At 45.9% G+C, this 72,089-nt stretch overlaps 1 protein-coding gene and 1 pseudogene across 1 annotated transcript; one reads left to right on the forward strand and one right to left on the reverse strand.

The window, feature by feature from the left end:
* The first annotated feature begins 12,864 nt into the window (after positions 1–12,864).
* Positions 12,865–13,617, forward strand: LOC146177449 (uncharacterized). Its single transcript, XM_084581566.1, has one exon. The coding sequence runs from the start codon at positions 12,865–12,867 to the stop codon at positions 13,615–13,617; it is 753 nt and encodes a 250-aa protein (XP_084437692.1).
* Positions 13,618–20,525: 6,908 nt separating this feature from the next.
* LOC146177450 (uncharacterized) lies at positions 20,526–33,573 on the reverse strand (annotated as a pseudogene).
* Positions 33,574–72,089: the final 38,516 nt, after the last annotated feature.

A 72,089-nucleotide genomic window follows, 5' to 3' on the forward strand; every position in this document is an offset into this window, starting at 1 on the left:
TCTTTTTATTGGCCGAAGTGTCACTGAAGCACTTGGAGATGTCCTCCACAAACCGGGTCCAAGTGATGTGTCCTCATGATCACCAAACCAGAGGAGGGCGGTCCGGGCGAGGAAGAAGACAACAATGCCAAGCTGAGCAGTCTGATCCAAACGATTGTACTTGCTGACTCGTTGGTATTGGGTCAGCCAGTATTCAACATTGTCACCTTATTCACTTGTAAGCTTGAGGGGTTCCCAATGAGATAGCCGAGAACTAGGTTGTTCTGAAGCTTGTGCCTGAGCCTCTTCGGTTGACGACATTGATTTCGGCTGTAGAGGAGGCAAAACAGCAAATCGGCGGCTTCGACCCCCATCGGTCGAGTGATGTTTTCTGGCACAGCAGAGTTGCGCTGGGGGACGGACAGTGGAACACGGGGAGCTGGAGGTTTCACACTCCTATCTTTGCCAGTGGACTATTCTGCAATGGTAGAAGTCACTGGTAGGGGGAATAAGGATAACACCTAGAAAGTCTACGAGGCCAGGGTGGTAATCTTTCCGTGAAGGATAGGTCAAGGCACCAGAACACAATCTTTGCCAGCGAGGAAAGACGCATTTGCAAGGCGTGGCCAGGGTAGGCAAAGCAGTAGCACACCTTTATATTACTGGGACGAGGAACAGGTGGCGCCGGTAAGTAGTGGCTGCATCAAACGCTTTCATCCTAAGATATTGATGTTGCCAAGTAGTTGAAATACCATTTCCGCTGGGCCGCTTTCAATACGGCACAGAGGGATCCTTGCTGGTTGAGTCGCCGATACAGGGAATGGTGGCACTGAAATGCTGTCTGTAGAGGTACCAGTAAAAGCGGTGCAGAGTTTCGTTCAGGATTGCCTAGAGGCATACTACCATATGCAGTGACATGATGCAGGAACACAAGCACCATTGAACACTTCTCATGCGTACGAAGCGTCTTTTCCAGAAAGGACCTTGAGTGGATCGCTGACGGCACAAAAATGGAGGGCAAAACACCACAATCGCCACCACAAGCCGACAAAACTACGAGGCACACAATGAGAACTCGCGCACCACCAATAGCAGAAAGTGTTTTGAAGTGCAGAATAATATGATGTGCAAAGTTCAGGAACACGTCAGCTGACAGAGCGCTAGCACCACTGAGCACTTCTCACGCGTACGAAGTGTCTTTGCCAGGAAGGAACGTGAGTGAATCACTGACGACACAAAAATTGAGGGTAAAGCACCAGATATATCACCACAAGGCTACAAAACTATGAGGCACATAACACCAACACTAGCACCAACCAAACCACGAACTTTTTTGAAGCATCGCAGTGGACTGAAATTACTTCCAAACCTTGACACTGTGCTCACAAGAATAAGCAGTTTATAAAAAGTGCGAGAAGTAAACAGAGATTTCCTTTCTCGAAAAATAAAACAAAAAAAAAGCATTCTGTGGGTCTACAGAGCCAGTAAAACACCATGCCATGAACACCCTTCATGACCCAAATATGTGAAAAAAAGTCTTAAAATGGCGTTTTCACTTCCCGCTACAATAATCACTATTGAGTGCAACGTCTTTGTTGCTGCCTTAATTGGAAAACATTTAAGGTGGCTGGTGAACATGGTGACGTGGCTGGCAGTGGCGATGTCATGGCTAGTAGTGTTGATGTGGCTGGCGGTGGTGAGGTGGCCGCTGGATCTACAGGGCACCTACTGGCGAGGGTCATGCACGAACCTCTGCAGCAGCTCGTGCCGCCTCCTCCTGCCTTCCCGATACAGTGCAGGGGTTTCCCCCTCATCGTCGCACAAGTCTGTGTCGCCATCGTGGTCGTCACTGAGAGAGTTTGTGCTCAGCAGATAAGGTTGCCGGACGTAAATGCACACGTTGCGCAACACTGCACATGCTGAAACTCTTTGCAGCCATAACAGGTTCATAGTGCAACGAGCGGTGCCTCTGTAAGCACCTAAAGCGACCCTTCAGGACGCCAATGGTACGCTTAACAACAGACCTGAGCGACGAATGTGCACTGTTGAACCTTGCAGCAGGGCTGCCCCGTGCATGGTTTCCTGGGATAGGTGTGAGAAGCCATGGCTGCAGACGGTAGGCACCATCACCTGCAAGTGAAAGAAAAATGAGTTACCCACTGTGTTCATGTTATTTGTTCAACAAGAGCGTGTTATTGTTTTTTGTTGATATTATGTCATCATGCAAACTTTCAGCCTATTTATTACTCATTGAATACTTTTTACTCTGAAGTGATTTTATACTCATCAGCATCAACGCTGCTAACTATTGCCTTACGTTCTTTTTACTGCGTCGCTATGTTGTACCGTTGTAGCATTGGAAGAATATCTCTTTGAAATGCAATGGAATCCCATGCATGTAATGACATTGAGGTTCCTTCAATGCTACACAATAGTGCATGTAAATTACAAATGATGGCAGTGACAGTCCGGAAAAAGTTCCGATTAAGGGATATAAGTGCATACAATGGGTGTTTTTCACTATGCACCATTTAAAAGGAGACCAGAACTTTTCTGTGCAGTACTAGGGGCAGCAAATATATCTGCCTATGCTGGAACATCTGAACAATAAAAAATCAAAGTCAAGTATAAAATCACATCCAAGTACAATTAATACAGTGCAGATGTGCGCACGTATGTGTCATGTAACTGACCTCGAAAAGGTGAAGCGCTCAGCTACACCGTTAAGTACCTAAAATAAATACATGTGGACAGCCGGCCAGCTAGAAGCAAAGCATAAACCAGAGACGTTCGCGGGCAGACCAGAGCTACTGCTGAGAGAAAGTAATGGCTTTTCCTAACACCGTGTGTTACAAAGTTTCACAACACAAACATTTTTTAGCAAAAGTAAAGAATCATTACACTGGTGTATACACACTTTTTTACACTTTGCTTTTCTCTGCTCTATATCTGGTGTCAAGAGCATACATATGGCTCTGCTTAAAATGGATGTATTTCCCAAAGTTATTCAATGTCAGACCGGATTCTAAGTTGAGGGCATTAAGTGCTCTTGCACAATAGCAAATTAACATTGCAACATGCTAATGACCCATTGTGGATTATATTAATTTTCCTAGTGTCACAGGGGTATCACTATTGCGGTAAATATCGCTGTTTTTGTTGGTTTAAAAACTTAAACGGCGAGTCATACCAATGTAGAGCATCGGACCATCTGTCTCTCATTTGCAAGCTTCCCAGTTCATCAGCAAGTTTTTCACACAGCCACACAGCAGTATCTTTCTCTAACCGGAACAGTCGTCGAAACTGGTCGTCCGGCAATTTAAACACGTATTCGAGCACTCAACGACACCGGTGCTCGCGATGACCCACCTGGCTCTCCAGCCGTGTGTCCTACGATGTGTGCACATGGATGTGTGCGTGTGTGTCCATGCGAAGTTTATGGATAAAACAGTATCAGCAAGTTTATGGATAAAACAGTTTCAAACGCCAGCGAATCTTTGTAACACTCATTTTAATCAAAGTACCGATGAAGCATTTCATAGTGCTTAATTGTACTGCAGTACAAATGTATTTTATAGCAACATTTCCGACCACATCTGTCATACAACAGCACCGGAAACAAATTGCAAAGATCTAACAACAGCTGGACGAACTCTGTCTTGCAGGCACGTAAAAAAATGACAAGACTAAACCCAATATAATATTTAGGACAGCTTGAGGCAGCGTTGTAGAAATTTTATAACTCATACATATTGAAATGTGGTATTTAAACATTCTATATGTTTACCTCACTTCATTACGTACCTCTGTGTTACGGAAAGCTGAGTGCGGTTCAGCACTGTACATGTCCATACACACTTTCTAAAACCACATACCCTGTTTCCACGTAGCAGAGAGGACCTCCCCTCCAATGCTGTGCTAAGTAGCGTCCTTTAACAAAGAAATTATCCGTCTTCATTAAGTTTTCATTGTCCACAATAGATTTCGTAAACCTTGGAAACCTGCACAATGTATAAAATATGTAAATATCAGACATAAAGATATCAATATGGCGCCATGTGGATAGAAGTTTTCGTCAATGGTAAAAAGATAGCAATTCAATGATATTGCTGCTAAACAATGCTTAACATATGACTCGAGTTGTAGTGCGTAGTCAGTGTAGCGTGGTTAGAAGTTATCGGTTATACAAATGTGTAAACATCACAGATCGTACGTGGGTAGATGTTATCACGAGAAAGCAAAGCATATAAGCCATGTACAGGGTGGTCCACTCTAAGTGCGAACACGGCTCCAAGTGGCCGGGCTCCGCGGAGCGCCAGCGGATCCGGCGCGTTCGCGCATCGAAGCAAAGCCGCGCAGGCGCACAGGGGCCCGGGGGAGGAGCTTCCTGTCGTCTGCTTTCCAGCAATGCAAGCGAGGTGCGCGCCAGCGCTGTAGTAGACGACATGAAGCTCCTCTTCCGGGCCCCTGTGCGCCTGCGCGGCTTTGCTTCGATGCGCGAACGCGCCGGATCCGCTGGCGCTCCGCGGAGCCCGGCCACCGGTTAGTCTTACTTCATGCAATGCACCAACTAGCCCAACAACGTGTTTTACTGAATTGCAAACCATGCACCCTGGAGCCTCTAGATCAGCAGGAAACTCACACTCTGTGCAGCTTGAGCTGCTGCTTCCGCCTCGTCTCCCACCTCTACCTCCGCTCCTATCTCATCATCTGGAGGAATCAGTTCCGAGTTGGCCCCGAGGCGTTCCTCCTCAGACAGCAGCAGTGTCTTACAACTGTCGTCTGCATTAAAGTAATCCGTGGCGACACAGATGTTTAGTGGATGATTTCAGTAAAGTTCATACTGTTCCATGGTAAAGAGACTGTCTAGTCTGTACTGAGGAATAATACAGACAGAAGAGACACCAACGAAAATTTAGGAATACATTCAGAACTTCAGGTTACTTTTACAGTAATTATAATACGCATTCCTACCCCCCCCCCCCATCTATCAGAAAAAAAAACACGAAGACGCCCAACCGGACGTTGGTGCAGACTAACTCGTACCAGCGTGTATACAAACTAAACTATGTACACACAAACGAACTTATACTTGCTGCAGGAGCAAACCCATACTTTTATAGACTGTAAGGAAATAATAGCAGTGCTGATAAAAAAAAAATGCACATGAAGACTGTGCAACCTCTCGCTATTCTGATGTGTTACTGTGTATGAGTGCTTTTGCTATTTGTTTACACAGTGCACAAGGCAGCAGAGGGTGCAAAAACATTACACTAGGATGAGGTCAACAGTGCACACAAGTTGCCACGTGTACGTCAAACATCAAACGGTTTCCTGGTTGCCTGCCGACTCACGATGCGGCGGGCGAGGCTGCTTTTGCCAGAAAGGATGACGCCGCAGGCGCTGACATAAAGTTCATCCCGTGGGTGTTTACAGCGCATGACTCAAGTATCAGCCAACAGTAAACTTTTCACTTGTCCGAAACGGCACTATGGTTATCAAGTACAGCAGTGACACATCTCTGTTACGCAGAGTTAACTTATTTAATTATGCCGCACATACCTCTATATAGTGATATGTATATATGAGCATAGAATCTCATTGATTTGACTTTCCCAATTGGGAATGTTTCCTTTGGACCAATTAGAACCAATGGGAAGCCACTGCTAATTGTGAAGGCCAGTTACTTTCGTGACTCCCAATTGGGGGTGAATTACAGGCGTCCCAATTGGGAGTGAAGAAACCAACTGGGGATCCCAAGTGCGATTGAAGAAATCCATTGGGGTTCCCAATTGGGAGTGAAGAAACCAGATGGATTGAACAGGATCCATTTTACAAACTATTTGGAATTGGCAGAACCAATTTAATATGACTGGTCGTCCCGATTGTGCCCATTGATGTTTTTTGACTGGGAGTTAGGGCTTTCAATGGCCGCGGCAAATGTGCAAACTCTGTGCAGCAGAATTACTTAATGTCAGCTAAACGTTGAGAAATCTCATTTACACCTGCCGATGGCAGGCGGTAGGATTTGCTGCCCTTCATCAAGAGATCCAATAACGTTTTGATTACCCTGATACAGAATAAATGCGTGCAAGCTAATGGAAACTGGGACACGACTCCTACGGGTGAATGACCTAAAAGGACTGTCACTGACGTGGTGCTCTTCCTGAGTCTTTTGCAAAAAAACTTTCATACTTTCGCAGAAGTTCGTTTGTTTCTTGGAATACTACTGAGCCATCCGCAAACATGCCCTCTTGCATGCATTTGCAACATCCAAAATAGCCCGTGTGAGATTTGACGCCCAACAAGGAAGCTCTTGATGGAGCATCGAGAATATACCCTTTCATGTGCACACTGAATAGCTTCTCAGGAATGGGCAGTTCATCTGACAAGAGTTTTTAGTTAATCGATGAAATTCGAAAAAATGACTGTATGATCCTGGTGGCACACTTCTGAGACTCACTCCGCGAGGTATAGACAGTAATTCAGTATTAATATAAACAGCGCGAACACGAAGACAAAGGACAAGATAAAAGAAAGCAACAGTACAAGCGCTGACTCACAACCATGCCTAAGCCCCTTACTCCAAGGCCCAGAAAAAAACGTTTGACAAGGTTAGGATTTTGTATTGCCACAACGAGAAGATGACGAGGGAGATAGTGGAATCATATTTTATTTCAACGGACAATAAGTGTGTCAGCAAGACTTCTCTTGCTCTTTCAAGCAAAGAGGTGTCTTATTTAAGTGATTTTTTGTGCAGCAGGTGAACCCAGGGCTTGTTTCACGTGACTGTTTCTTTTTCTTCGTGTTTGTTTTTTCTGGGCCCTGGAGTAAAGGGAGGCATAGTTGTGAGTCAGCGCTTGTACTGTGGCTCTCTTTTATCTTTTCCTTTGTCTTCGTGTTCGCGCTGTTTATATTAATAATGAATAAGTACCAACTCGCCCAACAAAGTATCTTGGTGTAGACAGTAATGTCCGTACATCACTTGGTAAACCAGAAAAGCAGGAATGCTACTTCATTTTTTTCAACAACAAAGAAAGCGCGGTTCTGAATCGCCATCATCATGAGTGTCTGCATGCTCTCCAGCGGAGCTCTCATTAACACGTGCGCTCTCATACTGAAGCTCGGCATCATTCGAGATGTTCGCGTCGCTTCCGAGGATATCAATTAGCTCATTAGAGCGCTCAGACCAATCACTGTCGGAAATAATAGGAGCGCGCTCTGTTTCAGATATATCGCGGTCATTACCACTTTGGGCACTTTGTCTACCGAAGCGTTTTGCTCGCTGTCAGCGCTCCAGGCACTGGCCATGCCACAGGCGGCATGCTGGACACCACGCGCATCACGGAAATGATTTACATCGCAGTGCCTGTCATGAGTTACCTGTTCAGATGAGATGGTCGCCTCCTCAGGTTTAATTTCATGAGAACTTTCACTAATAAAATTCGTCGTTTTTTTTTTGTCGGTGCATGGTGATAGCTTCAGACAATCGACAGTTACAGGATAAATAGCGAGTGAGCGGTTATATACGTACTTTTATTTGCGAGAAGAGTGAAGCGCCAGAAAAAATAGTTGCCTGATATGCTGGTCCGCTCGTCGCTTCCGAGCCAGGTCCAGACGTAAAGGTCGTGAAGGCAAGGCAAGGTATGCCATGTCAGCGTTTAATCTGCTGGCGAAAACCCAAGAGCGCCCCGGAGCCGGCGCCGCGGGACGATCATGATGGTATGTACAAGAGGAAGGAGAAGATCATGGTATGTACAAATGAAAGAAGATCCGAGGAGGGCTCACACAATCTGGCCGGGGGGTCGGAAGCGGCCAGCCTGGCCGCTCCTAACCAACCGATGTACCGCGGGGCTCAAACGGCTTCAAGCGAGATACGTGAACAATTTCAGTTCCACGGTGGCGTCGGTCGGCTGGAGGATCAACAGGTGTGGTTTGGTAGTTTACTGGGGAAGTTTGGTTGATGATCTTATAGGGACCAAGATAGCGGCGCTGAAATTTATGACTAAGGCCAGGGGTGCGCAGTGGTTTATGGAGCAGTACTTCGTCACCAGGACGAAAAGAGACCACGCGATGCTTCGAATCGTAGCAACTCTTGCGGTCTTGCTGGCACGCTTCTGTATTTAGGCGGGCAAGATGACGGCATCTGGCCACACGGGATAAGAACTGGGCTGGTAATGATGAGGAGTAGTCGGGCGTAGAGAAGAAGGAAGTGTCGAGGATTGTAGTGGGAGGACGGCCGAAAACGAGGAAAAATGGGGAGTAACCGGTAGTCCGCTGTACTGCAGTATTATAGGCGAACGTGACGAATTGTAGAACAGCATCCCAATTTTGATGATCCGGTGTGATGTACATGGATATCATATCTGATAGTGTGCAATGAAATCGCTCAGTCAGACAGTTAGTCTGGGGATGGTAGCTTGAGGTTGTCTTAAGGAGGGTGGATGACGCACGAACTTCGGATACGACTATCGATAGGAAGGCCGTCCCGCGGTCACTTAGAAGCACCCGAGGAGCGCCATGACGTAATACAATTGACCGCAAAAAGAAATTAGCTTCCTCTTTAGCGGAACCAGTCGGTAGAGGGGTCGTCTCAGCATAGCGTGTAAGGTGGTCGACAGCTGTTATAATCTAATGGTTACCCCCATAGGAGAGAGGTAGGGGACCATATAAGTCGATGCCGACTACGTCGAATGGTGTGGCGGGACAGGGAAGGGGCTGTAGGAGGCCAGCGGGGGAAGAAGTCGGCCGCTTGCGACGTTGGCACAGGTGGCAGGAAGCAACGTATTTAGCTACGGTGGTAGACAGGCCGGGCCAAAAGAATCGTCATTTCACGCGGTCGTATGTTTTGTCAAAACCAAGGTGACCAGCAGTAGCGTCATCGTGGAAAGCCGCTAGGAAAACCCAATACGCCAAACCAACCATCGCGGTACAGACGTTTCATTTGCCCAAAACAAGTTACAGACCTGCTACATTTTAACAGCTTTTTTTTTACTAGTTTTTTTTATACACCGATTAGCACCGACAAGCACTAGCGTTCCATTCCGAGTAGCCTAACACATTTGAAAGTCATTTTTTTCAACTTTTGCAATTATTGATCAATTACAAACTAATTTATCAAGCACTGGGTTTTCTATTCTGAAAATTTTAACACAGTTGAACCCCATTTTCCCAATGTTTTCATTTCTTCAGTTCATCAATTAATTACAGTGGCTTCATTCACTCGTGATATCAGCTATCACACACTAATCAAGCATCAATCATTTTAACCACAAATTATCGTGGTACAGTTTTTTACATGACCTGCGCTTATTTCCAATATGCAGTACCAGCCATGCCAATGGCTTTATTGACCAAATGAGCTGTATAAGCTACTGCTTAAAATGGGTGCAAGTGAAATGCACGATGATTGAGTACAAGTAGCCCTGGCTATTGGCCAATGGTGCTCATAATTTTTGGCATGGGCGTGCAGTAGATCAGTACGGTATTGTATAATGTATATGACTGCAGCAAGGTTGGGCTTCTAGACTTTTCATAACAGGTTTTCAACACTTTTGAGCGAGCATTTGTAAATAGACTAAGGCAGGTCAGAAATGGAGAACAGACATAGACTCAGCAGTTATTGTTTCAAATAAAGCCTCCTTGAACATGCCAACATCTTTATTTGCAGAGATGGAAACATTAAAAAATTTTAATGGCACACAGTGTGAAATACAAAAAATTGGTACTGGTTTAACCACGGTTGAACGCAGATCAGATTAGCGTTAGCCTTGTTTGACATCATAGTTTAACATTTGGATTCCACTTATTGGTACCTTTTCCATGATATGGCTTGTGTTCTAAAATTTGGAACTTAATCAGCGTATATATTGGTAACGTTTGCAATCAGCATAGTGCAGTTATACTTGATGTAAACTATTCAGTCGAATAAAGTTTGTTTTAAGCACAGTTAACTAATTTACTGTAATTAACCAACACCGCTGGGGGGGGGGGGGGCACAGTGTTAAAGGCGCTCGACTATTGTGCTGAAGGATACGGGATGGAATCCCAGCCTCGACGGCTGGGATTCTAGGCGCTCGTGTGCTGTATGATGTCAGTACACGTTAAAGAACCCAGGGTGGCTGAAATTTCGGAAGCCCTCCACTACAGCATCTCTCATAGCCTGAGTCGCTTTGGGTTGTTAAACCGCCCAAAAAAACCAAACCAGTAATTAATTAATCAAGGCCTATAATTAGTCCACCGTATATGACATAACTATCCAACAACACAACTAGGTGGTATAAAGCTCAATTTTTGTCACTGTTGACTGGTTAACAATAAGTAGTATAGGCCTACAATTAACTAATGCAGTTATAGTCAGCATAGATTGTCCAACAATGTATGACGATAATGTATCTTAACATTCAATTTTTAATCACAACTAATGGATTAAGTAATTACAATGCATGGTCAGCTAGATGTGGCCATATACCTGATTAGAATTCTACACGAGTATATGTGGCTTGTTGTTATGCAGGTGAGGTCTACCATGAAATTCATTGTGGCAGATGCAGTCATTTTTTTAGTTTTGTCTTCAGTAGATGCAATGCTGTAAAATTTGCCTGTCTACTAACTATTACTAACACAAAATATTTGGATGTAGTAATACTTTGAAGCAAGTTTTACTCACTCGAAAGAAAAGATACATGTGCATGATGACAAAATGCATTACTGAAAATAAATGCAGACTACTGTTATTGGCAAGCGCAGGTGACGCATGGACGAAGGCCAATCATCAAGAAAGGTCAGCCGTTGGAGCATGTTGCTCCAGGTGTCACCTCACAAGGCTCACAGGCACAGGTAAGACTATTGCTATGCAAATAATTTTTCCTGGTACACTGTAATATTAATATAGCTGCACTTTATGAAGACTAAGGAAACACAATATGACAGACTAAAAAAAGATTCAAAGCTTATGAAACATGCTAGGTATGTCACACTAGCACACTCGATATGAAACGAGCGGAATGCAGAAAACTAACAAGGAGCACCTCAGTTCCAATATGCTGTCTTGTTCTGTATCACATTTCATTCAAAGCACGTTACACCTTAGGTGCGTGTTACCACCCTACTACTTCATATAGATTGCACCCTGTGAGTAACACAAAACCTGCATTTCTCAGACCAGAGTAACTTTTGTGTCCAGAATGGTGCTGCCACTTCAAAAAAGGCAACACTCGGGAAGCATCCCTTCTGGCATTGTATCTGCTTTTAAAAACTGTTTATGCACTAGCATCATGTATTATGGCATAGCCGTCACAGCATGGGACAAAGAGGATTTTCATTTCTGTTAGCCTAGTGCCCCAATCAGTGCATCTACTGTTTCTTTTTGAGCAATAAAGTACCTTATGTGACTAAACTGGCAATAAGAGCTGGTGTAATCGCATGATTTAGGGCATTATTGAGGTAAGATGCAATGTCTTTAGAATGTTGTGCAAGCTTTCCGCTGTAGTCATCCCATGTGGAAGTACATCCATATTTGAGGTTTGATTATATCATACGAGACAGCTTGTAATAGTGTCACAGCGCTCATTACTGCTCTATTGTTTCTAACTGCATTATTTGCTGCATATCCAAATGTGTCGTCTTCCACCAGGTATGTGCTCAACTTAACTTTATAACATCACCATTCTGACATGGCCCCTGTCACAATCGCAGCGGCAAAAGTACAGTGGAAGTGGTTGCTTTTATCATAAGAGTCCATTTGGGTATTTCTACAACATACAACCATTCCAAGCTGGGACCTCAGGAATTTTTGCCTCTTTCCCGTTCACAGGTTTGGCTGAAATATTATGGAGCACACTTAAGTGTTTGGAATTTTCGTTCTCAATCTGTGTAAATAAAATGTAGGCTGCTAAGTGAATAATGCCAGCACAACACCAACAGTCACTAGAGCAGGATACAAGTCGAAAAATAGCAGTTGGTAACTTTTTTTTACAGGCTATTGTATGCAGCACATTACTCCACTGAGCAGTAAACAAAAATAGTTCTAATGTTTGGCTATTTCATACAAGTCCAAGGCATAATACATCTTGAGCTTATAACTTTGTGTGCTAGTCAGCTTTTATTTAAGTAAAAAAAGAATGTTTTAAAAGGGGTCTACTATTTGTCACAAAAGAATTACGTGTGACAGTTACTGCAGACTTTAGTTGTAGCCAACTATAATACTTCACGATTTTCATCAGGTAATGCTTGAGTAGAGTTTGACTACCAAAGCATGCTCTTTTATGACCTTTAGTGTGCCACTGGTTGCATGCACTGAAACACAGGGAACATATCAGTTCGTATTTACATGGCCAGCCTGTTAGTGAGGTATCAGCATGTTGATTGCAATGTGATCCAAAGATTTCCTTAGACCTTCATCTGGATGTTTATTGCAGCATGTACATTTATCTCTTATTTATGCCAGATTTTTCTTTATGTTTCAGGTTATACCTCAAACCTTCCCTGTACGAGATGCAAGTTCTGACATTGCAACTGGAGAAACATCCGCAGGACCGTCGGGTTTTCCAGTTGATGTGGAAATGACAGAGGAGCCACTTCATCTCAGCAGCCACTCAGCTCCACATCATACGGAAGCATCAGAATGCCGTGAAAAGAGCTGCCAGACCGAACCGGAGGTCTGCAGCATTGCTGTGCAGTGTGAGGATTTGTGCACTGCTATACAAGAAGACCACTCGTATGCTGCGCGGTCTGTTAAGACTGTCGTCAGAAGTGCAGACTATTAAGAGGCCGTTTTCTGAAGGTATTTCAGAAGCAGTTTGTAGTTTTTATACTGGCCTTAACTGCACTGCCTTCTGGAAACTTGTAGCTGCAGTCTGCCTCAAAACTCGTGCTAGCCGCAACATGACCATCGGAGACCAGGTACTGCTGACGCTCATGCGCCTGAGGTTAGGGCTGCTGTACTTTGACCTAGCCGTAAGGTTCGACGTTTCAGTGTCCCAAGCTGGGCAGGTGTTTCGGACAACACTCGGAATTCTGGATGGCCTAATAACAAAAGTCGTGGCATGGCTACCACAAGAAACAATTCTAGCTACATTGCCACGACAATTTAAAGATAGTAGCTACTGCAATACTACATGCATCCTTGACTGCACAGAGGCACCACTGCAGCGGCCTAAAAAGCTTTATCCACGAGGAGAGACATATAGTCATTACAAAAGTGGAAACACTTTGAAGTTTCTTGTGGCAGTAGCGCCAAGTGGTTTTATCACTTTTGTGTCGCGTTTCTATGGGGGACGGGCGTCCGACAAATGCATTGTTGAGAAATTTGGCATTGTCAAGCTCTTCTTCAAAAACCAAGAAGTAATGGCCGACAGGGGGTTCGCACTAACACCTTCAATGAAAGAGAAAGGTGTGAAGTTGAATGCACATCTATTTTCAAGGGGAAGAGAACAGTTTCCAGAGGCTGAAGCTACAGCAGCAAGGAGGATATCTCAGCTGACAATCCACGTTGAGCGCGCCATCAACCGCATCAAGTGCTATCGAATCTTAAAGTGCTCTCTTCCTATCCACCACAAGAAGCTTATGGACAGCATTGTTCGTGTTTGCGCAGGTCTGTGCAACTTAAAAGGCCCACTCATAGCTCGGAAGGAGTAAAAATAACTTAAGTCGCGCCCGAATATTTCAAGTGAGTTATGATATTGTTACGGAAAGAACACAGCGGTAAACGCTAGTTCACTCTTAGACGCACACCACACACCGCACACCACAGGACGAAGTTAGCTAGGCTTGAGCGTCGTCCTCTTCACTACTTCACATCAGCACGTCGTCGTCGTCTCGATATACTGTGCTCCGTAACAGTTTTCCCCGCGCCGAAGAAGCACCGTCCCGGTGCGTCCTACACAGGAGAACTCGAATGATATGGTTTTAGACGGGCGACATGCACGAGTTCTGGATGAGGGGCTGTGGAAGGATTCTTGGGCTGTAAAGGGACGATTTCATAGGTCACATCGGTGACTTGCCGCAAGACGGAGTAGGGGCCCACGTAACGAGGCAAAAGTTTTTCACACATACCGACACGGCGAGCCGGGTGCCAAAGAAGTACGAGGGAACCAGGAGGGTAGTGAACGTCTCGGTGATGAAGGTCGTAACGACGTTTTTGAGAGCGCTGAGACGCCCCAAGACGCTCTCGAGCTATGTGGCGGGCAGCATCAGCGCGGGCGATGGCATCCGAAGCGTAGCTGCAGGAAGAGTCGTCAAGAGGCAGCAAGGTGTCGAATGGGAGTAAAGGGTCACGGCCGAAGAGTAGGTAAAAGGGAGAATATCCGGCGGTGTCATGGCGTGAGGAGTTATACGCGAACGTGACGAAAGGTAAGGAGACATCCCAGTCACGATGGTGATCGGACATATACATAGACAGCATGTTGGTCAGAGTGCGATTGAGGCGCTCAGTAAGACCATTCGTTTGCGGATGGTAGGCCGTGGTGAACTGGTGACGAGTAGCGCATGAGCGGAGAAGGTCATGAACCACTTGAGAGAGGAAACAGCGGCCACGATCTGTGAGCAGTTGGCGTGGAGCGCCATGAATCAAGATGACATCATGGAGAAGAAAGTCGGCAACGTCGGAGGCGCAGCGGGTAGGGATAGCCCTGGTTACAGCATATCGGGCGGTATAATCAGTCGCCACAGCAATCCACTTGTTTCCAAAAGTCGATGTCGGAAAAGGCCCAATAAGATCGAGGCCCACACGAGAAAACGGCTCTGTCGGCACTGGAATTGGTTGCAAGGGCCCACTAGGTTGAAGTGAGGGTATCTTACGGCGCTGACACAGCTCACAAGCGGCGACGTAGCGACGGACAGAGCGGTAGAGACCAGGCCAGAAAAATCTGCGTCGCACACTGTCATAAGTGCGTGTGACTCCCAAGTGTCCTGCTGTAGGAACGTCGTGAAGTTGGGCGAGGACACTAGAGCGCAGATGAGCTGGAACGACCAGTAAGAGGTCCGCGCCATCTGGACGCATATTGCGTCTGTATAATATCTCGTTATGGAGTACAAACATGCTGGCGGAAGAGTCGGGGATGTTGCGCAGCTGGTCAATAATTGCTTGCAGGGCAGGATCACGACGCTGTTCGGAGCCGATATTGGTAAAGTCCGAGATGGACAAAACATAGTCGTCAGCAGTATGGTCGGACAAATCGGGGGGATCTACGGGATGGCGGGACAAGCAGTCAGCGTCTTGGTGTAAGTGGCAGGACTTGTACACCACAGTAAATTCATACTCTTGTATTCGTAAGGCCCAGCGACCTAAGCGGCCAGTGGGGTCCTTAAGTGAGGACAGCCAACACAAAGCATGATGATCAGTCACTACACAGAAGGACCGCCCAAACAAATAAGGGCGGGATTTGGTCAGCGCCCAAACAAGTGCAAGGCATTCCCGCTCTGTGATTGAATAATTGCGCTCAGAGGACGAAAGCAGGCGGCTAGCATAAGCAATGACGCGGGAGGAACCATGCTGGGACTGGGCAAGGATAGCACCAATACCATGTCCGCTAGCGTCGGTGCGCAGTTCGGTAGGTGCAGAAGGATCGAAGTGCGCCAGAACAGGTGGGGTGGTGAGGGCGGAAATAAGTGTCGTGAAGGCATAGGCTTGGTCAGAACCCCATGTGAAAGGTACGTTTTTTTGCAGAAGAGAGGTAAGTGGGCGAGCGATGTCTGCGAAGTTCCGAATGAAGCGGCGGAAGTAAGAACAAAGGCCAAGGAAGCTTCGCACGTCACTTGAGATTCGTGGGGTAGGGAAGTCGCGCACGGCTCGAACTTTGTCAGGGTCGGGCTGTACACCATTTGCGTCAACCAAATGACCCAAGACTTTGATTTGGCGCCGGCCGAAGCTGCATTTTTTGGCGTTCAATTGAAGACCGGCGCGGCGGAAAACGTCCAGGACCGTAGAAAGGCGATCAAGGTGGGTTGCGAACGTGGATGAGAAAACGACGACGTCATCCAGGTAGCATACACATGTTGTCCATTTAAAGCCACGGAGGAGTGAGTCCATCATGCGCTCGAATGTCGCAAGAGCGTTACAGAGTCCAAATGGCATCACCTTGAATTGATAGAGTCCGTCGGGGGTGACAAATGCGGTTTTCTCGCGATCCCGTTCGTCGACAGCAATTTGCCAGTAGCCTGAACGCATGTCGATAGAAGAAAAATAGCTGGCACCATGCAAGCAGTCAAGCGCGTCATCTATTCGCGGAAGAGGGTAAACATCCTTCTTTGTTATTTGATTAAGGTGGCGATAGTCGACACAAAATCTCCAACTTTGGTCTTTCTTTTTAACCAATACGACAGGAGACGCCCAGGGACTGCAGGAAGGATCAATAATATTTTGCGCCAGCATCTTGTCCACTTCTTTCTGTATAACATGCCGCTCAGTAAGGGAAACACGATAAGGCCGTCTGTGGATGGGGTTGGCGTCACCCGTATTGATTCGATGGGTCACAGCGGATGTTTGGCCCAATGGTCGGTCACCGAAATCAAATATATCGCTGTACGACAGCAAAAGGTCGGAGAGAGCTTTGGCTTGGTCATCTGGCAGATCCGCGGCTATCATGCCTGAAAAGAGGTTCGAATGAGAAGAAGGCGATAAATGCTCCGACAGATACTGAGCGGTTAGAGCCGCAACTTCGCAGTCCGCCAAAGGAAACAGATCAGCGAGTGCGATACCATGGGGTAAAACTTGAGTCGAATGGCTGAAGTTCAGTACGGGAAGATAGGTGCGGTTAGCAGTGACAGTCACGACGGTATGGGGAAGTATGACGTTGTGACGGAGAACAACATCGGTAATTGGGCAAGTGACGTATGTGCCGTCAGGAACTGCGGGGATCGGGGCCAGCGGGACATAAATAGCAGCTTCGGGTGGTAGGCGAACAAATTCGGCGGATCGGAGGCGGGGCTTCACATCGGTGTTTTCGGTGCAGTACGGCAGGTCTAAGCGAAGAAGACCAGTTGAACAATCGATCAGGGCAGAATGGGCCGTTAAAAAGTCGATGCCGAGGATCACGTCGTGAGGGCAGCGGTCGATAAGAGTGAATAGGACAGGGGTAGTGCGACCGGAAATACTCACGCGCGCAGTGCACAGGCCCACGACGGCAGCGACGCTTCCATCGGCAACACGATCGGCGGATGAAGCGGCGGGTGTGACAACCTTTTTGAGACGGCGGCGAAAGGATGAGCTGAGGACTGAAATTTGGGCACCAGTGTCAATGAGGGCAGTAACAGGGGCACCATCCACATAGATGTCTAGAAGGTTGCGGCGATGAGCGAGGGTCAGCAGAGGATTTTCGGGCCGGGTCGTCAATGCAGCGTCACCTCCGGGAGCTGCATTGGTTAGTTTTCCGGATGAGAGCCGGAGAAGTGGGTAGATGTGGAACGACGAGAATTGGGCGAGCGGGACCTCCGGGTCTGAGGAGACGGCGAGCGGCTGGGCATGCGCGGGGCTGGCGAGTTAAAGTCACGAGTGCGCGTATCACGGACATAGGTTGGGTGTGGAACATATTCGGCGCTGCGATCAGAGTAGTAGCGAGGTCGAGGTGGCGGAACCCAACGGCTGCGGCAATGGCGGGAAATGTGGCCGACACGTGAGCAGTTGAAGCAGATTGGTCGGTCATCCGAGGTTCGCCATTCGTCCGGGTTGCGGTAGCGGTAGCGGTACCGCGTCTGAAAGGGAGTGGTAGGAGTCGCAGCAGCTACGACAGGAACATTAGGTTGGAGCGAGGGCTGTGCGGAAGGTTGGCCGGAGTTGAAGCCCACGTTCGCGTTGAGGCCCACATTTGCGAACTCCTGGCGAACGACAGATTGGATTAAGGCTATAGTAGCATCCGCTGGTTGAGGAGCGAACGCAACGGGTGTCATAGCCTCTATCTCTCGACGAACAATCCTGGTCAAGTTGGAGGGATGAGATGGCTGCTGTAAGGTTGGACTATCTTCGCACGAGGACGTAGCAGCTGTGTTTGGCAAGCGTTCGAAGCTTTGAGTAATACGGCGGTGTTTTGCTTGTTCAAACTGGCGGCAAACTTGGATAACTGAGTCGACCGTTGGACAATCTTTGCAAAGCAGCAGATTATAAAAATCGTCTGCAATTCCCTTTAATATGTGGCCCACCTTGTCTATTTCGGACATGGCGCTGTCCACCTTTCGGCATAGTGCTAGAATGTCTTGGATATAAGACAAGTACGATTCCGTCGAAGACTGGGCACGGGATGCGAGGTCTTTTTGTGCGCCAAGCTTGCGTCCGATCGGCTTGCCAAATAGGTCTCGAAGCTTCTCCTTGCACATCTCCCACGATGTGATATCGTCTTCATGCGTCTCGAACCAGACGCGCGCCGTACCTGCCAGATAGAAGATTACGTTGGCGAGCATGAGGGTCGCGTCCCAACGGTTGGGCTTGCTGGCCCGCTCGTACATGGCGAGCCAATCTTCTACGTCGATGTGGTCGGTGCCGCAAAAGGTGCCTGGATCGCGAGGCTGCGTCATGACGAAGGTGGGAGCTGATGGTGCCGCTGAAGAAGGTGTCGCGTCGGATTGCATAGTGATTGTACCAATCTGGCGGCCACTACGGAGATCCAGGTTTGGCGACTTACGTACTTCCAGCAATCCTCCACCAAATTTTAAGGAAAGAACACAGCGGTAAACGCTAGTTCACTCTTAGACGCACACCACACACCGCACACCACAGAACGAAGTTAGCTAGGCTTGAGCGTCGTCCTCTTTACTACTTCACATCAGCACGTCGTCGTCGTCTCGATATACTGTGCTCCGTAACAATATTGTTTGTTTATTTGGTTTGTGAGGTTTAATGTCCCAATGCAACGCAAGCTATGAGAGACGCCTTAGTGGAGGACTCGGGGAAACTTCAACCAACCGGGGTTCTTTAACGTGCACTGAAATATCCGGGTACAACCATGATTATAAATGCAGTGCTACACCTTTCCCATGCCTACACCTACACCTTTTCTTTATTAAGGCAGTGTTTCTGCACCTTTTCATTGAAGGCAGCAAAGTATACAAACTGTTTCTGGTTTGGTTTATTGAGTTTAACGTCTCAAAGCTACTCAGGCTATGAGAGACACCCAAGTATATCTGTTCTTGTGAAAAATGAGTTAAGTTGAGCTGCATTAATATCAACAATATTAATTATGAACAATGTGTCTTTGGAAAAAACTTTATAATTGTGCTATGTACCTTTGTTTAGTATTGAGTTAAGTTGAGCTGCATTAATATCAATATTAATTACGAACAATGTGTCTTTGGAAAAAGCTTTATAACTGTGCTATGTACCTTTGTTTAGTATGGAAATTCAGTGAACATGGTGAACTGTTAACTCAGTAAACAGGGTGAATATGCAGAGCCCATTGGTGTCCATGCACTCTTGCTTTAACATGGACAGTGATTTCTGCATGAATTTGACTAGCACAATCAGGTATCTTCTTGTTTCGCATTTTCAGTGTAGGACACTTTTGAAACGCAGTGCAACAGTGCCTTATTAGGCTTTCTTTTTTTACTCTAAAGCAAGGGTTGGCAAACTGTAAGCTCTCCTAAGTAAAGTGCCCCCCCCCCCCCCACCCTCTTTTCCTTTGGACTTCACTGCTCCTGTCACACTTGCAGACCGAGAACAGTGCCTAGTCTGTTGAAACATAATTTATACAGCGTTAGATTTTCTTACCCTAGCTCTTCACTCAGTTTCGCACCATCAGTGCAAGCACTTTCCATCGCACAGACCTTGGCACCAGGCTGAAATGCATTGCAAGGGGGGTGAGTTTCTTGGCGAGTTTGATGACTGCTGGTTTTCCCAGAGATCAAAAAGTTTGAGAACCCTTGCTGTAGGGTGCATCATGCACTGCAGTAAGGTGCAAGATCAAAATGCATTCTTTACTTGCATAATGCATGAATAGCTCTGACACAAAGGTCATCAAGCAGCTGTCTGCCAAATGTGTACAGATATATGCTACTTATTCCTGAGTAGTGAAGAGAATGTGTGTGATGTTCATCAGTATATCATGAGATACCTTAGTGCACATCAGAGACTGCTGGGTGGCTCTACCTAACTGAATTTTTAGGTAATGATGACTGCGAAAGTGCACTTGGAGCTCTGGTGAAACGGAATGCCCGGTATTTTTCACATTTATGACTATTATAGAAGATTTTTTTTTGTGGAAAGTCTTCCTTTGCATCAAAGTGTTTATATTGATAAAGCATGAACGTATGCATGCAAAGTGCTTAATAAACTGTTGCAAGTTGTTGAAGTGAACCAAGAGCTCTACTTAATTATTGCACCCTGCAAATGTTGTTGAGGTGTGCATTTCAGGACAGTTGCAATGCTTTTTTGTTTTCCCACCCTCTCATCTATACTCACTTATTTTATGGTTGCAACAATATCCTTTTTATTTTCAGATCTGCTCGGAAAACTGATCCAGTTGTTTAAGGGATTTCGATAAAATATTTTATTGCTGTGTTTTTGTAATGGTTTATTACAGGACTCGGTATATTATCGTAGCAGTCGACAGCTCTGCTTGCTATGATTTAGTCCAGAGTTCAACGTAATCCTTGCAAAGCACTAGGCTTCTTCTGTGAACTTCATTGACAAGCCTGGGAAGGTAATGCCCAAAATAAAATTCGGACAGCCGTGTGAGGTGGCTGACTAAAAATCCACATCCAACCGCACCTCTACCAAAACAGTGTTGAGCACTGACCATACAAAAAATAACAATGGGATCTCTGCAGACCAAAATATAGTGAACTGTGCCTGGTAGTAGCATCCATTTTTTCCAGTTTTACTAAGGTAGCACTTTCCTTCCTTATTTTTCATCACATCATACCTGTTGCTTACCACAAGCTCCAAGCAATCGTTTGTGTAAGGGCACTTAATCTCCAAAATGCTGGTTTCACCAACTAATCCATCTGGGCTTGCTGACAAGAAAGGGTGAGTTTCACTCACAGCAGTGCCGCACTTTTTCACCTGAACTTTGCACAGCTTCTCGAATGTTTGTCGAGCAACCGGCTCGTACCGTTGCCCATGACTTGTTGCTTTGTTTCCCCTAAAGTGGGAAAAAAGACATGTTATAAATTTATCTGGCAATGTCTCCTTATTTCGTGGAACTTTGGAGATATTTGATGCAGTCAACCTAAGCTTGCGACTGTCCTGCCATAAAAGGCCGGTCTGATGCGTCGTCAGTTCTGTAAGCTGCAGCCTTGCTGGCTCTTTCAGGCGGACCCACTTGTTGTAGAAGTCTTCGCAAACGCTGCAGGAAAGATCATCACCCTCATGAGATGTGTGTGCAGGTGCAGCTGTGTCAACTGCAGGCACTGCAGTATCGACTACAGGCATGTTTCCTGGCACTGCTGGATCGACAGTCAGTTGCAACAAGGTCCCCTTTATGTCGAGAAGAGGCGCTATGTCGGAACTTCTCATTGCTTGCACATAGTCTTCGTGAGTATTGTAGCAAGGCAAAACAACAATCTCTGTTTTCACTGAGGTTTCTGAAAACTTCTTCATTTTGAAGTTCATATCAGAGACCTTGGCTGGCACGACATTTCTTTTGGTTCCACGATTCCAAATTGCGCTTCGGTCAGTGCTTGTCCAGTAAATCCTTCTCTGTTGGCGAATTCCATTTTCCACAACAGTGCACCTGGAATCCCAAAACAGAATAAAGCATTTTTTGTTTAAGCGTCGGTAATTGATAACCGAGGCTATTTCTATAAGGAGCAGTGTCTAAGCAATTGGCGTCATGGCACAAGCATATATAGGCACACAAAACATTACTGGAATACAGAAAGAAAGCCATTCACACCAAACAGCTAATTTTCCCTCTCTGCCATTGCAAGAAAATGCTACTGTGGACACAGCAGTACGAAAAGTTTGTTTCATAAGTCTAGCTTATCGAAAGAAATATCAAGGAAACCATTGAACACCAAACTACAGTCTTCCAGGAGTAAACGGGCTGTGCAGCTTGCTTTTCAGCCTGGTTGTGCATGATTGCACAACCGTAGCATTGAATCGTTCCATAATAAAGAGAACCCTTCAGTTTTTTGTTACCTATTTTACCATTTTCGTTGTATTCAAGTCTCCAATAAATGGCCGAGAAGCATACCACAAAGCCTGGTTATCGTTTGGCACATTCAGGACATACGTATAGATGTACATGCTGTCCGTACTCAGTCTACATGCAATGGAAAATGATTCTTGCAGTCGAAAAACTTGCATTCAGACTTACACAAGAAAACAATACTAAATGCAGATGTATTTTAGTAACTATTTTCTTTAGTACAAAGCGTGTTTGACATTTTCCTATATGCACACATTTTCTAGACAACTTTTTGTCTGTTTTCAGTTAACCCCATTAGCTGAAGAACGCCATAATGTCATAGAAAGCCTAGTCGGGATGCAGCCGCAAAGGGTTTAATTCACAGAGGTGGAATGAGCAGTAGGGTGCATGCTCTTAACTATGCAGAAAAAAATTTTATGCATCAAACAAGCAAGTCTCAGTAGAACAGCCTTGACGGGAGTTCTTTGCAATCAATGAAAGTATGGTGTTGCAAGCATGCACAATATACAAGCATCAATTTTGTATTGCTGTTGCAGTCTTAATGAGCCGAGCAGATTCTCCTTTGATTGTCATAACGCATTTCCCACACAAAGGTTTTGCTGTACAAATCACTGCGGTCTACTCTCAACAGGTCTGGATGATCTGCTATGCCAAAAGTTCACCTGTAACAGCCTGTGTGCTTACCTACGTGGCTGCAGACTTTTGTCAGTCCAACCTTGCATGTGCAGGAAGCGGAAATTATGCTACATGTCATTGTCAGGCACACCCAAACTTCATATGGCTGGGTATCATCGGCTTGTGAGGGTGCCGCAGCTCCTTTAACGCACCATACATCTCCATCCACTTTATGTATCAGGAGCTGCCCCACTTTGCCGCTGATCACATAGTTGTAAGAGTCGAAGCTTTTCAATGCCTGGACATCTTCCAGGTCGCATGCCTTTGTTTTTAGCAAATAGTTTGTTATGTGGTGCTCTGCCACTGGTGGCCACAACTTCATATCGTCCAACCATTTCTTGTCACAGATCGTGGCAGGGTGCGGCAAAACTCGGGTACCTGTGTAAGAAACAAAAGCTTAAAAGGAGGCTTGTCCTGACCAATGGTCGGTTATCAAGAAAAACACTTCGCGTAAGCTCAACCACTTCATTGTCGAGAATTAGCTTCAAAAACCATGGTAGATTTTGAACGAACAGATGAGGCGTATCCCTCCTTTCCCTAACCATTATTTTGTTTAACCTTGTCAGTTTTGCTTTTGGTTTAATTTTTTTTCGCCGTTCCGCGCCCGTCCAGTTGGTCTCCGGGAGTGATCGGCGTACCTTGTTCACATCTCGGCGTCGACGTCGAGCGCTCCAGCTGCACGGAAACGGCGCGTTTCCACTGAAGCTGACGAACCGGAGAGCTCATTTTTGGATGCGAACAGCAGGAGTGATGACTCGGAAGACGAATTCAGCTCTTCAGACTTTAGCACCGACAGCGAAACTACGTCAAACCGAACCGGAACGTCAACAGCCATGCCCCGATATGTTTAGGATTTCTCCCTCGAAAATTCCGCCTTTGCTGCATGCTGATCACTCATTGTTCTGAAGATGGCAACTGTTATCTTCAGGGTGTCAACGTTTTTCAGGCGGTATTACTTCCCGCCGGTAGCGCAAATAGTCGTGTTTTGCGCTAGAAGTGTTTTCTTTCGTAACTATGGGGGGGGGGGGGGGGGGCAGATATTGTACACAGAAAGCTAGAATTTGCTGCAATGTTGCTTTGGTCCCGGTTGCAAAAAACGTAGAGTTTGAAAATCTTTGTTTTATTTGTGTCAGAAAGCTTTGATACTTTTGTGCGTTGCTTCTTTAACTACAATTTTTTTTCTATATTTCTTTTCATCACTTACTCAATAGATATGTTCATTGTCACTAATACTATTGTGAAGAGGAATTCCTCCTCTACAATTTGATATTAGACGCTCCTGTACCAAGCAAATTTTGTAAAAAAAAATGACGCCACCCAAAAACCACCCATTAACTCGCCGACATGAAAGTGCTAAATTGTGCATGCGTTCGAATTGTGGTCAACTCGTGGCTCTGCCAACCATTGCGACAAATTAGCTGCAGTACGTCGTTTTAGTTATTAATAAATGTATTGTTATCAGCATGCATAGCGCGCAGTTGTAAAAGTGCACGTTGCTTGCTTCCCGCGCAGCAGGGCGACGGACGGCTAAATACACGTTCACGTATGTACACATACACCAAGCAAATTCGCTGCAACGAGATATCACTACTCAATCATTTGCGTAAAATGATCGACATGTCTGTATTTCATAGTGGAGCTGTACAGCGCCCCAGGTCCTCGCACGCTCAAACGTGCTCCACCGCAGCGGCGTGCATACATAACACGCTGTTCTCGCTAAATGCTGTTGACATAGTGCTTTTTTTGCGTCCTCAAAAGGTATTTCAGCACTTGCGAAGCGAATACAACGACTTTGCCGAAGTTTACTTACCAAGCTTCAAAGAAGGCGCGTGCACCGAGCAAACAGTCATCGCAGCAGTGTCACCGATGTCGATCGTCTGCTAGCCCGCAGTCCCCAAGGAAATGCTCGCAATGCCTGCCGCTGACTTTGCCTGCAGCTTCTTCAAAGCTGCCGAGACGTCTTCCACCATGATGAGATCTTCAGAGACCTCCAACTGGAAGTCGGAGTGTACCGGGCTCTCCACTGGGGAACACTCCCCTCCAGAAATGTCATCATAGAGGTCATGTAGTCTGGAAGAGGGTAGCCCGGCGATCCCCTTCCAACAAAAGCGTATCTCCCAAAACAGCAGGGCCCAACTTGTAGAGTCGTTGATGCTCCAAATATCTTTGCTTCCTGCGCTGCTTGCGGGTATAGGACTCCAGCTGGGGAACATCTCGGGGCTCTTTTGTCCTTGGCGGCCTTCTCCGCACACCATAAAAGTCAAGTAAAGCGTTAGTATCTTGCATTGATAGCGGCCCAGTGCAGATAGCAGAGGCCATACCGGGGCTTATGTAACTGACATCTAGGAGCTCCCCTTCCACTTCTCGGAGATCAAGTTGTAGTGGTTGAGGAGAAATACTTGCTTGTACCAAGGGCGACAGTGACGCTGAAATCAGTCGGGCTTAGCCAACTGGAGGATGTCGCGATATCTGTCGTCACGCCTAATCTGCGCGATTGCCTGAACAGATTGTGAAGGAACGTTTTCATGAAGATCTTCCTTATTTTTCTGCTTGCACCCAATTAGCCTCGGCCGACGCCAATGCCGCAAGGTCACAGTCGGCTCACCTGCAGTGTGCATAGGAAGGCTGATGGCTTGCGGATGGTGGCTGGATGGAGGATTGCGCAGCTTCCGGGGCCTCCGCTCTTAGTCTTTTTAAGATGTGATGGCATTTCAACGTTCTTCGAACATGCTCGATAGCCGCCTCGGTTCTCTGCCGGTACTTAGCTGCAAGAGCCGGCAGCAGAGGCATTACGCGATACAAGCTGACCTCGACCATTGATAGTGCTAGTTCCTCCGCTTTCCAGCGGCCACTGATGCGGAGAGGTCGAGCAGGCCGTGTACGGAGATCAATGGCATTGTAATCGCTCTGCCCACCTGGCTCAGAGAGTGACAAGCCGGCCGCTGAAGGTGAATCGTCAGTACAAACCACCAAATTGACCAAGCCCCCCGCAGCCACCGACGAAACACCAAAATAATCATGTAGCTGCTGTGCAGCCATGTGAACCATATCAACCCCAGTAGCGCTCGGCGCCCCGACGGAATCAGCTAAAGGGACATGAGCCTCTACAAGAGCGTGCAACCCCAAAGGCAAACTAAGAGAGTCATGCAAAGCAGGCTGCTGCACGGCTGCAGCAGCCCCAACATCATCGTCAGTAACCTCAACAGCACCTACGGCATCTGGCTAACCACTCGAGATGTCATTCGAAACTGAACGATTTGTAGGCACCTGGGACTGGCCGCGCTCCCTTTTCCTCAGACGCTTTGTTGAGTGCGAGGAAAGCACTTGCGAACTTGATTCAAGTCTCCCACACGTTAGGCATTTCCACACCATCAGGGCAGCATGCACATCACGACAATACTGTTCAAAACGTGCACAGATCTGACATGGTAAAATTCCGCGGGAAGTTGTGCTTTTGCCTACAACAAAGTCATGACCAAACTTCGTGGAAGCCAGTTTCGTCCAAACCTGCATCCGCCGGGCCGAGCAAAAAAAAGAAAAAAATCCTGCTACTGTACTGACTGTATTGCACCTTAACTGCAATGCAACACACGTTTGCCAGGGAGTGCCCCAAGGCAAGATATATAAATATATATACTACACCACTATAACCACTTAACTTTGACTATACTCAATGCACCACACACGTCTGCTAGGGCGTTCCCCAAGACAGAAAAAAACACCCGTAAAATAAAAATATTGCTCGGCCGAGAATCTATTGTAGATTCCCCCAAAAATAATAAAACACCAGAACAAAGAAATTGAAGAAGGAAAGCAGACAAGTCCAATAGGAATTGGAGATCTCTGTGAAGAATCAGAGGCACTGTTGAGGGCAAAAGAAGCACCCGGGCCAACCAGCCAACTATGAGAGGAGCAAGGACCCACCTCGGTAAACCGAGGGCACTGTTGCGGGCGAAGCACCCGGGCCAACCAGTGAACCCAAAAAGGAGCAAGCTCCCACCTCGGTTACCAGAGGGCGCTATTGCGGGCGAAGCACCCGGGCCAACCAGCGAACCCAACACAAACGGAGCGAGGTCCCACCTCGGTAAACCGAGGGCGCTGTTGCGCGCGAAGCACCCGCGCCCACCAGCGAACCCAGAAAGGAGCAAGCTGATGCCCTCGTAAACCGAGGGCGCTGTTGCGGGCGAAGCACCCGGGCCAACCAGTGAACCCAATTAGGAGCAAGCTCCCACCTCGGTTACCAGAGGGCGCTATTGCGGGCCAAGCACCCGGGCCAACCAGCGAACCCAACACAAACGGAGCGAGATCCCACCTCGGTAAACCGAGGGCGCTGTTGCGCGCGAAGCACCCGCGCCCATTAGCGAACCCAGAAAGGAGCAAGCTGATGCCCTCGGTAAACCGAGGGCGCTGTTGCGGGCGAAGCACCCGGGCCAACCCGTGAACCCAAAAAGGAGCAAGCTCCCACCTCGCTTACTAGAGGGCGCTATTGCGGGCGAAGCACCCGGGCCAACCAGCGAACCCAACACAAACGGAGCGAGGTCCCACCTCGGTAAACCGAGGGCGCTGTTGCGCGCGAAGCACCCGCGCCCACCAGCGAACCCAGAAAGGAGCAAGCTGATGCCCTCGTAAACCGAGGGCGCTGTTGCGGGCGAAGCACCCGGGCCAACCAGTGAACCCAATTAGGAGCAAGCTCCCACCTCGGTTACCAGAGGGCGCTATTGCGGGCCAAGCACCCGGGCCAACCAGCGAACCCAACACAAACGGAGCGAGATCCCACCTCGGTAAACCGAGGGCGCTGTTGCGCGCGAAGCACCCGCGCCCATTAGCGAACCCAGAAAGGAGCAAGCTGATGCCCTCGGTAAACCGAGGGCGCTGTTGCGGGCGAAGCACCCGGGCCAACCCGTGAACCCAAAAAGGAGCAAGCTCCCACCTCGCTTACTAGAGGGCGCTATTGCGGGCGAAGCACCCGGGCCAACCAGCGAACCCAACACAAACGGAGCGAGGTCCCACCTCGGTAAACCGAGGGCGCTGTTGCGCGCGAAGCACCCGCACCCACCAGCGAACCCAGAAAGGAGCAAGCTGATGCCCTCGGTAAACCGAGGGCGCTGTTGCGGGCGAAGCACCCGGGCCAACCAGTGAACCCAACACAAACGGAGCGAGCTCCCAACTCGGTACACCGAGGGCGCGGTTATGGGAAAGTTCCCGGGCTGCCCAGCGAACCCGTTGAGAGAATCTCCCTATTGCACTAGGGGCGCTGCTTTGGGCTCGGAGCGTGGGCCTACAGCGAAACCTTGGAGGCAAGCCTTCCTCCTCTGGCGTCCCAAAGGCGTTGCTTCAGGCTGAAGCCCAGGCTACAACGAGACCCGCAGTGCGTTCAATGCTATTTAGAGCAGGGCTCAGAGCAGCAGGCCCACACACAAATGCGTTTGTAACGCGAGGGAGTTTATAGCCTCGGTCTGCTGAGGCGAAATGGCCAGGTGGACGAACCACTGCGAAATAATGCGTACACCTCTATTTCCCTACACTCCAAGATTCAGTGGGCCGAAGCCCACGCAGCCGCAGCTGCAGACACAAAAGAAAGCGGCGCGTTCCCAGTCAAAACGTACTACAGAAAAGATACCCGTAGTTTGTAGTTTGTCGTATTTTTGGCATGTCGTAATTGTGTTGTCTGTCTTGTGTAGTAGTTCTGTTGTCTGCGTTGTGTAGTGTATAGCATTTCTGTAGTCTGTCTTATATAGTGTAGCGCATGTCTGTATTCTGAATTTGTCCTTCTGTAGTCTTTCTCCTGGCATGTAGTATTTGTGTAGTGCGGCGCATTTCTGTAGTCTGCCTCGTTAAGTAGTTGCTTTTGTTAAATTAACATGCAGCTGCGGAGCAGCAGTCCAGCTCTGCATACCATGCATTCTTAAGTATGGCCATGCACATCAAAAACACCTTACTTGGGGCAAACCTTTTATTAGCACAATACCCCCGGCTAATGACGTTCCTTTTTCTTCTTCTTGTGCAAGTTCGGCATGCCCTAACTGAAGAAAAAGAGAAAGACTGTGATGCTACATGCCCATAAGAAATACACGTAAACTTTGAAGAACTCAAGTATGCAATGTGTCAACAAAATGTCACCTAGCTGTGCAGACCACTGCAGAATTTGGCAGATATCTGTTGACTGCGACAACACATTTCACATGCACTGTATAGCTCAAATGACCAATTATGAAGAAAACTACACCATGTTTATGAGCAAAATATGCTTCCTTGATAACAGGTAGTGAACTCTCACCTATCCTGATTTTGTTAACTTTGCAATTGGGTCAATTTGGCTTCTCTACGGTCCTAGCAAAAATGTGCATAGCTCCAATGGGGCCCAATGCTTGTTGGTCGGAGGTACTTATTTGTGCACCAATTAATACAGACATCAGGAATTCGCAACTCCTAGATTTAAGCTATGCAATGCTCGGCAGACTGCATTGCAACATGCGATGTTCCTTTTGCTCGCCTCTCACTGACAACATATCAGAAGAGCTCAACAAGGAAGACAATAACCACACCCATGATCACAATCATTACCTGCTACTGTGAGGCTAAACAAATTATAAGAGCCAACCACTTAATTTTGCCTAAACTGGACAGAAGATTCAAACGTGACCATGACAAGATATTTACCGCTGCAGGTCACAGTCCTCGCCAGGTGCCTAGCCACCTTTTTTGTGGCGCTTCTGGAGCTCATCGGCAGGGCAGGCCTTTACCTTGAAGTAGTGCCACAAGGAATCTGCAAAATTAGGTAATAGGTAATATCAGCGTGGTTAAATATCAATATTACAATTTTACTTGGTGCAAAGCTACAAACACCCATCCATAATACTACAGTTAAGATACAACCTGCAAAGCAATGTAGGAACAAAATGAAAGCAAGAACAATGCATGTAGCATCAATGACCGATACAACTCAACTATTTGCACAATTACTTTAAGGGGATGGGGAATTATAACCATGTAGACGACAAAACATTTCATGCAATTAGAAATTGTGACACTGTTTGCACTATATACTACAGACCCTAGTGCAATATGGGTTGCAAGGTAAGTTTGCATCGATTATAGACATCATAAGGCTGGTTACTTCCGCTGTAGGACAAAGTACTGCCCTATTGATTTTCAATTATCACTGTTTCGCTCTACATCCAGCCATCTGCCCTGCTTCAAGCATATTAACCTTATCTCCCTACCGAATTCTTTTCTGTTCAAAGCTTACAGTTTCCTCCTCTTTTAAACTGCTCCGCTGCTCAAACTGACCATAAGTTTCTCTTATACCTTAGTTACTCAGCTGGCTTAACCACGATTACCGAACTTAACCATGGTTAACCGCCAGTCGCGGTTCGCTGCTGTTACACAGCTCAGCGCCGTTCTCGGTTACGGCAGCTATTGCCCATTAAGTACAATAGCCGAAGCGACGCAGTGATTGGCGGAATGAAGCTGCATTTACAAATATCCTATTTATAAATAGTTCCCGGAGTGTCGTCCGACGTCACGTGCATGACTAAACTTGTCTTTGCCCTTTATGTCACACTTTCTTTTGCCGAAACATTATAGTATGCTGTAGACAACGAATAAACCAACCTAATGTGCTGTTCTGCCCAACGGCTGGAAAATTGCATCCTGCAGTAGCAGCTCGGCAATGTCTTTTGCCTTGGTTGTTAATACCGTGGACAAAACACTAATAAAGTTCATCGATCATGCACACTTAAATTTGTGTGACTAACCTCTCGCTGTCATCGGAATGGTACAATGCCCTGTCGACTATTTGCAATGACATTAGTCTTCTCAACCGTCCGTCCGCCACCAATACATTTGTCTGAGACCATGCAGAGGGCCAACTATGGCCCTTCACACCTGATCCGACAATATCCTTCTGGGTATAACTGTCTGAATGCAGGGTAATAAGCGAAGAAATAGACAAAGTAATAATGGAGGTAGTATTTCAACAGTTGAGCACTTTCATGCCCCAATTATTCTTGTTGCAAAGACGGACAGCACATGACATTTATTTTGGCAACTAGTCTCAGTGTCATCCCTATGAATGACGTATAATCCCCTTCCTTGTATTGATAATGCACCGAGTGCCTCGTTTTGGCCCCCTACTTTTGTTGCCCTTTGACGGTCTGTGCATCCAGTATACTTACACAAACACTTTTCGCTGCACTCGATGGTATTTATGATTTTAATTTGATGCCATTAGACTTCATCAATGCGCCGGTCACCTGCGAGTTTAGTAGACATTGAATTCAACAGTTAGCAACGAGATATATACATGGCTGCTTAAACGATGTAATTTTTGGGATGACATTGTCCACTTTAAGTCTTGCGTTGCACTGCACACATGGTGGCATTTTGCTGAACTCCGAAACGTGCTGCGCAGGGACATCTCTTGTGCTACTTCTTACTTATTTCTTGGGCAAAGAGGTCATCAAACATGATCCCACAAATACTGTGATGGTCGAGTATTTCCGGCTACCCATCTTTCAAGCATCTGAAGAGTTACCTGGCCTCGTGCTAATATCTTCACCACTTCATTTACTGCTTTCTGCTTTGGAGACATTGTACACATTTAGACAAGCATTGTTCACAAGGATGTGGCTTTCGAGTTGATATCTCTGAGCAATTCTGCCTTCTATCAAGTGAAATGGTTTTCAAATGCTTTTCCAACACACACATTTGTCAGCACTAACAGGTTGATACCGACTCAACAGGTGATATAATGAGCGTGGTTGACATGCAGTTTTGCAAATACAAAGAGCCCATCTATGCCCATGTGAGTTGCTTCCTTATTATACCAGAGCAGATTTGTCCAGTCATGGAGGAGGAATAATTAGACATCTTCACTACGCACTGTTTTCGCTCATAATATTATGGGCACCTGTTCACCGGTGTCATAGACCATGCCACTTACTGGCTAGTCAACTTTAGTAATTTCCGTAGTCACCTCGCAGAATGGGTCAAAAGGGGAGAAGATTATGACTCCGTCAATGTATGATAAATAAATACTGTCAACACGCTGATGCAGACTGCATTTCTCAGCTACCCTTTCAATACGACGGAGGCTAACACCAATAATATTGAGAACTGCGTCACGTCGGTGTGACTGCCTTTTCCTGACACCACCAAGCTCAGAGAGAAAGGAAAAGACATGCCCTTGCAGTCTTTTTGGCACAGTGTGAACTGCTATTGGGTGAATAACATTTTTTTGCGTGTCTTGGCCTGCTTTGAAAGCAGAGCGATTATATGGGCCACTACGTCTGCATGTTCTGAGCAGCCTGTAAACCTTTTATCTTTTATGTCACACATAACGACCTTACTTCCGCAAGCACTGAGTGTGCATGAACACTCCATCGTGGTCATGAATGATTCTATTAGCTAAAAATGCAAGATAGATGGATTTATTGACAGGAAAAGGCAGAGAGGTTGGCCCGAATAATTCAAATCTGGCCTGCTACTCTGCACTGGGGAAGGGCAAGCTGGCACCGCAGGGCAGCACGTTGACAGCTGCAGTGCGCGCACTATAAATGATCAACATACATTGCAGCAGGGCAGCTTTCTCGATGACACCTGCTCGAGCACATTTCTGCAAGTAGGCATTAATCTCTTCAGGCCACTTCCACTATCCGAGAACGAAATTATTGCATCCTAGCTTGCATTGACTACCTTTATTGGTATTACGAGACAGCAGCCCTGTGTTTGGCCACCGCGTAACCTATCCTGTTTCATGCTTTGGGCACTACTTCTCCAGCAAGGACCAGTCGTGATAAGCTTTTGAGGGGCCACTTGTCATTGTCGCTAAAGAACTCGGACTACAGCATATTTGAGACTTCAGACCCTTACTCTCCTGGAAAGAATGGTTTTAGAAAGTGTGCTTGAAGAGCAATTGTAATGTTCTTTTCCACACAGATTCAAATCACAAGAACAGGGATTGTGAACTTGCATTCATTGTTGTAAGATACGTGATAACGGCCTCAAGCCCATTGTTCAACCTTAGCGCATATTTAAACGAGCAGAACGTCAACAGCATCTTCCCATCATTCACAGCGACTATGCACACATAGTGGAGGCACTCTGCTAGCTTGGACGAAAGCAAAACTTTGCTCATACTTGCATCCGAACACATTTTCTTCGGGTTTTGTGACCAAAATAAAAATGTGGCTGATTGCAGAAATGCTGGCACTACACAGCTTGTGTGTGGTCCACACTACTGCACGTATGTACAAAAGTTCCCACTGCTTTACGAACTGTTCTTTGACCCATACCTTTTACGCTGAAGGCTATTCTGCACGACTGTTTACCTTGCAAGCTAGATAGCGTGTGGTAATCAACTTGAATGCAAGTGAAGCGCTTTAATCTCACTTGTTATCAAGGGACTAGGCCATATCGGCAAAATAAACAGATGCTTTGCCAGGTAGCTCAGACGCACCAATTTCAAAGTTACCGCTCAACTCAACATGCTTAATATTTATGCCACCCTCAGTAGCACAACCTACCATGATTCTCACTATGTCACTGTGGCTAGCAAGCACCATATTTGTGTTGTGTCGTTTTATATTTTGAAATTAGGCATGTGGGGGGAGGGGGGGTGAGCCTCACTTCACATACCAAAATGGTCCTCGTGGGATACCTGGTTCGACAAGGCTTCTAAGCAGGCTTGAAAGGTGGCATTCAGTGCTTGTAGTGTCACATGCTCTGCATACTGGGCAAAGGCACCCTGCTCTACGACGCAGAGATGGCACAGCCAAGATGAGTACTGGGCCACCTTGTCTAGCTCTCTGTCGCCAACCAGCCGCGAAGTGTGCACAGGCATCTTAGCCAAGCGTCATTATCACAGATGAGTTCCTAGCCACCTCCACAAATTACGCAGTATGCGCTTGATCCATCTAGAAATGTTTCAAACAGGGTGTCCAGAACAGTCTCCTTGCACCTTTCGCAAACACTCCCTTGGACAAGGAGGTGCTCCTCATGCTCCCCCCCCCCCTCAGCAGCTGCTTGCTACAGAAGATGCATATTTCTTTATTATGCTGACGTTTTTCGTAAGGCTTCAGAGCTCCCCGTCTTGTTTGCTGCAGCTTGCTTGTAGGCGTGCTGTACGCGGTTTTCATTGTCGCACAAGTGGTACCTTCTTGAGCTTCCCAAGAGCGGTAAGCACGGCCACGGGCACTGGTCCTGAAATATGTGCTGTCACGGCAGTGTTCTCCGGCAAAAATGCTGTTTTGGCCCAGTCAAGCAAGTCCCCATCTGGAGATGTCCGCGATCTTGAGGCTATTTCCTCAAAACCTTAAGCACTGCCGCGAGGTAGCGCGTGCCACCCCCCCGCGACAGGCTTTGTTCGAAGGCCAACACGAAATTCAGCACCTTCTCGCGGGCAATGTGGGACACCTTGTATTCTTTGAGCCAGCAGACCCATACGCACCCGGACAAAGCTGGTGCCTGGTCACATATCGCCGAGTCCACGACCACAGCTGGCCAAGGACGTGCCGAGCTGAAGTGGCCCCACACCAGGGCACCAACCGAACAATTGAGGGTCCCCGGTTCGGGACCTGATGAGACGGCAGACTGAAACGATTCCGCGCGCTTCGAGCTCCTCCGTTCTCGCGCTTTAACGGCTTCAACTTGGCAAAGGCCCGTACTGGGCAAAGGCTTCCTGCTCTACGGTGTTTGATTATCCGTTGCACCAAGGCCATCAGCTACATGGCGATGGCCTGGAGCTCTGTGTGGGCTACAATCTGTTTTACAGAAAATTTGGAGGGCAGAAGGGGCACTGAAGTTCCATCTTTAGGAGTGTGACACTGCATTTTAATGATAATGGATCCCATCAGCAGATTTCCTTGCGGATCCTCATTTACGTATATACATTTTTACTTGCTTAAACGAATATATCCGTTACACGGGCAATCTCACTTCACATTGAGTGAATGACCATATTTTTGTGGGTTGCCGGGATTCATCAATGCCACAATGCCAGTTTTATTAACCATTTAGTAGTGAGTGTGTGATCCGAAAGATGGCGCAATGGATAGCAACATTCATCAGAAATATGAAGTGAAACAGAATAAAACGAGGCGGATAAATTGGTGAATGCAAGTTTTAAACGAGGTTTCGTTCCTAGAAGGGCTTTTAAATACCTAACGTGCTTTCTTGACCTCGTCCTTCGTCACTGGTGGAACGTCTGACTGTTTTTCCCTACCGCCAATCTCATTACGGTCCTGACTACTTTGGCTACTGTAGAGATCTGTATAAGACTCCTCGGCTACTTTGACTATCTTTTCCATATTAGTGATGACGTTGCCCGCCTTGTCCCTTATCGCATACATCTGGTTTTTGCCTATGCCCAATTTTTTCTTTACAGCTTTAAGGCTTCCCGCTTCTTTACAGCATGCTCAATTTTCTTCATGTTATACTTCCTTATATCGGCCACCTTGCGCTTATTGATTAGCTTTGATATCTCGGCCAATTCGATCTGGTCTGTTGGATTGGAAGCTTTCTTACTCTGGCGTTTCTTAATCAAATCTTTCGTCTCCTTAGACAGCTTACCGGTATCCTCTCTAACTATCCTACCGCCTACTTCTACCGCGCACTCAGTAATGATATCTCTGAAATTATTGTTCCTTGCCTCTAGGGTAATGTCGCCATCCTCAGTTAGAGCTGAATACCTATTCTGTAGCGAGATCCTGAACTCTTCTGCCCTTCCCCTCACCGCTAATTCGTTGATGGGTTTCTTTCTTACTAATCTGTTGCGTTCCTTCTTCAGATTTAGGCTAATTCGGGACCTCACCCCCTCCCGCTATAATCCTATAATGGGGAGTCTGGCGCTAGTGTCTGTAATTCGTGGCCGCTGGGAGGTATAGGGAGTTTCACATATACACTGCATCCGGCGCCGGAAGCGGCTCGCGGAGGCGCAGACGTTCGATGGGCGGAGTCTCAGTCACGTCATCTGCTACGACGCTCGATGGTCGTAGTTTTGCGGGAACTAAGCCGATATGCTGCACTCAAATTTTGCGACGCCAGCCTCTGGGCCTTCATCGAAAATAATGGGGTTGCCAAGACTTTCCTTCAGAATATGTGTCACTTTGTCTTAATTCGGAGGGCCTGATAGAACTGCGAGCAGTTATATCGGTCCACTGATTGCGTTACCGTAATACTCCAAGAGGTGACACCAAACTGCGCGCACTGCGTTCAGCCTTTATTGGACCACGAAATGAAAAATTAGTAAACGTAAAAAAGATCATGCGGCTGTACGAGTGAAACACAATGAAACGATCTGATACGATTTAAAGAAATCTAGAGGAAGAAATGAATGCTGATGGTGCTGCATCTCGACAACACTTTATTAAGCCCATACAGCCGTTCCCGCGGTCGGGAAAACGCTCACGTTACGCTCTGAACTTCAATTAGTATATTGTCATGTCACCCCAGCCGTAGCAATAGCAGCGCTTATTCTAGGTGGCAGCGGTGTGTAAATTGTGTCAGTCAGAGACCTTCCTAATAGAAGCTCCCGCTAAGCGGTATTAGTGGTGGAGCTACTGGTGATTTTGCGTTTATTAAACTGCTTAAGATCGGAAGAATTAGAGCTGAAAAGCCAATAAGCCTCGTCATCTTCCTTCAGTCACTGCAGAGAAATACTGGCGTGACGGGATGCAGATAGCGGCAGCTTTAAAAGATTGCAAACTGCTTTCGGCGCTCATCTTTCCTACCACATTCAAGCTTTATTTGACAAAAGAAGTACTACATTGCCGGCGATCAGAATGTGCCTTTGGCACATGGCCCGCATTCCGGAGAAAGAGCGATTCGAATGTGCGGAACTATATTGCAGGAACTATATTAAAAGATAGCTGAGATAAAGGGAAGAAAGCTGTAAACAGGATTTTGAAAGCCTACAAGAAAGAAGTACGCATCAAGGATGCTCCCCGTGGACGTCCGCAAAGGGCCACAACTGAAGATGAAGATCTGTTGATAGTTGCGGCGGCTGCAGCCGCCCCCCGCAAGAAATAAGGCAAAGCTTCAAGCTGAATGCATCGAAGGATATAGTCAGGCGGCGACTGAATGAAGCAAGCTTGAAGAGTAGAGCAGCAACTCAGAAGCCTCTGTTTCGGAATGAGAATAACGCAAAGCGGCTAGGTTTTCCAAAATAACGAGAGAGGTATGGTCCATTAAAGAGTGGAAAAATGTAGTCGTCAGTGACGAATCCACTTTTACGACAACTAGTTATGAAAGAGTCAAGACACGGTAGGCTTTACTGTATATCCACAAGTTATACATTTATAAAATATGGATATTAAGATATTAAGTGACATTTTGTTGCCAAAACATTTAAGTGTGGTAATGAAATATGCTTCAGTATCTGATGCTGGCAAGGCTGTTTGGGACGTATTGAAAACAGTATTTAGCGCGCATTATACATGCAGTGCTGAAATGTACGAGAAATATTAATGGAGCAGGACTCATTGCCGCAAACTGAAATGGCACTATCATCATGTAAGTGATTAAGCCTGAATTGGTGCATCTGCAGTAGCATGTTGTTAAGTGGACATGCCGCAAATAGAGAACTCAGAGACTGTGCAGGTCTTCCCAAAGTAATCGTTCATCGCAATGACTTGCATTAACAATTAAAGTAGTAAATCAACAGCAGCGAAAAAAGCAAACCTGCTTGCAAATCATCGAACTACAAAATGACTGCAGCTATAAGCAGTGCTGAGACCACCCTTGAAATGTAAAAAATGAGGCAGAATTACTAAATGAAGTTAGACCAGTCTGCAACAATGCGGAAACAGTTTCATTTGGCTGACATCAGTACAGAAAGCTGTTTTTTCCTGTGGTATAATCAAAGCAATAAAGCATCTAGAAACAGTGCTGAGATTGAAAAAAAACCATAACTAAAGCTCCCATGATATTTTACTCAATGCAGCCCTCTCCTGTCTTGGTATGCACGACTTATCATATCTATTGCATGGAACTGCACAGGTCAAACTAACATGACAAGGAGCTCCCCACAGCCTGGGCCATCAAGAGTGCAGCACTCAACAAGTAGCTGCACCGACATTTATTGGGAGCATCGTAGTGAAAGCGACCCTGTAGGACTACAGTTCCCTGAGGAGGAAGAGGCAGCTGGCACCAGCAGCTACGATGCTGCTTCAGCGACCGGTCCGTTGTTGCGAGACATGCGGCAAGAGCCATCACAACTGCCAGTACACGAGACACAGTCCCACACCACAGGACACAGTAGGGAGCCACATTGGGAGGATGAGCAGGGTGCGCATGCCTGTCACAGTCGCAACAGCATGCCTGGAAATGCATCATGTCCTCGAGTTAATTTGTAAGAACATTGAGCTTGATGCAGCCACGCTGCAAACACAAATAATGGCTGCTGTAACTCAACAGACTACAGCAACGTCTCTAGCAGATTCCACTGACAAGGTGGCAGAAGCTGCTACAGCAACACTGAAAAAATGCGCTCTCTTGGGAAACCCGTTTGCCGATGTAGCTGCTGCTGCCAAGGATGTGCGAACATACCATGAAGAGGTGTTGTGCTCACAGAACCTGGACCTCGAAGCTAACAACTCAGATCTAGAGGGAAAGTGTCGGCTTTTGGAGCTAGAGTTGATGCCAAAAGCATAGACTTTTGGAGCTCCAAAAGCTAGAGCTAACACCAACACAGAAGCCAGTGGCATGTAAATAATGTACATACTGTAGTGCACTAGTTTTTGTAAATAGGTTCAACGTTATTATCTGTGGCCAACGTTTTTGACAGCAAGTAGCTGCACATTGTTTTGAAATAAAGAAATATTATTGCACGTTGACGTTTGAAGTTTCTATCTTGCTTGTTTAGTTTATGGGATTTAAAATCCCAAAGAATCATTGCAGTGGAGGACTGAAGAAGTTTTTACCACATGGGGTTCTTTACGTGCACTGACATCGCACAGCACACAGGTACCTCGCATTTTCGCCGCCATCGAATAGAGACCATCGAGGCCGGGATTTGAGCCCGCATCCTTAGACACAGGAGTCGGGTGCCCTAACCACTGCTCCACTCCGTGAATGTTAATTCAGTGCTGTGTACAGTGAAGTGCTGTCTTTATTTTGGCTAGTTTACTTTATGAGATTTATAGTTCCAAAGCAACTCAGTCTGAGGCCGAGATCTGATCTTGCATCCTTTGGCACAGTAGTCGATGCCATCGCTACTCCGCCAACCCTGTGGTGTTATGTGTATATTTGTATAATACTGTGTGAATAGTGAATAATATTTCCCTCCGGTGTATGCTGAAGTGTTGTTTAAGGTGTTTAATGTCCTAAAGCAACTCAGTCTATGTAGGATGCTTTAGTGGAGGGAAGAGAAATGCCACTATTGTTGTCACCATCACTCTAGCTACATACCCTGCATGGCGATAGCATTTACAATATTTCTTCAAAATGAATGCAGCTTCATGCTTATTACAGCACACTAGTCCCTGCAAAGTGTCATAGAACATGTCAATTCAAATCAGTCTGTATCCATTAACAAGTATACGCCAACTGCAATACTGATTACATTTCAAGAATTGGGTTTTTATTTATTTTTACTACAATGAAATTAAAGCATGCTAGTTCCTCTACCTTCTGTATTCCCTGTGTCCCTTATCACTGTGATTTCTTATTTTCGAATCAACTTGGGCAAATTGGGCCCACGAATTAGGCCTACAGAAATTGGGCGAAATCAAGTAACAATAATATTTATTTTTTTTTGTCAGAAGGCTATTTTGAACTATCATTGATTTCTTAAGAGGGCCTGGCAATGCAGAAACATTTGATTCTTTCTGTTCTACATAATCGATGCAGACTCACATCACTGGACTTGTGGCTTAGACAGTGACTTGATCAATCGACGGCAACAAGGACAGGTCAGTTTAGTTCAATCGTTCAGTAGTGTCCGACTCTTCGCGACCCAATGGACCTAGGCACGTCATGCTTTCCGGTCTCATTATTTTCCTAACATCACATAACTTCGTCTGCAGCGCCTCAAGGATGCCGTCTAACCATCGCGTTTGCTGCCTACGCCTTCTCCGGTGACCCTCAACCTTCCTGTAAAACACTTTCTGTAAAACAAGTAATACTTTGAGGACATGAATCATATTTACACAAAAAAGCGAGTGGGAATTCTGGCAATAGTGTTGCCTACGTAAGTATTTGTTTGCCCACTGAACCTAAAGTGTGCGTACGCATTAAAATATGAAGAGAAATTCGCGAATGACATGAAAATGCTACCCTGTGCAACTGTACTGCAGAAGTTTGAGTCGCAGACATGAACCTGCTGCACTTGCATGCGACAGTAACCCCATGCTAGAAACCTCGTACATGCCGGCATTTATTTCTCTCTACTTTCACAAGAGGAGGTGAAAATACACCATGCATATATCATTCAGCAAGACATAACAATCAACAGTGCAAAATCCTACTGAGTTGTATTTAGTGTTAGTGTCCCACACAGGCTTATTTTGTGATGTTTACCTGTTAATGTTTATGCCACGTGACCCACCTGGGTTTAATTTGTGTACATAGACTGACAGTAACATGAACACGCACATGGCTGAGATAATGTTTTCCTACTTAGTGTTCTAAAAATAAACCTTACGTATGCATGTTGCATTTAACGGGATTAGACTATATCATGAGGTTCAAGGCTCCAATTATCTAAACATACCCAAGTATTAAAAGTCAGTTTATCGAAAATGCACGTTGAAATATTGAACTCAACAACAAGGGCATTTAACAACTTATGCACACTGAACAAACAGGCATCAATGCATCAGTGTAGTCATTTTTACATGATTCATGGTTTAGTTTTTCTATTATAATTACCGCAGGTAGAGATTGCATGACAGTCACAATGTTTACGTTCTTTACATTGTGCCATTGAATCTTTGGGTCCTGTGGGTAGCATGGGATTCTCACTATCCAAATGGCCCAATTTGATTCCAAACTCTATTCACTTGTAACAAAGCCTCCACATAGCTACCTTTGTAGGAATGTAGTGATAAGTTATGCATCACTTATATTTTTTTCACATGCATCTAACCTGCCAGTAGGGTAGGCCAGGGGGCTGTTCTGAATATTGTGAGCAACAACTGTTCCTGTCCGTAATTCGGAAAACTAAGCGATGCAGTTTCCGGAGGTGAAACTGCACTTTGCGAACTTACGAAAAGCCCTCCTCATCGCCCGTATAATATGATTTCCGTTTTAGCTGAAGGATTACCGGTCGAAGCTTTGATTGACACAGGGGCTGGACTTTCTGTTATTCATGCTGATTTGTGCCACCGTTTGCGGAAAGTTACGACACCATATGATGGACCTGAACTTCGTGGAGCAAATGGCGTCCCTCTGTACCCTTCAGCAAAGTGTACAGTTCGAGTTGTTATAGACGGCGTCTGCCACAATGTGCAGTTTGCTGTGCTTTCACCGTGTGCGCATTTGATAATTTTTGAATGGCATTTTTTGTCAACCACTTCAGCGATAATTTCTTGTGGCGACCGTGTCATCCATATGACAGACAGTGATTTTTCATCTGACGTTTCTAAACGGCATCATTCCCTCATTGCCGCAGCTGATACTGTATTGCCTCCACAGTACGCAACACCCATTACCGTTGTTTCTGAACACATCAGTGACGGGGATGTACTCATCGCACCATCTCATCGTCATCTTGCACGTGGAATCGCCTTCCCATCAAGTCTTGTACGATTCCGCAGCAGCTCAGCGATAGTAGCTGCCACGAACACTTCCCGTGAATCCCTCGTGCCGACTAAAGGAACTTCCCTGCCATGCATAGTGGATGCTCACCCTATATCCATGATGGTGCTCACTGCCCCGCTACCTTCGCAACGTGATTCATCGCAAGTCTCTTTTTCCATGCTGTCGAAGACAATCAATTCGAACCTCATGCCGCACCAACGTCAAGAATTGCTGCAATTGATTCAAGCCCACCAAGCCATTTTTGATGCCACTTGCCCACCACTGGGACGGACTAGTGTTGCACATCACCGCATCCTTACCGAAGGTAACTCAATTGTACGCCGACGACCTTATCGGGTTTCTCTCTCGGAACTAGAAGTAATTGATGAAAATGTCAATGACATGCTCCGTCGCGATATTATTCGTCCATCAACAAGCCCATGGTCCTCCCCAGTAGTATTAGTTAAAAAAATGGACGGATCGGTAAGATTTTGTGTTGATTATCGCGCACTCAGCAAAATTACCCGCAAAGACGTCAAACCGATGCCGCGTATTGATGACGCCCTTGACTCTCTCCAAGGTGCCGAATATTTCTCGACCTTAGACCTCCGCTCATGTTATTGGCAAATACCTATGCACGAGGACGACAAAGAAAAAACCGCTTTCGCAACTCCCGACGGACTTTACGAGTTTAATGTTATGCCCTTCGGCCTTTGTAACGCACCCGCAACATTTGAAAGAATGATTGATACTTTACTTCGTGGCCTCAAATGGAGAACCTGCTTATGTTACTTGGATGACATTGTTATCTTTTCGTCAACTTTCACCGACCATCTCACGCGTCTGAATGAAGTCCTCACGTGTCTTGCTTCAGCGGGCCTTCAGCTCAACCCCAAGAAGTGCCACTTTGCAGAGAAAGAAATTAAAATATTGAGACATCTGGTTAGCCATGACGGCATTCGCCCAGACCCTGAAAAAATAATCGCGGTCTTGAACTTTTCTCGTCCGCAACAGACTACAGATTTGCGCAGTTTCCTCGTCCAGGCGTTCTATTTCCGGCGATTTATAAGGCATTTTGCAACTATTGCTGCGCCACTTCATGAACTACTTATTAAAGCGCGCAGCCCTTTCGTGTGGACTGAACAGCGCAACACTGCTTTTAACGACCTAAAGCACGCCCTCACATCAGATCCCGTTCTTGGCCACTTCAGCGACAGCGCTCCTACCATCCTGCACACTGATGCCAGTGGTCACGGTCTTGGCGCTGTCCTTCTGCAGCGCGATGCAACTTCGCGTGAGAAAGTGATTGCCTTCGCCAGTCGGACCATGACTCCAGCTGAGAAAAACTACACCATTACAGAGCAGGAATGTCTTGCCGTCGTCGTCTGGGTTGTTCAAAAATTTCGCCCTTACCTATATGGTCGGCATTTCACAGTTGTGACCGATCACAATGCTATTTGCTGGTTATCTTCAGTGAAAAATTTGACAGGCAGACTTAGCCGTTGGATTCTACGCCTGCAAGAATACCATTTCGACGTCGTTTATAAATCGGGTCGGCAACACCAAGACGCCGACGCTCTTTCTCGCTGCCCGGTTTCGGAATCAGCCTGCTGTTTTTCTTCACAATGCATTTCTACCTCTGACCACAGCCGATCATCGCTTCCACCGACGCATATCACTGCAGTTTCTTTTGACGGCTCAGAGAACAAGCACGCTCTCCGCTCACAGCAATTAGCTGATGCCTACTTTCGGCCAATCATCGACCGCCTTATCGGCGCTTCGAGGACACCCAACGCTAAGCTTCGCCGACAGCTTCGCAATTTCAAGCTTGAAGATGGCATACTACGCCGCTACGTGTATTATCCTGATGGAACTCGCTGGCTCCCAGTCGTACCGCGTGTGCTTCGCCCACGTATACTAGCGGCTTTCCATGATGACGCTACTGCAGGTCACCTTGGTTTTAACAAAACATACGACCGCGTGAAAAGACGATTCGTTTGGCCTGGCCTGTCTACCACCGTAGCTAAATACGTTGCTTCCTGCCACCTGTGCCAACGTCGCAAGCGGCCGACGTCTTCCCCCGCTGGTCTCCTACAGCCGCTTCCCTGTCCCGCCACACCATCCGACGTAGTCGGCATCGACTTATATAGTCCCCTACCTCTCTCCAATGGTGGTAACCATCGGATTATAACAGCTGTCGACCACCTTACACGCCATGCTGAGACGGCCCCTGTACCGACTGGTTCCGCTGAAGAGGTAGTTAATTTTTTTTTTGCGGTCAATTGTATTGCGTCATGGCGCTCCACGGGTGCTTCTAAGTGACCGTGGGGTGGCCTTCTTATCGACAGTCGTATCCAAAGTTCTTCGTGCGTCATCCACCGTTCATAAGACAACCTCAAGCAACCATCCCCAGACTAACGGTCTGATTGAGCGATTTCACCGCACCCTATCGGATATGATATCCATGTACATCATACCGGATAATCGAAATTGGGATACTGTTCTAACATTCGTCACATTCCCCTATAATACTGCAGTACAGCGGACTACCGGTTACTCTCCATGTTTCCTCGTTTTCGGCCGTCCTCCCACTACAATCCTCGACACTTCCTTCTTTTCTACGCCCGGCTACTCCTCAACATTACCAGCCCAGTTCTTATCCCGTGTGGCCAGATGCCGTCATCTTGCCCGCTTCAACACAGAAGCGTGCCAGCAAGACCGCAAGAGTCGCTACTATTCGAAGCATCGCGTGGTCTCTTTTCTTCCTGGTGACGAAGTACTGCTCTATATACCACTGCGCACCCCTGGCCTTTGTGATAAATTTCAGCGGCGCTATCTTGGTCCCTACAAGGTGATCAACCAAACGTCCCCAGTAAACTACCAAGTCACACCTGTTGATCCCCCAGCTGACCGACGCCACCGTGGAACTGAAATTGTTCATGTATCTCGCTTCAAGCAGTTTGTGCGCCGCGGTATATCGGTTGGTTAGGAGCGGCCAGGCTGGCCGCTTCTGACCACCCGGGCTGATTGCGTGAGCCCTGCACGGATCTTCTTTCATTTGTACATACCATGATCTTCTTCTTTCTCTTGTGCATACCATCATCATCGTCCCGCGGCGCCGGCTCCGGCGCGCGCTTGGGTTTTTCCATCAGATTAAACGCTGACACGGCGTACCTTGCCTTGCCTTCACGACCTTTCCGTCTGCACCTGGCCTTCGTTCACAATATTATATTTGGAGCTGCTTTGTCTCTGCTGTTGTGTCAGAACCGTGTCTGAGAAATGTGATGTTTCCTTGTTTATAGCAGCATTTATGGGAATGGCTACTGATCAAGGATATAAATTTTTTTCCCTTTGAGCATACAGTAATTTGCCTTATTTCGGTACCTTTTCTTTTACAAATTGAGAGAACTGCAACTAGGCACCCCATTTAGCAGACAAATGCGTAAGTGGCATTGAACTGTCTCTAATTCGGGCATTCGTGGGCTCGCTCCGAGTAATTTGGACGAGCAGTCGTATCAAGGTGTGGCTCGCAAAACCAACAATCACTGAAGTAGACATGCCTAAACATCAATTGCAATGGTGGCTTCACTCTTGTAGTACACTGTTCCCTATATATATATAGAGCAATTGCAATTTCTGTTATGCTTTCCTTAAGAATTACATCCCACAGCTACAGCAGGAAGCCGGTATTGGCCAACTGCACCATTTGTGACACTGCTTGCCACTTAACTGTTCCTAAACTCTTGTATTGTTGCCAGGCTTAAAAAAACGTTCTATATTTGTAAGATTCACTGCCATACCACTTTCATCATGATTAGGCCGATGACACGGCAAGCTAGATATGCTTAATTTCATTGCGCTGCATGCTTCACTGCAATGAATCATGGAATGGGTGGTGATGCATCTTCTGGATTTGGGATTGTCGTCTGAGGAGGCGCCACTAATACTGAGTTTCACTGAAAATGGGCTAGCAGAGGCCTTTTCGAATTTGAAGCACTTCTTTAGTGTGGCCACCAGTGTGCATAAAAAGGTACTTGACAAAAAACATTCTCAACCGCCGACAACCACATGTGACACATGAAATTGCTGATTTAAATAATTTTCTGCACTTCTGCACATTCGATAATTTTCGCTATTGTCAAAGTATCTTGTTAGTCAATTAAGGCCTAATGAACAAGTTTCATTATACACTCCATTTCCGATGTCATTTTGTTGCCTTTGCATAATTATTTATAAAAGTGCATTATATTATTTTTAACTCATAATTAGAGATGCTGGTTCTGTGCTTCATAATTCAGCGGGAAATAGGAGAAATACCGCAGTGATACTTCGCTCACCATCACATTTTTATATTACACACAGAAGGAAAGAGCACGTCTTAAGGTTTTGTGCCTGCTCATTTTGTGTGCGATGCCTCGGCCCGTATTACTTTAGGGTAAAATTTAAGTCTTGCATTTTCAGTAATAATCAGGCTCTTGCATTGAGGCAAGAAATAAGTTTTGTACTTTCGCATGCGCAATACTATCACATTACAGTACTACCAAAGCTCATAAAAGAAAAAGGAAAAACATAGGCGTCCTTGTCATTTTCTTTCCTTTGTGTTCCTTGGCATAGACAAAAAATGTTATATTGTCTGACTAACCAGTTGATATTATACAGCAAACCCCATTTTAAACAATATCAAAGTACCGCGAAAATATTATTGTTTTAACAAATAATTTTTATACCCGGCCTAATCCAAAACAAAGACGAAAACAAGGAACTTGAGAAATTTTATTGAGGAAATAGTTTACACATTTACATATTTGCAAGAAAAAATATGTAATCAATCAGCTCAAATTTAAATTCACTTCTCACGCCAATATTGTTGACAATACTCTACAGGGCGTCCAACTACTTCACAGATTACTAAAGCGTGATTGGTCGTGTGTCGGAAACCGCGACAGAAAATTAAAACAAAACACTAATATTGCGATTGTTATGCAACTAGTTGTTTCAATCACTGTGCGCTGAAAGAATTTCAGCACAAGTGGTATGTCCCGCAGGGAGTTAATCATTCGTAGGACTTTGTGACGTGGTTTGCCAGGCATGGTCGCAGTGTCTGCGAGTTTTTTATTTCTGGAGTTTGCACTCAGTGTAATTGTTATAACAATAATTTACTGTTACAGCATTGTTTTAAGCATATTTTCCCTACAACCCATGGTAATGTTGACGGTGTTTCGGGTGCCCCTTGTTACACCCAATGCATTGTAAAAAGTGGTAATGATATAGATGGCTTTGTCTGTACCAATTTATTTATTTGTCAGCTATACATAATACGAACACGTATATATGTTTACTTAGGTATGCATGCTTGCTAATCACATAAGTGTATCATCTGCTTTCAGATCATTCATTAACCTACATGATTACTGCCCTAATACAATACGAGCTGGCAACCTCATTGAGAGTTGCCAAGTGCACATAAGCACACACCAGGCATAGCCTTGTCTTCTAAGAAGTTTGTAAAGTAATGTGAAGCCTTTCACCATTTACAAATGTAATTACATTTTTCCACTGCGTCTTGTGCACATCACGAACTCCTACCAGCAAATGCATGCTCTGAGACGATTACTAAATCTTGATACATCGAGTTTCATGTAATATGTCTGCATGCACTATCGTGTGTATAGCAAGACAATTTGTAGCAACAAATACTCATGTCTTCACAAATATATGCTGGAAAAGTAGCTAAACGACATGTTTGTGCTTTTAATAAACAAATGTCATTGAAAATAGACTTCAATAGGGCACTACAGAAAGTGAGTTTGTCCTAACGAAATAAGAAATGTCGAATGCAAAATTACTCGCAGAATTTTGAGCAGCTGGCTTGCAATTTATTTTTATGCCACAAGGCTTGTCCAAGCATTGTAGGCAGGTATATCATGCCACAAGGAAAATCATACAAAACCTGGGGCTGTGAAAACCTACCACATTATGGTAGTCCGGAATTTTGCTTTTCTGTACATGCACCAAGTCTCGCAATCTGTTAGTATACACTCCTTTCAAACAATTACAAGGCTATTGTGATAAAAATGGAAATATTACATGTTTAACAATTCACCTCCACAGATCGTAAATATCTCTTGCAGTTAATAATATAAGAAATTCTCAACTTAAAAACATATCTCCCATATTGAATCAATCTTGTCGTGAGGTTTGGTTTAATTGTTAACACGTTCTGGCGAGTTGGTTAATTTTGACTATGGGAAAATATAAAACAGCGCTAACACACAAAAACACAAAGGAAGCCGAACGATGAGATACAAGCGCTGTGTCTCGCCGGTCTTCTTCATTTGTGGTTGTGTGTGTTAGCACTGTTTTAAGCTTTCTATAGTCGATGTTTGGTTTATTGTAGTAATGTTATTCAGGCTTTGAAACATATCTACCGCCTGGGGTTCTTAAACGTGCACTGACGTCGCACAACACACGGGCACCTTGCTTTTCCCTTCCATCAAAATGCAACCATCACAGCCAGGATCTTTGGGCACTGCAGTCGAGCGCCCTAACCACTGAAATACTAAAATTAGCTTCGTGCTCAAAAAAATCTCACAGTCATTTGTCTGAAATGGTTTGGTGCACGAAAATACAGTAACAAGTAGATGTCTGTGCACCATCTGTTATGTTCTATAAGCACTGCAGCTCTACAGAGCTTGGCAGCAAATTTCAGCGCCCAGTCTCGTATAGGTTTCAAACGGTTGGCACAAGGCTGATTGAGCACATAATTAATTAACCATTTACCCAGTCGTGCGATCATGAGAGGTTGCCCAGCGAAAACTTTAAAATCAGTGACTATAGTACAGGCATGCTGTAGTGCATGTAAAGTACTAACAGCAGGAGAAAACTTGGCGTTACAAGGCATTGCGCACCGCAAATCCATCACCACGGTGAGGATACTCGAGTCCAGGTACTTCAGCTGGCAGTTATGTGTGGTCGTCTTTGCTGCTCGAGTGTATTGTTGGGCTATGTTGTGGAGCACGAAGCACGTGACAATGTTGCTGCACACACTGTCCAATGCCATGCGATGCTCAGCATGCAGACAATGAAAGCGGCGTTTAAGCTGTCCTATTCTCCTGCAAAAACAGAGCAAGGTAAGTCCACTGTCACTATAGAAGCAGTGACGGGCACAATGCAAGTTGCTGTAATCAAAGTGAATGCATATAATGTGGAAGAATAAAGATTTCCACTCTACATTGAAGTATTTCAAAGAAATGTGCATCTGCCCTATACAAACCTGTGGTTTGTGCAAGTGACTTATTTTTAATTTTTGTATTATGTAGGCATTTGTCCTTCCAAGCATCACACATTAAACAACATGTAAACATGTCTAAAATAAAAAAAAACGAGCAACATGGTTAAAAAAATATAATAAGCGAAAGTCAGATAAGAAAGTCGGGATGTCATCGTCAGCAAGGAAAAAAGAGTGCAAGAGTTAGCGCACCAGCATCGTAGTCGTTATTGCAAAATAAAGCGTGATATGTTGGCGATGAAATCTTTGAGTGATGCGCAGTTTACAGTATCGCAAGGCAGACTATTCCACTCACGGATTGCTTGTGGGAAGAAAGAGTACCTGAATATATTGTTGTGAAATCTGTACTCGGTTAAGTGCTGTTGGTGTTTTGTTCTGATAGTGCGCGTGTTTGACTTTATTAAGTACTTACTCGTATCGATTTTCATGTCGCCATTAAGCAGAAGGAAAAGAAACTTGAGGCGCAGTAGTTTGGCTCGGTTATGTATAGTGGGAAGGTCGGCTTGACTTAAGAGCTGTGTAGGGGAATCATGAGGCTCCTAAAGCTTGTTCAGGAGCTTTGCTTCTTTTAAGAAGCCAGAAACAAGAAATTTCAACCAGTGCATCTTCTCCAAAAAACAGGCTGGGATGAACTCATTCATTTTAAAAACCTGCAAAATATATTTTCCCTTAATTTCTCAAGCTTAGTGAATGAAAGCAAAATGTGATTTATTGTCAGCTCCTCTCCACATCGTTCACTTATACTTTTGTCTTCTTCCTTATAAATGAAGCAATGTGTTAAGTGCATGTGCATCCAATACGAATGAGACAACGTTAATCAATGATGCATCTCTGAAGACGTGAGTTCCTTTCCTAGATGACTGGTTTAGCAAGAGATAGTTTGCTGTTTATTTCGTTTTTCCATGAAGCCTGCCTAATCTTGCCTCGATGAATATCAAAACATCTCTATGTGGTATGTTAAATTCTGTATCTTAGCAGTACTGGCGGCTGCGACACACTTATCCGCTCTCTCTATTACTACATTAGCAAACAAATCCTACATCAAAGTCGATTTCTTTGAGCATACATTGTTCGCCAAACAACGCTTGCAACTGTACCGAGCTGTGCGAATGAAATGAGACACGAAAAACTGATCAGCGTCTGGGAGACCATGCAATCCCATATTTACAATGTGTTGTGTACCGACCTTTTAAACACTACCCTGATGGTGCCGGGAGTAGCATTGTAGCGCCGTTTACTGGGCGGGTCCGTATTCCTAAAGGGCGTCATGAGCCACGGCTTGCATGGGTAGCCGCTGACTCCCAGCAGGATGCCGATGTACATGCCCGTCTCGAACCGCTCACCGAGACTGCTGTTTGTGAGCGCTCGCGAGTTGTGGGTGCCTCAGGGCCACTTCGCAACCACGTCGAGGATGCGGCCCTTGCTGTCTACGACGAGCTGCACGTTGATGGAATGGTAGAAATGGCGATTTATGCATGCCTCCTCGTACAGCTCAGGCGCCTGGATCCTGACATGAGCGCAATCGATAGCGCCCATGATGCCGGGGAACGTCCAACAGTACAAAGGTCGGTCATGCAGCCCGGCACCTCATCCTGTGATGGCCATCTGTAAAGCAAGAAGCCTGTTTCACTTCTTGTGCTATATTCCTCACTCATACTGCAGACAAGCACGTGAAGTGACGAGCACGTAATCAAATTCCGTATTGATGCTTCAGTGCACACATTTTATTGTTGAAGAGAATGTATGGCGCAAAAGCGGTAACCGCATGAGGCGACAATCCCAGGTGATGCGTCGCGCGACGACACCAATGTCTGTCGTTGCCGCTGGTGCACAACGCACGGGGCTATGGAGCGACGGGATTCGGCGACAGAGGCACGCGTTTTCAACGCTGGTTTGTTACCGCCGCCTTGTAGTTCGGTCAAGGGATGTACAGTTACGTTGTGTCCCATTTTTAACTCTTAACACCATGACGTACGATAAAACTGTAAGGAAATATTTTGTAATGAACAGTGTTAAAAAAAGGTCACAGCGCAGCGGTGCGTTACTACACTGTGATGTAGGCTTGCATTGCAAACAGTGACTTCCTCTAGCTCCTTTCTTGTTTTTTTACTACCCTGCCAAAATTTTACAAAATGGTCTCGATGCGGTCATATATGCACGGAAAAGAGGAAGTGAGCATTTGAAGGTGCGTCGCTTAAGCCGGACCAGGAAAACAAACTTCGCTCACAAAAAAAAAAAAAACCTAGAACGTAGGCTGAGTGCCCTAAAGCCTTCTGCGATTGGCTGCCTCGCGCGCTGCTCCAGGGCGACACGCCATTTTTTCTAAAACCCCGGAACCTTAGCGACAGCGACGAGCGGCAATGATTTGACATCTATGAACGTTGGCATTGGCGGCCCTCAGCCCACCGCGCGACGTGACTTGTCGACCATGCTCTTAGCGCTTTAACATTCCTCAAAATGTTGCTTCGCGTTGGCGAACGTACGCTATGGGCAATTTTCATCACATTATGATTTAAAACACTTTCTTCTATATATTCCTGCTTTTCTGTACTTGCCGATGTATATCGCAACAGGCAAAGGGGGTGAAATCACAGAATGCTCTTACCGTATCCAGGCTGCGGCATTCCTTTTCAGTGCCAGGGCGACTCTACTCACTGCCCGGCTTGCCATCGACTCGTGCACGCCGATCGTGTGTCCAGCCGCTATAGTGAAGCCACTGGCAGCAAAGAATTTTAACAAAAGCAGCAACTGTCACTGTGCGGATAGTGCATGGTTGCGATTAGTCGGGTGAGCAATGTTGGCATGCAGCCGCTCGGTTAAGTAAGCAATGCCGGCCCGACCGAAGCGGAATCGTCGCTGCAGCTCCTGCTTGATATAAATGTCCAAGGCGTTGGTTCTGTCCCTGAAAACACGCTCACGTCGCAGGGGAAAGTTCGCAAGGAGCAGCAGGCGATATTGACGCTCCGCAGCCATTCTTCGGCGAGAAAACCTGAACAGAAGCCAGAAAACACCGAGCCGGTTGTGGAAAGCACACTGAGCACACCACCGATACTACGCTGACCACGACGAACGGAAGCATACTATACATACACCCAGTGGCCATCTCTATTGTTCCACGGCCCCTCCAAAACACGGCGACGGCCTTTAGTTCAGTTTCAGTTATTTTGAAAAGCCTCCGAGGCGGCACGCGCATCCTTGACTGAGTAAACGTCGCATGAGAAGTGCGCTACGCAATCAACGCAGTTACAAAAAAAAGTTAAAATGCGTATGTAGCAGTTGAGCTAGCCAAGCCGTTAATTATATGGCGTTGCCACCTCACGGTGAAGCCTCGCGGCAAATTGCCGTCACTGCCCAACTCGTCCATAGCTTTCGGCCAGGTGTTCCATTCTGGTCTATAGAGGTTGGTTCTAGCTTTCCGGCTTTAGTCGCTTGCACAAAACGTTTACTGCGCGTTTAGGACTGCGGTGATTGTGAAGTCTGCAGCTAAGACGGACCTTGAAACAGCGCAAAAGCAGTCTTAACCAAAGTCTTTAACAAGATTCAACATGGCTGCAGAGCGACTGCTACAGTTTGATGCACATGGTGGACATCTTTGAGCGTAGAAAACGTGCAACTAAGTTTTTGTTTGCCCGTTTGTGTTGATGTAGAGGTCAAACGCGACCTTTTGGAACTATTTTAGGGGACATTGTGAAGACATTTCTCTTCGTACAGCCATGCGAGTCGCGCTAAATTCATTTTGAGGATAGCTCGATCATATTCGTAACGGCGTGCAGCCATGCTCTTCGTTGCAGCTTTGTTTTTGCTATGATACCGGGCGATACAAAATAACTTTATCCGTCTGTTTTCGAAGCAATTGTTTGGTTATCGTAGTTGTTTCGACGCAGATGTATTTTTTTCTCTGGTTAAGTGGTGGAGGAGGAGGAGGACAAAATATTTATTTTCGCAAGGGTATTCGGGGCCATTGGCCCCCTGCGTTCCCGCACGACCCCATCGCTCTCAAACGTTCATGTTCAATCTGTCCATGATGTCGGCAGCCAGGCGAAATGCTATCTTTTGCTTCGGTGGGTACTTCGAGTGTAGTGTGGTCTCCCAGTCTTCCCAAGTGGCACCGATCCGCCGGGGGAGGAAAAGCCGGGCAGGTTAGTAGTATATGGGTCGTTTCGCCCACCTGGGGTTTTTTCCCGTGCACTGATGTCGCACAGCACAAAGGCAGCACACGTGAGTGAAATGACGTATCACCAAAAGCTTGGAAAAGAATTTTGATATAAATATATATATATCTATATATATATATATATATATATATATATATATATATATATATATATATATATATATATATATATATATATATATCTACCTGGCCATGCGCAACTGTCACTATCAACTAGCGGCTGTGTAATCTTATACTTTCATGAGTACCAACTACACTTGAATAGTACTTTGCAGAAAAAGAAAATGCACTTACTTGATCAAAAATGTAAATGATTACAGTGGTGTTTTCAAAAGAATTCAGTTATGCAATTTGTGATCTGAAATTTGTCACCTACAACGAAGAAAAAAAAAATGGCATTATGCTGAGCGGTATTTCATACTGAAATTTTTGTCCCACATTAAACGGCCATGACACGTCTAGATCAGGATACTATCGCCCGTATTCACAAACGCGCCTCGAATCGACGCTCCACCTCCACTCGTTGGAGTGGAGAATACAGCCGCTACTCCACTCCAGGGCCGATTCGGATTCATGAACACCCCTCGGCGTTTCCTCCGACAAGTTCTCCTCGAGAAAACCTCCTCCACTCGGAGCAGCGCAAGTGGCATATGGGGACGTGATTAAGATGAACTTTAGACCCGAAAACTGCGTGCTGAACTGTGTAACATGCTCAGTTATTCATGTCAAGTCTTCTAAAGAACTTTCACAACCGACCTCGACGTTAACATCATAGTGTAACTTGTTGTGTGGGCTGGATGAAAAGGGCGGCTGTAAAAAATGGCTGAAAATGTTTTCGCATCTGGCAACAGTCGCTGCTGGTGACGTCAGCTTCGAGAAATGGTGTGAATACTTGTTTATTTTTTGGTGTGAGATCTACGCTCGACCTTTGCCGCTTCTTTGCCTTTTTTTTCTTGCCAGGCTTTGACAGACGTTTATTTTTTTTATTGACAGGCTTGACAGACTTTTTTTAACATGCTCTTTCTCATTGCCGGGCGTCAAAATACATTGCAGGAAAAAAAAAAGTACAAGCAGCGAGCTCCTACTGTCCTACGAGCATGGCTCTGGCCTGCCTGCTCGGAGGAAAGCTAAACATGCGTGCTGGTTCGCATCGCATTGCAGCTCATGCACGCTGAATTCGACCCTCCAGAAGAAAATGCCGCGTGCGGGTTTCAAACAGGTAAGGAGCCCTAATTGAAAACGTGTTTGAAAAGCCATGCTCTTCGTCAGCCGCGAATATCCTCTTTAGGAGGAGCACACCAACGCGCTCCCTCGACAGCGCCGCGCCGGCCGCGCGTCCGCAGACGTGCTACGTACCCTCAGGCGACGGGCAAGCCATTTACGTCCGCACAGTCCCACCACGTCTCCGGTGCTCGCCAACTTACTGGATACAACACGCTGTTCCCCCACAAGTTCGGCGCCGTCTGTGGAAGCGCGCGGGGCGAGCCACGGAAAGTGCGCCGCCGCAGCTCGACTCCGGCCGCTGGCGAGCTCACCATTTAGCCAAATCGCGCTTCAATTCTGCCCTCGGTGGTCTCCGAAAAGGTTATCGATTTATCCAGAAACGACTTATTGAAATGTGCCCGCGCCACACACGCGCAATGCGACGATGCGACATCACAGTCGTCGGTGGCTGATCACGGTTATCCATGTTCGGCGTGAGCGGCAGAGACGGCCGGAGGTTAGCCATGACCACATTCGTAAAACGATAGCGTGCCAGAAGTCCCGGGTCACTGTCACTCTCAGCTGATGCTTTAGAGAAAGGTTCGGTGCATACTTGTATCTTCTTTCGTGAAAAGTTTGGTATACCGGCAGAACAAATTCCACACAGCGAGCGAGCGATGCGATGTCGGCCATGTTTACAAGCGGAGTGGCGGTCGAGGAGCGGCCAAGGTAGCGTCGTCGCAGACTCGAGATTCTCGAGAAAACTCAAGTTTTCTCCGCCGCTGGAGGAGCGATTCGAGTGGAGATTGCTTTCTGAAACGAAAAACAGACCTCTAGGGCCGCTTGGAGTAGAAGTTCGAGTAAAGGCGTGTTTGTGAATACGGCGGTATGCATAGGGTAATAGCCCTTCCAATAGCTAGGCGCTTCCAAAATCTAATCGCTGGGAAAAATCGGCTGCTCGTGGTGGGCTGTGCAGAGGTGCATATGTGCGTACAGAGAGGAAGGACGCATAGAAGATGCATCAAGATAAGGGCGACCTCCAACTACGACGGCTGAAGACGACCTTGCTATCATTGCTGCAGTGAGATGTGAGCCGATGCTTAATCTCTCAGAAATCTCGAGGGAACTGGGACTGCGGGTCTCATTGAACACTACACGAAGGAGGTTGAACGAAGTTAGCCTGAGAAGTCATGTGGTGTGTCAGAGTCCTTGGCTTAGGGACAGGGATAACCTGGGGTCTGGCGGCATGTCGTCAATGGACCCAACAGCAGTAAAGTCCTGGAAGTCTGAAAAATTTCTGCCTACAGTTCTTTTTTCACTATGTACCACATGTGCAGCTAATAAATATTCATGCAACGAATCATTCTGGCTTTTTGTGTGCATGTATACATTCAGCATGTTGTATATATATTAGCTGCATGTACAATACCTGCAGTATAGCGTACTAAGCTCAGTGTTTGGCACATGATGCCCTTGGTTGCTTTTGCGCGGTAACACCCATAAAATAAAAATAGCCACCAGTAAAAACAAGCACTCAACAATAATGGGATTGCTTGGATTCTAATGATGAAAAGCTAGCGGACGAGCTCGAGTGGGCTATGTTGGGCAGCCGATGAGCATAGCCGGATAGCAGTTCTTAAAAGCCGGTAAGTAAGCTTGCTTGCAAATATTGGATAACCAGCGAGAGTGGCGCACCAGCCAGTGGGTATGCTTTGGTGTAAGTTATTTGCTAGCCGTTGAGTGATGCTGTATGCCATGAATTAAGCCTGTGTGCCACTGCTGGCCATTGTAAAAAAGTCGGTCTAGTAGATTGGATCAGATCTCTCCACGGCTAGCACCAAAATGAAACGCCACTAATGGCCCAAGTATTGGTAGCGATTTCACAGCTTATTGGTCTGATGGCGGCCCATGACGGCGTGCTGTTTGGTAGTGTCCAATGTTGTCGCTATCTTGAAAAACACATTTCCCAGGTAAATGTTATCGTCGGGGTTATTTGCCCGCTCTACAGAAAATATGTAATTAGTATTCGTCTCCCCTTTGAAAAAAGTGGCAGCCCCCCGACCGATCCTCAAATAGCAATGTATTTGATCCAAAGTAATGAAAACTCACTTCGTGGTGATATCGTTGATGAACATTATTGCTTTGCGTTACGCGGTTCTATCATACACATTTCCTCAATTATGACACATCAGGTTTCGTATTAAATGAGCTTACCGGCAAGTGACGCATAAAGAACAAAAGGTCTCCCCCCCAGGACTATATATAACAAACTAGGACCGATGTCCAAATGGCGATTTGACTGGATTCGCGAAAAAAATCATATGTTGTATTTAGGTAAGCTAAATTTAAAAGAACGGAAGGAGAGCAAAACAAAACTCGATTCTACGAATCCATGCAATGGCAAATACGGATTCAGGAAACAAAACTAATTAAATTTGAGAGCACAGTTACTCTGGCGGCCCACATTTAGTTGCCCACATTCTTTATCAGGTAAATTAACAAAACACATCGCTCTCATTTGGAACATTTAGAAATATCTTATACAATTCAATCCTCCATTTGAATCACCTAATGGTCCCACTGTTCCATTTCTTTACGAAATGCCTCCGATAAGACATGCGGCACTACTGAACCCCGTACAATTGCCGACAATTAGCAAATTGGAATGAATCTCGAAAATGGGAAATGAACATACGAGGTCAATTCCTACTCGATCGAACGAAACTGTCGGGGTCTTCGCAGGGTGTAGCAAGCTGGATAGAGCTGTTGTGGGACGTTTGTGGCGTTGACATTGCAAGCAAAAGGCAACGCATTGTTTAATCGCCGCACACATAATGGGCCAGTAAAATCTTTCTTGAGCCCGGTGGGGTGTTCAAACTGATCTCAGATGCCCAAATGTCGGATCATCTTGCATGCCGCGCATTAGGCAGCCTGCAATTGAAGTTTGCTGTGGCAATTGTGCCGTAACACGTATCCTAACGAGAAAAGCAGATACTTTTGAAGTGGTTATGTAGGGCGTTCTCACACCACCTGCATGAGTTACAGAGATCAGATTGCACGTTCATTCGACGCTTTGCATGGTGTGTTTCAGATACCTAGGCTATACCAAGAGCGCCTGAACAAAGATGTTATCTGCCACACGCGTATCTATAATAGCGCCTAAAATGGTCAGTCGTTTATCGTGAACCAAACTTCAAACAGCAGCATTTTTGAGACACCCTGAAAGATAATTGCAGCGCCACCTAGGCAGTGCAGGTTCCCTATACGTCAGTGCAAGGCGTCTTGGGAACCACGAATAATTATCGCGGCTCAAGGGAGCAATGTTTTGCATAGGAAGCCATCACGCACACATTAATTAACTAATTCATTTATTAATACTGTCAGCCTATGCAGGCTATTACAGGAGTGGAAATAAACAAATCTCACAGAAAAGGAGTACATTTCAACAACTACAAAGGTGCGACACAAAAATACAAGTAAATACAGTGGACGCAAAACAGAACGTCAAATAATACAGCAATAGAAACCAAGCGAAACCGATTATGCAGAGGGACAACTTTTATATAGGCGCGTTTTCTTCAAAGTATGTTTTGAGGCTTTCAAGAAAAGCGTCTAGAGTATTACTTTTTACAATGCAGTCAGGCAGCATGTTCAACTCTTTAATCACACGAGGAAAAAAGCTGTATTTAAAAACATCACAAAAGCGGCTTGTAGCTCCGCTGGCTTGGGCGGCGGGAAAGGGCGTCCCTTTGCTCTTCTGTTTTGAAAACGTTCGGGTCGGGAAACGCCGGCTCGAGGGTTGATATAAAATAGGGAGTTTTAGAATAAGGGGACCCTATCGGTTAGGCGGATAGGGTATTAGCGGGGCGCGAGTGCGCATGCGCAGAACCCAAGCGTGCCTTGGGTTTTTTGGTCAGCGGACGACATTCACTCTATCTCGGCGAAATAGCGTGGACTCTAGGTCGGGGAACATGGCGGCGTCCGGCCAAGCGGCGGCTGCTCGCCTCGGCACACATTCGTCGCTACCGCTCCATGATGTCACGCTTTCACGGCAAACGAAAGGCCAACGAAGCTTGTGGTATGTCTCATGATGCCCGCACCACCAAATTTTAGCGATAAAACGCCCCATATTGTCTCATTGCTTCCAGAGTTACCGAGCTGCTAGGCCTAGCGAGTTCGCATCGTTTGGTTCCTGTAGGAACCAGGCGTCGTAAACCGCGGAAGGTTAAAATGAAGTTTCCCGGGTCAGCCTGAATTGGCTAAGATTTGCCGATTTTGTCTTGTCTGAAGAAAACGGATTATATAACTGACATTTTTAAGATAGTTTTGTACAATGACAGCAGTTTCTGTTTAATAAAATAGCGTTGTTGTCTTTTATATATTCAAATGCTTTTCACGATTCACCTTCAGGGCGCTCCAATCGACGAACGCAAGCCCCGCTCCGCTGCGTCGGGAAAACCCCTATTCTAAAACTCGCCGGCCGGCTCGAACGTTGCGCCACGGCACGCTAATTCTTGGAGGCCCCAAGCCACGGGTTCCCCTATTCTAAAACTCCCTAATAGCCGAAATCGTCCCTGTCGCATGTGGGCATGGCCAGTGGCATCCTAGAAAGACGATCTGCCTCAGCATGAAGCTTCCCGCTTTTGTAAATGACGGCGAAGCCACATTCCCGTAACCTTATGGCTCCGTTTGCGAGGAGACCTCATAAGTCTCGAATGTTCTGCAGCCAACAGAACGAAGGATGGTCCGTTACAAAGGGGAACGACAGTCCGTACAAATATAAACGGAAAGGCTGCACACCGGAAACGACAGCCAGACATTTCCGTTCGGTGACTATAATTTCGGTCTGGCTTGCTCAGGTGATGGGTTGCGTACGCAGTAACATGCCCTCGTTCATCGTGGCGCTGAACAAGGACTCCATTACAGATTACGCAGATTTAATTTTTTGTGGATATGTTTGAAGGACTAAAGTAATACTGGGCAAACACAAATGGAACTCTAAAGATGTCAACAACTTGTCAGCAGACACACCGGTGCTATTTGAACAGACGCTGGACCGTTAGTTTTAATGCGACTCATAACAGCCGCCAGTGACTCGCTGTGGGATGGAATCCATAATGTCTACCGAACATTCTGCCGACTTGGTTTCACGCAAGAATTCAATAATTCCAAATCTATTGTTGACAGCGGAATGATCGTCCATGACAAGCTTTACGCTCTTTTAGAAGAAACTGGCTAGACAGGTTTTGCCAGGCTAGTTTCTTTTTCACTGATAATGCATCTAAAGGGAACATTTTTTATAAGTGTTAGCCATGAAAACTACATGTATGTTATTCCATTTGCTACCCTGATTTCCGTTGCTTAGCTGTCGCAAACCAAGCTCTTCAGAAAGCGCATTATTCGGCATTTTGCTTTTTTTACGTCGTTTACATAAAGATCTTATGAACGGTTGCGCAGCGTTTTCATAGAAACTGCGAGACGAAACTGCGATTTCACCTCCTTGTCTTCCAGAGCGGACCGCCCCCTCAGGAAGGAACCGTTCGTTGTCTTCCGTGCCGTCCTTGTTGGCGATTGTTCTAACCAATGATAGAAGGTCGTGTCACGTAATTTGTGTCTCGGCACTGTACTTCGGCCCTTTCCTTAGGACTCTCGCAATATCTTCGGAAATATGAATGTCACCGATAACCTGGAGGCGAGGGCTGCCGTATGTGACATCTTTGGTTACCTTCTCTAATGCTGGGAGAGTCTGTTTCCACAAAAAAAAACTCATCTGTTTCGCCACCTTTCTCAGAGAAGTTTCAGAGAGAAGCCTCATAGTGGCGACGTGATCAGGGTCTCGGGAAAAGCGCAGTAGCCGGAGCCAGTCTTCGAGCAGTTGGCCATGCCTCCATAGTTCGGACCACAAAATCAGGCACACTTTCTTAACATATCTCAGGGAGGGTTTCACCAGCCCCAATATACTGACATCTGGAAGCACCACTCCATCCAAGTAATTTACGCAGCACGTCGTGAACGAAGTATGGGCGACAAGCACAGATGGATGCGGAAGACTAGACACAACACTCATAAACGTGCCCATTGTAGTTGGTTCATGTTCGTAAATCTGTGATGTGTGCGCGTTTCTCCGACAGCCCCTCTTCCACGTGAAAGGCTGCAGAACGTTCGGCATTTCGAAGGGCCAGGGGTTAATTTTACCGGACCTATTTCCGCTAAAGACAGTCGTACGAGGAAAGTTTACATCACGTTGCTCACTTGTGCCGCGGTGAGGGCAAATAATCTTGAGCTTGTCCTTCGCTTCACCGCAGTGTCCTTCCTCATGACTTTCAGAATTGTGCTAGACGAGCAACCCCGCATGTCGTCTATCCCAATAATACCGCTACGTTCAAAAAGGCATCTGGGGACCTAGCAAGGCGTCACATGTCTATCAGACAGCAACATGTCAAACACTACTGTGCTAGTCTTTGTATTGCGTGGAAGTTTATTGCCGAGAGAATTCACTGGCGGGGATGGCTTTGGGAACTACTGTTAAGAATCGTAAAGATGTGCTTGCGGGAAACGCCTGGAAAAGCATATGTTAATACACAGCAGCTGGGTGCAATATTATCTGAAACTCACACTTGTTATTTCACGACCAATCATAATCATTCACTCCAGTCCTGATGAGCCAGCTGTGTTAACTTCGTTACATTTCTTGCTTGGATGTCTTAACTTGTCTACGCTAAAATTAGCGTTGAACAGCAACAAACGGATGTTCTGAATCTGTGGGTACACAGGTAGCAGGTCATAATTCATCTCTGGAAATAGTGGCACCAGGAGTACCTTCTTGCTCTCCGAAGCTTGCATGCTCGTTAAGTGCACAACACCCACGACCTCAAGGCTGGTGATGTTGTATTGTTCAGCAGAACAATGCGGCAAAACATTTTTGGCGAACTATTGTTAGCGTAGAATTTATAAAAAGTAAGGACGCAGAGTCCATACATGCCCAATTTTCTTACCGCAAAAATCGGAGCTAGACGGGCCTGTTCAACGTCTCTATCCATTAGAGATTGGCACCTGACGCTTGAAGACGAAAAGGGAGAACAGCGAGAGCCTGTGGCACGAGATGAAGTGCGAGCGTCATGTTTGGACATCAGTAAAGATCGGCTAGGATCGGCCAGTGTGCCTCAATTCTTCCACGCACCTCAGTAGTACCAGAATCGTTTTCGCCCTTTTCTCTGAAATTGTTTTTATTTGACACCTAGGCAAATGTCCCGTCTTGACATGGGGCCGTGTGGATCTCCTATGCCCTTCGTATCTTCGTAAACAAAGCACCCTCTCAATTTTCCGTCTTGGTTCGTGCGTAGTTCATTGCGGTGCTTGACATGTGCCCTATAGTGCTGCGAGTCTAAATGAGGAGACGTAATGAAAGAATCGGGGAGAATACCTACGGAAACCCTTAGCGGGCATAGTGACACTGTCGACAAGCGGTGTGAGGCATCCTGGTGCACATGGGTGAAGTGCGGAGACTTCCATGATGAAGGCAAAAACGGCGCCTCCTGAGCTGTTTTTTTTTTGCCCGAGTTGCGACTATGCGTGAAGCATTGTACATAGTACCTCTCGACGTCCTTTTGCCAAGTGCCATTGCCCTATCCACATCGCGTAATGGTTTTTCCAGCCTATCCCTACTGAAAAATTGTAATGAGAACCGTATGATATCAGTATGAGATGTATGAGAATGGTATGAGCAGAATGAGATTAATATGAGAGTTAATGAGTTTTTTATGAGCCATATGAGTTTCTCATTTGAATGTGATTGAGTAACACTCATACTGTCAATGAGAAGAATGAAAATCTCTTAACTATAGATGAGAACTAGATGAGAACTATGAGGCTCTCATTGCTCTCATTGGCTGTATGAGTGTCACTCATTTATATTTGGTATGAGGACTATGATTTTCTCATATGCTCATTACACCATATTAGGCCTCTCATTTGCTGGCACAAAGCTCTCGTTAATGAAAACTTCTCATGTTGTTGAACTACTTATTCCAGTTATACGAAGGTATGGTCGAGACTTGGAACTTTGTCAAGGTGACGTAATTGCTCACTCAAGTTAAATTTAAGGCTATATGATGCTATGCATTTCATAGTTAATTTATTCTGAATATATATATATATATATATATATATATATATATATATATATATATATATATATATATATATATATATAAACTGCGACAGAAAATTAGGCACCCCTCATTCATCTTTATCAACTCGCATATAATAAATACAAGTGAAAATATATATGTTAAATTTTTGAAAATTGACTATTTACAAATAATTAAGTAGTCACCATTTCAATTTGCAACCCACTGCTGCATAACTGTGACACAATTGACAGTGACCAAGAGGCCAGCAGAATGCAATGTAAGTGAGCGTGCTTGGTTTCCCTCCCCTGCTTCTTTTTCATTTTATTAAACATATGTACAATATATATAGCACGACAATGCAACTCCAAAATATAGCAAGCAATTGACTGCATGCGTGGTGTGTGGAAGTACAATATCTTGAAATCCTTTCAAGCATATATAACTTCTAACTAGAGGGTATATTTCCCATGTTCATGCAAGCAAACAACCTTGTATATAGTAGCTTATATTTCTGCAAATGCAGTTTAGGTCACATCACAGAATGTTGCTCAGGTGTCAAAATTTTCCAATGACATTGCAAATATATGCTAGTGCATATATACATGGCATTTCATTCATCACTTCCCTTTGTGCCTCATTTGGTTAATTGTACAAGATCAAAACACAAACTGGTATTTACTTAGGACAAAACCTACAGCTTTTGTACAGCAGAGCTAGCTGTCTGCAAAAATTCAGAACACATTTTTTTATTTATTGATACTTTCCATTCCACCAGGAAATTGAGATTATCATGCATGTATAGAGAAAGCCATAAATAATCAGTTAAGAGCAAGAAAATTTATTTGATATCTAGACTGACTGCAACTGACAAACCTACAGCAATTTGCCTCAAATAACTAAAACTGAAAGCTAGCTCACCATGCGTAAAAATACATATCTATATAACTTAATTATTCTATGCTACAATATGGTGACCTTTGGCGAAGACAAAAGGTTGCAATAAGAACAATGATAATTTGCAAGTTAGTGGTAATAGGGCCTCACCAAATTGAATCAGAGGAAAAATTGTGATGCATGTGTAATCGATTAAATCAAGTTTATTTTCAACATTTATACAATGGCTTCCATGGCAAAAAGCTGTGGACACAGCTTGACTAGACCAGATCACCATTCTGGCATAAGTGATATTACATATACACAGCATAACATTTAAAAAAAATTGCACAAATGTAAGTCAGAAATACTAAAACTATTACAAGTACATGCACTCTGTTCCAACTTGTTTATGCTATAAAAAGAAAGTTAAATATAGAACTGCTCTACTAACAAAATGACTAGAGTGCTGTACACTGAGATCCAGGAAAAAAGTTAAACAGTATAAAAAACACCCGTACATGCCCCGCAAATTCAGTAACCTAATTTCTGTAACAGATATTGCAAGCAATGCTTTGTGGGTTGTGTAAATGTAGCCAACAAAACATGTTTTCTTCTTAGTCAGAAGAAATGGTGCACTGGATATCAATGCTGCGCAAAGTAATTTTGTGCATATGGTCACTGCATAAAAGATTCCTCAGATGACCTGATCCAATATGTGTGACTGCAATGTAAGAGCCCACAATATCTTTAGGAACAAGTGGTTGAAAAAAGGAGCAGGTTTATAGACAGTAATCATAAATCTACTGTGTACCAACTAACAAATTTCGCTAATAGTTCATGAGTTAAATGACAGAATGACACATCAGCAATGTAGTCGACAGCATTTTTCCCGAGCCTAATTAGGCTTTTAAAATGCTAAAAAGGTACCACTTTAGTACCTTTTTAGCATTCGTGGCCTACATTAACGTGCAGAAAAGAGGGAGTGAAAGACTTGGTTTAATGTTTACTGAAAAAAAAAAATGCCTTGAGATCGATGTGATAAGCCACCAGCACAAGATAACTTTTCCATCAATTGCTGAATATATGCAACCCAAATGCGTCCAAAATATGCATCCCAATGTGCATCCCAAATATATGCATCAAAAAGCATAATAAAACTACCCTTAGAGCCTTGTGCGATTTTATATCGAGCAGAAAGATGCCCAAGTTCAGGCCATCATTCTAACTTTCTAGCCTGCTTTTTGAAGCAAACATTATTTCTGATTCTTAGAGTTTATTCCACTCGTTTTGCTTAAACGTGCAAGCAAGTTGCAGAAGATGCCTATCATTGGCACTATGCAACAAGTAGAAAGCTGTTATCTAATCTGAAAAACAAGCTGGTTAGTTTACAAAACGAATTTGGTATGCCTGTCAATACTTTCGTCATTTAAAAAGATGTTAGACACAAAAAGGTCCTAATCTCCCTCAAAGAATGCCGCATGGTATTTCTGAAAATGATGACAGACTACTACACTATCAATTACTTTACTGAATGCACCTTGCAAGATACAAATTTTAAGAGCCAGGGAGATGCAACCCGACGCCACGCTGATGTAAACATTCAAGGAGAACAATATGATTCTGTCAAATGCTTTACTATAGTCTACAAGCACTTTGGCTATCAGTTTGTATGCCTCTATGTTTTTAATTTATTTCCTTTTGTGTCAAAAAAGCAAACTGTACTGCACCCATTTCTGAACCCGTGTTCACATTCTGAAATAAATTTGTGATCATGAAGAAAGCAGTCGATTCAGGACAAAATCACTTTTTTAAGGCCCTTTGAAAAGTTGGCTGAACTGATATTGGTCGGTGGTTCTCGGCATCATTTTTGTTATCACTTTCATATAACACACATTTGCATATTTCATGCAGAAGGGGAAACAGGCTGTCTGCAATGCAAGGCTGTCATGAACATATTTGATGGGTGGAAGCTGGATATTATTTATGTTTGCATCTTTACTGATTTGAACATTGATTAGTGATTGTTGTCAGTCATTATTAGTCAATGTACTTATGTATTACATGTTAAAATTACATGCTCGAGCCTTTAGTAACAAGTTCGCTGTGCACAGCCATCTGAAACTAATAGGCGGCATAGCCATACAAGGACTGAGTGCATCAATTACACTCTTCCACATTCAATCAAGACATATTGACACATTTTTAAGCTGTGGAAATATTGCACCTTAGCTTTCCTCAACTGTGATGTGAGTTGGTTGTGTATTTTCTTGAACTGCACACACGTTAGTGGCAACAAAATGAAAACCTTATTTTTCTTTCATTTACCTGTTCAATGCCGATTCAAGGTTTTCTTATTTGTCTTTGTGGCATAACAAATTTAATTTTCAAGCGTGCATTCTAATGCTGAGGAAGTATGGCCTTAAATGTAGCATGTGCATAATGTACAGTCTTTTCTGGAAAGCCCAACTTCAGTCGCTGCTAATAATTTGATAACAATATTAATCCAGACCTCTGGCAGTTCTTTGAAAAATGAACTTAGAACAAGAATGTTTGTTTTATGCCGCTACGTCTAAACTTCCTCTCCTCTATTTTACAATGCAAGCCAGATACTGACAATTGACAGTCTAAACCACTCTTCAGCAAACTCTTCAGAGGCCTTTGGGCCTTCCTCCTGGGATCCCAGGCCTCCTCCGACTGGTGCGTAACCGTTACAGTCCCCAGGTTCTTGTCATAGTCTATGTCTCTGGGTTGACCTCTATGATCGTCAGTTTCCCTCATTGCCCGGGCCCGGGCCCTAGTGAGAACACATCCAACTTCATCACTCAGACCACCAAGGGCGGCCGGAGCAACCTCAGGTCTGGTGACATCCCCACCAAAAACCCGTCGGGGCCAATGCCCCTACTTTTTGGTGCCCCACTACACCAGCATCCAACCTAGCCAACACATCCTTATGCATTTTGCCTTTGTGAATTGCAAGGCCTTTCTGCGTGGCAAAGGTTTTGCCACAGAACTCGCATTTTGTAGGGGAAGCCCCAGAGCTCCCCCCTGCACCAGAGGGACCCCCCTCCACGTCACCACATACTGCTCTTGGAGCAGCCGCCGCTCGACGGCTGCTTTGATTTTTCTTATTTTTACTCGTAGCGCCAAGATGAGAATCGCAGAGGCTTGCTAAGCACCTGCAACCTGCCTCCTCAGATAGGAGCCCTGGGCCAGAGGAGATCTTACACCCAGGTACCTTCCTTTTAGCCTCAGTGGCCATTAGGTCACTGGGTTACCGTGCCTGACGTGAGCCAAAGCTCGGACGCGGGAAGGCCAACTGGGCTTGGAAAAATGCACCCGGGAGCGGAGTTGTGATCCGTGTGATCCGCCACAAAAAGAGTTTAGCTCGCCAAAAAGTATCCCCCGGGCTTACCTGGGATCGCCCAGGCCGAGCCCCTCCCCAAGAGCTAAGTCCCGCAAAATGGCGGACACCCACGCCGGGGACCGCTCTTGTCCCAGTTTACGTCTGGTCATCGTCGAGCTGAAAAACTAATCCTGCAGCTCTCCCAGCGCGCGTGGCGGACTTGTCAGCTACTGCCACCGCGTTGGTCGTGTTGTGGGTCGCAACCACGTGCTCGGGCAGGCGAGATCGCAACACCCGTGGTGCACTCCCATGACATTCACCCTTGCCAGACGCCTTCGCGCCCCCGACTTCGGTAACTCTCTTCTTGGTGCGCTCCACGCGAGAGCCCGATTCGACCAAAGTTTGTTAAGCGTCTTGGATTGGACGCCGGCCCCGTTGCAAAACTCGTTTTGGGACCTACCGCCTACGTACCGGAAGCGCGAGTGGAGGCTTCATCCTCCACCCCTCTGGTCTCACAGCGGTACTACTGACAGACTCTCAAAGGGTGCTTGCACCAGTTCTGCTTTCCCTTCGCCTTCACTCTCTTAGCCTGCTGAGACGCCCGCAGGCCTCAGTGTTTCCCGGGACGTCCCTGGCGTACGCCGAAGGGGGAGTGAAGACAGTCTCTAACAGCGCCCCCATGCCTCCTCGCGGGCTGGGTGACAGAGGGTTGCCCCTACCGCTGATGACATTACTCTGCGGGGATTCCCCTGCGGCGTCCTTACATAGTGACTTAGCCGGCACAGCCCATCCCTGGACTGCATTGGCGGGTGAACAGACTCTTATTTCCCGCTACGAGGTGTGGTCACCTCCAACTCCAGTGGCTTTCACCTTGGATTACAGGGAATTGGGAGCTCCCCAGCCTTATCCCTAGTCCCGTTTATCAATAGGGTACATCATCGTTAAAGGCTGTCATTTTCGGTGGGCCCCACCGTAGCAGTCCTAAGCCCGAGAATCTACCCCACCTTAGTGGGATAGACTTCCTCAGAGTGCACAAGGCTCCGAGGTTCCAGTCGGCCGTCTGAGCATTCACCGGCGTGGCCTCTCTCGATTACAGGAGTGCGCCATTGCTCCCAGCCTTATTCCTCAGGGCTTCATCGCCAATGGTTGCACCCCTCTCGGTTACAGGAGGACGCAGCCACTCTCAGTGACCAACCAAAAGTCAATCCACCCATCATCGGAAAAACTGCCTTAGTTTGATCGATGACAAATTAATGCCACCAGGCTGACCTGTCCCTCTTCATCAGGTCACAGCTGAGTCCTCTCCGCTTCCGCGGAGGGCTCTCGGCTGTCTGCTCACCCGTGTTGTAGTCCCGCTCCAGCCACCCAGAAGCATCGATTTACGGGCCTTCGCCAGACATGGGCCTGGCTATGGGAGGAGACTTATGCAACACAACTCCGTTTGGTTTGAGGGGTACCCCTCAAACCAAACCAAACGAAAAAACTTCGAGTTTATATGAGGGAAAAATTACTATTAAAAAAACACACACCTAGTGTGCGTTTTTTTAATAGTAATTTTCAAAAGAAAAAAAACATTTAAACTTTACACCTTACTACATTAATAAAAAAGAACAAGCAATTAGGCTAGTGGCTGCGGCTGGTTGCGCAGCAGCAGGAGGACGAACGCCATAAGCTGAACGAGTAATTCGTCCTGGCGTATGACATCAACCCTCCATTCCCGCACAGCAGACCCGACATCCCGAATGGCGGCCCCAACGTCTTCATGGCAGAGCTTATCCCCTGCACTACAGAGAGCAGGCGTCCCCTGTCAGCAGCTGCAGCAGCTTCGTTCTTCCTGTAAAGGATGCTTTTCTTGCAAACTTCTACATTAAGTATGTATGCACGACGCACTTCACTTTCACATTTCACATGCATAAATATTCAGATACACTACATCACGTTCCACAATAGACAGTCATAAAGAGATAAGCTATGGTGTCGAATGGAGAATGCAGTTGCGTTACAGTGCATCCAGCAAGTAGCTTATGACAGGTCAAAGTTGGAAGGCTCAGTCCAAACGTACCTCTTGGACCTGTGCATAAACCGCCGCCTGCTGTTGGTTCTGCGTCTCTTGAGCCACGCGCAAGAGCCGTGTCTCCAGCAGCAGTTATTGCACCTCTACCAGCTGCTGCTGCCTGGACGGTTGCCTGCTCGGCTGCGACGATGAACGAGACCCAGCAGGGCCACCAGGTAGAGGGAGGGAGGGGCCAGGCACCTATGAAATCAAAACAGGCTGAATGTAGACTCATCATACGATGCAGTACGCTGTGCAAGAAAGTGGTGAAATTTTTATAGGACTTATTAATGTAATGATTATTAATGTACACAGGCGCATTACCATACAGAAGGACTCATAGTAAGTGATATAACAATGGAAAATTGTTGCAGTATATGCAATTTAGGACATCAGGCAAGTCATAAAGAGACATCACTGCCCTTGTAGCAAGATTAAAAAAAAAATTCAAAATACGTACCATAATGGCACACACGAATAGAACTTTTGTGACCAATGTGAAATGATTGCTTTGTTCTTGGAAATGTTATTTGCAAGCATCTTGCAAATCATGCAGCCTGAAACCTCTATATTACAGGCACACTCACACTCTGTACAGCTTGAGCTGCTTGTTCCGCCTCGTCTCCCACCTCTGCCTCCGCTCCTATCTCATCATCTTGAGGAATCAGCTCCGAGTGGTACTCGTGGAGCTCCTCCTCAGGCAGCACCAGTGCCTCGCAACTGTCGTCTGCTATAAAGTAATCAGTGGCGACACAGGTGTTATTGGATAATTTCAGTAAAGTACTCTGTTCCATGGTAAAGAGAATGTCTAGTCTGTACAGAAGAATAATACAGTTAGAAGAGACACCAACAAAAATTTAGGAACACATGCATAACTTCAGGTTACTTTTGCAGTAATTACTATACGCATTCCTACACCCCCATCCATACAAAATAAAAAAAAAATTGAACATGAAGAAGACGCCTAACCGGACATTTGTGCAGACTAACTCGTGCCAACGTGTATTCGAACTAAACTATATACACACATACGAATTTATACCTGGTGTAGGAGCAAACCCACACTGCAATAGTCTGTATAGCAATACTCATAAAAAATGCAGATCAAGGCTGTGCAACCTCTCACTATTCTGATGTGTTAGTGTGTATCAGTGGTATTGCTATTTGTTTACACAGTCCACTAGGCAGCAGAGGGTGCAGAAACACTACACTAGGATGAGGTCAACAGTGCACACAAGTTCCCAAGTACACGTCAAAAATCAAACTGTTACATAGTCCACCTACCGCCACACGAACTTGTCTCCGCAGGCAGGCCGCTCGTTCCTGGCTGGCTGCTTACCGACTCGCGAAGTAGTGGGCGAGGCTGTTTCTGCAAGAAAGGATGGCGCCGCAGGCGCTAAAATGAAGTTCATCCCGTGGCTGTTTACAGCGCATGACTGAAGTATCAGCAAGCAGTAAACTTTTCACTTGTCAGAAACGGCATTATGGTTATCAGGTACAGCAGTGACAAATCTATATTATGCAGAGTTAACTTATTTAATTATGCCTGACATACCTCTTTATAGAGATATGTATATATCTGCATAGGATAATACTGACTCGACTTTCCCAATTGGGAATGTTTCCTTTGGACCAATTAGGACCCATGGAAAACCCAATGTGTTTTCACTCGCAATTTGGAAGCCCAATTACTTTCATGACTCCCAAATGGGAGTGAATTATGGGCATCTCAATTGGGAGTGAAGAAACCAACTGGGGGTCCCAAGTGGGATTGAAGAAATCAATTGGGGTTCCCAATTGAGAGTAAAGAAAACAGTTGGATTGGACAGGATCCATTAGACAAACCATTTCGAATTGGCAGAACCAATTTAACATGACTGGTCGTCCCAATTGGACCCATTGTTTTTTTTTTTGACTGGGAGTTCACGCACCTGCTTCCGGAACATGGATTGCCCAGTGCCTGTCGCACTGATCACGCCGACCAGCGACAGCATACGGCCGCCCATGCCGGGGAGCTCGCCGCCACCGGTGCCACTGCAATAGAAAACACACACACACACACACACTAACACACACACACACACACACACACACACACACACACACACACACACACACACACACACACACACACACACACACACACACACACACACACACACACACACACACACACACACACACACACACACACACACACACACAAAGAGTGATGCTGACAGGCTCATCCGCACGCTTGACGGAGCCGTGCCGCCTCAGCTCGTCGCCGGCTGGCCAGCACGTGTCAAGTGTGTCGCCACTGATCCCGTGTCTTAGCAACCGGACCCTCGTTGTTCAGCTCAGTGGCGATCAGCTCCCATAGCTCGCGCCGGTGAGCCGCCGTCAAACTGGGCGTCAGCTCGGAAGCTGCACGCTAACGCCAGCTGCTGCTTCGGAAGAACTTTGCCTTTTCCCGCACTATGTGCTTCGCGGTCATATTGTTTCCCATAGAAAAGTAAACATAATCCCACACTGCGCAACAGTCGAGTGCCAACCGTTCACCGCTAATACCATTGATGGTAAGCGCCGACGGACAACACGCACTTACCTTAGCGTGTTATTTCCCTTTAAGTTTCAGCCCAAAGCTCCTTGCATGTTGACCGATGCAGACCCGCAGCCTTCAGTACCTTCAATCAAATTCCTACGGCCAGAAAAGGCATCCGCTCAGGACCTCGATCTTAGACGAAACGTGAAAAGAGACAACTAGCCGGAGAATCAGCTGTTTCCTACCGAGCCGCCATGTGCACCAAGGTATATGTACTATGGTAGCGAAGGCTCCATAGACGCCCATATATACAAAACATGGCGGCTCATGGGCTCCAGCGACCAATGAAAATTGGGGGGCCAGGATGTCAAATGACGTCACGCATACATTTACTTTGCCGCGAATTAAAAACAAGTTAAAAAAACGCCGCGTTGCATTGACGAGCCTGCGTCTTTTGAAGGTTGCTTTCAGCGCGCGCCAACCTTTGCCATCTAAAAAAATCTCGAGTTTCTGTTGTTTACGCCCTTGTTTATAAGAGTTGCTCCAGCATATTGAAAGTGGTTGGCAAAGGTGGCGGCATAGAAAGGCAGCAATACTTCCAAATGGAGACCACGCATGCAAATTCATAATACAAATACTGCTGCAAGTCATGGAAGTACTTTGGCCATTTACTTTGTCCCTCAGCACAGTAAGGTGCACTCCAGAAACACTGGTGCAACGGGGCAGTCGTGCCCAGTTCGCCACAGAGTGTACCAAGTGAACAATTATGGTTTTCATATAAAATAATAAACAAACCAATAAAATACAGCAACAAATCACAGCAATAAAAATGCATGTCGCAGAAAGCACAAACAGTAGCGCTGTTTAAGCGGGCTAATCATCCTAATGATCACAGCCGAGGCATGAAAAAAGCTTGAAGTGCCTGCCACAAAACATCACCAGATAAGAAACATGCATGTACAGAAAGCAAAGCTATGACAGCTGCGAATGAAATGAAAATGTCATGAATTAGTAGTTGCATCAAAACA

This window comes from Amblyomma maculatum, chromosome 10, assembly GCF_055883805.1.
Source record: "Amblyomma maculatum isolate TAMU_Amacu chromosome 10, ASM5588380v1, whole genome shotgun sequence".
NCBI classification, from domain to species: Eukaryota; Metazoa; Arthropoda; class Arachnida; order Ixodida; family Ixodidae; genus Amblyomma; species Amblyomma maculatum.

What these genes read in the sequence shown, in the direction of transcription:
- LOC146177449 (XM_084581566.1), top strand. Translation starts at nt 12,865, where the DNA reads ATGACCATCGGAGACCAGGTACTGCTGACGCTCATGCGCCTGAGGTTA.